Genomic DNA, 60,948 nt, shown 5'->3' on the forward strand with positions numbered 1-60,948 from the left:
CCTGCAGCATCCGTGAGCCTGCGGTCACCCGGGTACACCACAAACCAGGGTTCAATGAGAGCACCGTGGTGTGCTGCTCCTGTTTAATCAGCAGTACGGATGCACTGCATTCATGGAAGTTTTCCCCAGCAGCCACTCTGTCCTGATGGTGCAGATTTTGGCTGCAGAGTTCATGGGGACATTCCACCCTGTTGCGATGAGAGCCGTGCTCCTGTTACCCTGCCATACTTGCCCAAGGGACATGGGCGCAAATGCCAGTCCTTACACTGCTGTGCTGTGGGGCCACGTGTGAATTTTTTTGCCTGAATCGCTCATCTATAAAATAAGCAGGGTATTTTTTGTAAGGATTACCTTTGCAAAGTACTTGTAGGTCCAATGCTGAAAGGGATATGTAAGAACCAAGTAATAAATAATACTAGACACCAGGCAATATCCCACTGTAAAATGCAGGAGAGTTAATCACTGTGCCTGAAAATCCCACACTGAATTGCTCTCAAGGACACAGAATTTTGTAGGATGTATGAATGAGAGCAGTTCCTTAAGAAGATGCTCTGTGTGAAGTGGATTGCATGCCACGCTCTGCTGCAGTTGTCATGGCGAGTATTCATATTTCCCATAGCAACACAGCCAGTAAATAGCTGCATAAAAAGCTGCATTAAGCGACCAGGTCACAAGTTAATTCTCTCATCGGCATCCTTAACTTGAGCACTCTTCTGTAGATGAAACACTCCACTGAAAAGCAAGCTTTTCCTTCAGCTTGTGATATGTTTCCTCTTCATAGTTTCATTATGATTCACCCACCAGTTGCTACACTAGTGACACTGTCTGCGCCACATACATATGACTGCATGGTGTCTGAATTAACTGAAGGAGATGATGACAGGGCAGCAAACCCGCAGTGAGCGCTGGGTTTGTAGCACTTTGCGCAAATGCTGTCTAATGCAGGTCAGCCGAAGTTCTGCAAGTGAAAGGACTGAAGCTCTACAGGAAACAATGCACTTTTTATTTATTTATTTTTCAAGTCTCTCTTGTTTTTCCTCAGCTGAATTGACTTGTTATTCTGCAAACTAGCACAACCACCAGTGCTAAGGACGGGCAGGTGTAGTAAATGGGCAAGGGGAGGACAAAAACTAAGAGGAACTAGGAGATGTTACTACAACAGCAATGATGCTCCAAAGCAGGACAGTCTTTCACGTTAATCAAGAGAAATGTGTTGTAAGCCAGCATTTTCCTAAATAGTGGCTTGCAGTGCTTTGAGAAGCCCTGGGTGGGCTCTGCTCTGCAGAACCATGTTATTTGTATACTCTGCCAAATGCAAAATTGGGTACAAAGGTGGATGGGATCTGTGAGAAACACTGCAACTTGACAAAAATCAGTTAGTGCAAAACAACTAAGAACCATTTTTTTCTGAAACAAGCCGCTTTGGGCTCATCTGTCCATCCACAGGTGTGCTGGGAAGGTGCTGCTTGGCTCGCCACAGAAGATGGGTGCTCCCCTGGAGGAAGAAGGCAGAGGGGGTTCTTGGTGTGGAGAGGACCAGCAGGATCTATTGTTAAGACAGCCAGGGATGCAATGGAGAGTCTTGGGGTCAGGATGGGAGGGATGGCAGTACTTCACTGTCCACATGGTTACCACCATACTGGTGCCAAGAAAAAAGACAAGCTGTCCAAAGAAAAAAAAAACCTAACCCATTTCCTGCAGGTTTTGCTTCTTGTCTCAAGTTTCATGACAAGCATGTGCACTAGACAAGTCCTCTCATCAGTCGCAGCCCCACGTTCATGAGCCCTGACCAAAAGTGATCTTGATATTCATGTTTAGATGAGGAAATTCCAACTGTCTTGCATATTCAGTTTTCATAGACACACAAAAATATGATCAGTCACTTATAGTTGCATAATAGAAACTGATTTCACCGGATCAGTTAGGGGTTTGTTTCCACTATTTAGGACTGACTTTTTTGCAATACTGCTTGTAGACAAAATCTGTCACATAATACTAGTTTATAGCATCATAGTCAATTCATTGATGGTGTTCAACATCTCCCCTGTGCCCAGAAAAAGCACATGCATTTCTGTGAGTAAAGAGTGTGGTAATATCCCACGCAGTTCTGTATATTTTTTGACACATCTCAGTATCATTTAGTGGTAAAACACAGTGATAAAGTCTCGCAGACTTGCGTTTTAACTTGCTTTTGTTTAGGTATGAGCAAAGCAGCACAGCATCAGCAACACGTGATGCTTTCAGTCCATCCTGCTCCCAGGGTAAAATCTCTGGTGAATATCAGGCCACTTGTTTTACGCGTTCATTAATATTAGATGGTTTCTGTGTTTTTAAAGAAGACAGAAAGAAAACAGTGGAAGTTATCTGGAAACTCTGTTGACTTTGGTGCACTTGGGATCAAAGAGACACATTTTTTTTTTCTTGCATATCCTAAAAGACCATTTCAGGAGGTGTTTGCAGAGCTGTGCCCTGGAACCTGTGCTTGGGGCTCCTGTCCTTCTTAGCATCTGGCCTTGTTGTCAGCGGTCCCTTGAGACAATCAGGCTGCTAAATGCTCCTAAAGAACCACCAGCACAGCTTGTGCTTAAGAAGTCACTGCTTGACATTTTCTAATCTGGCCATCAAACTATACCTGGTCTTTCCTTGGTGGTTAAGTACATGCAACTGTTTGTGGTGAGTTTGCATGGTATCAGATACGCAAGCAGTTACATAGGTACTGTTTTATCAGTCTTTGCAATCAGGGTGTAGTAGAAGGACAGTCAACCTTGCAGTCTTCTAAACATGAACACCCTTTCTGCTTTCTACTGGGTCCTTCTATGGTCTTCAGTAGTCTTGATTTTAGTGTCTTCTTGTACGAGCTGCAGAGCTGGGAAATGACTGTACTGGTCACTTTGCTTTGGAGAGGAAAATTTTACTTTCCTTACAAAGCAAAATCAGGCAACAGCTTCTCTTGGCACCCCGTTGCACATGGTTTTGCAGTGAGAGGTCTCCCACCAGCAAAGCTGTGCTGGGGACAAGCGGGGCTGTGGGAACCACGGTACTTTGTGCCTGCAGGTCACAGCCATCCTAATGCCACTCTCCGTCCCAGTCACCCAGTTTCCAAAGGAGATTACGATGTCGTTGGGAGCCCTCTGGCTGCAGCCCAGTCCAGCCAGAGCAAAGGAGGTGAATGTCAGTAGCTGGGAGACCAATGGGAAGGTCTGGATGGAGGCAGCTCCTGTCCAGCCTGCCAGGCCCTCGCAACACGTGTGTCCTTTGTCACCCACATGTGTGCTTGGGGGTCTGGTCAGACCCCGGGTTACAGAAGGAAGATCAGGTGACAAGGACAGCTTTCTCTCTGACGTGTGGCCAGGAGCACATTGCTTCTTGCCTTGGAGTTGGACACTACTGCTCTAACCCATGATGTTGAAAACTCAGATGACACTGTTAACAATGCATTTGCTCAGGATAAAAGCCAGAGGGGAGAAGTGGGAACTTTTCAGTGCAAGGAATATTTGACCTGCAGAATTCCCAACTGCTCTATATGGGATCAAGCAACCAAGAACCGGCAAGTACCAGAGAGGAGCTTTGAAGTGTTACCACTTTGTACGAATAAAGCTTATCATCATCAGAAGTACGAATAGGAAGTATACATGTTTATCAATGTAGATTTAATGTGCTAATTGGCAACAACTGTGATTTATCAGGAAGAATACACTTGCAGACGAGGGACAGTAATTCTGCACTGACTTGCCCGTTCTTCCTCTGTGCTTCATCCACCGATGATTCGCGCTGTTGCCATTGCCTGGTGCTCCCTCTGCCCATTTGTGCTCTGACTGCTAAATTCAGGGGGATTTGGGCCTTCAGCGTAATTATTCTTAAGTTTATATTTTATGACTCTATTCATGAGGCCCCTCAGTAGCTGATTATACTAATCAGAGGTGATTATTTCCTGTGCCCACTTAACCCATATTTAAATGCAGCAGTCTGAATTTGTCTTCAGCACAGTTTCCAGAAGATATGAACCCAGCATCAAAGAAAATTAATTCATAGGTACATTATTCAATGGGATCAAGCTAAAATGTGGTCAGAGAGCTTTAAAGTCAGTGTATGCTCTCATGGAAGGATAAGGGGAGAAGCCATGTTCTTGTTTGTGCAGGGCTTTTTTTTCTCAACTTCTTTGAGTGAGGCAGAATAACAGATCACAGGAATGCTTGTCTGAGAATATTTTACTGCAGCTGAGAGAGAACACTTTTTCCTTCATAGAAATAACAATTATTGTTTAAAAGTATGATCAGCCACATTAAAAGTATTCTTTTACACTTTTTCCTGGCCAGATCTCTGACTTGGGCACCTCTCAGCTTTTCAAACAAATACATTTATCTGGCCATGCTATTACTCCAGCACAAGGAAATACATGGCCTTACAAACACACAAAATTTGGATACCAATCTTGCCTCTACAAGAACCATCTTAAACCGTTTCTACAAAATATGGTGCTGGATCATGGAAACAAAAATATTCCAGTTGGCTCTCAAAAGCTTAGATGGAATTTTGTCCTAAATGGTGATTATCTCATTTATATTTCTAATCCTTTTAAGCAGTTGCATAAAGATTTGAAGTGGTGCTCAAAGACGCTGGGGAGGACAGCAAGTATTATAGCTCCTTCCAGCCCACAGGGATGCAAGATTTTATACTAAGGGGGAAATCCTGTTCACACTGGAGTAAATGTGGTTTTTGCTCTGCCTTTAATGGAGTTTCCGTTCCTTTTTCTGAACTTAAACGAGAATGGGATTTTACCCATCTTCTCACATGATCGTGGTGCAAACCTGAATTTTATTTTTGAGTCTTTTTAAAGGGGGAAAATGAAGGTGAAACTGCGTAAGCCCAGAGAACAGATGCATCTCCAGAGGGAGAAGGACTCTAATAAGTGCAGGGTGTTGCTGGAAGCGGAGACGTGAGCTCTGAGCACACAGACGCTGGAGCTCAGCAGCAATCGCAGCAGCACTCTGAGGAGAAGCTGCTGCACAGCCTGTGGTTCTCTTACCGGTGGCAGAGTTGTGTCTGGCCAGAATGCACTGCCTTCTCCCCACTGAAAGCCTGGAGGATATTTGGGATGGGGAGGAGGTCATAATACCACAGAAAGGAAAATGCACTGCAATTTCCAGGAGTTTTCAGTGAAACTTCAGAATTCACAAACGTAAGGATAGCTGAGGAATTGCAGCAACAGAGTTTCACGCAGGCAAACTCTTGGGCAGTATGTTTTTCATGTTGCAAGTAAATGTGACTAAAATATTCCAGAAATTTCAACTATATTCTTTACATTCATTCTAATAATTATTTATTAATCTCCCAACTTTGATTTTGTTAAATAACCAATACCAGAATACAGAGGCAAGAATGTAATCTACAAAAAATTCTGTCCTCGGAAAAGATCAAAGTGAGTCCTGGAGTGTTAAGCACACACCTACAGCACTTGATCCTGAAAAAAAATTAAGTGCGTGTTTCAGTCAGCCTACTCCTTTTTTCTCCTGGTTCCTATGCATTAACCTAAGCCTCTGCCTGAACATTTTCAGTGCCAGGGTCAAGGACCCCTGGACATCTCCACACTGGGAGAGCAGAGGTCTGAAAACATAGCAAGCAAATGCAGGAGAACACCAGCCAGCTGTGATAGCAACGCCTGCTCATTCCTCCTCATCTACCAACCCCACAGTAAAAGACTGAAAGCCTCTTGGGTGATATAAATATGAAAGATAAGTGCATACAGTAGAACACAAAGGTGAAATGGCTCTGTTTATCAGGCACAATTAAAATGAATAGATGATGACTAATAGAGAGGCAGTTTAAAATTTTTACATGACACAGTGTCAAGGCAACAGTGTTGTGCAATAGCACTGACACAACCAGCGCTGTGTCCCTGCCTTGGGCAGTGCTGGGAGGGGGGTTCCCCGCTGGCTCCTCCGCACGCCCCCATGGCAAGGGCTGGGTGGGCTCCAGCACCTCAACTCTGCACTCGCTGCCGCATCCCAGAGTCACAGCGAAACCTGCACAGAACCAGCCTCATTGGATCGAGGCAAGGGTATTTTATCCACTTTGATGTCTCTATTATTCTGTTTCCTTTTGGCTGGCATTATTGCAAGCCTCACAGTTTCTGCTGCATGGAAAGCAAGAACATCGTGTTGAATTTCTGGGCATACTCTGGAGTGAGACAAGGCTGAGGTGCCTGATTCTGTACTGGAGCTGGTTCTTGACTTAGCACTGTGCGATGCGAACATTTTCTGGCTATGAATTTTTGCAATATGTAATTTAAAGGTTAGTTTGGACAACCCTTTGCTTCGGATGAAAAGTTACACATGAGTGTGATCTTGGAATATGCAGCCCAAGCTATTCTTCTATTTCTTTGTTTAATTATGTTACTCCTTTATGGTGCCTGCCAGGCTTCAGGATTCTCCAGTGTGCTTGGTGAGTGCAGCAGGTACAGGCTGTTTCTTTATTTATATATATATATATATATATATATATATATATATATATATATAAAATATATATACATATATTCTGTGCTGTCCTCATTTTCTTGGCAAAACTGGTTTTCTCTTGGTTTTACTGCTGCTGGCATGGCTTCATAACACAGCATTGTTAAAAACTAATAACATAAACAAATCTGAGGCTATGCCAACCATCGCAGAGTACAGTCAAAGCTGCTGAACGCTGCAGCTTGCTGAGCAATGTGTGAATGTTGTTGTGTCAGAAATGTCTGTTTCCCTGTTCTTTTTTAACTTTTGAAAGGATCTTAGTGGACAGTGTGTTTTTCTAAACAAGATAATTAATGTCATCAACATGTAAACTCTTCCAGCATAGTATCCCCTGCGTTCCCCTAGGCTGCTGTCTCTACCTGCCAGGAGCTGGTTGAAACACCTCAGATAAAACATGATTTCTGGCCAGAAAATCATGTTATTGCCATTAATGTTTAAAGTGGTATTTGTGAGTCTTTTGCTTTATTAGAGCAGTGTTGATGCTGTTTGCTGTTCCTGCCATGCTTGCGGAACGATGGGGTAGCCACGGAAGTGTCCCAGATGCAGACCTGGCCAGGCAGTGCCAGCACAACAGGGGCCATGGCTGCGGCACTCGGTGCCTCCAGGGCAAACCAGCCCCAGCCCAGCCCCTCTGGGGCCACATCCTGCCTGCGCAGCCCACAGCATCCGTCCGCGGGTGCTTAATCTTAAGTGCCTCAGCTGCAGAGTGCAGCATTCTCTTTATTCCTGATCTAATTCCCCGATGTGAATCCACATGGCCACGTAGGTGTGCAATGGCATCTTCCCAGTGACCGTCCCTCAGGTGACAGGGCTGTACCGCAGGCCGCAAAGACACACCTTGATTCGAGTAAAAAAGGAGAGAAATGCCGCATTCAATACCTGTTTGTTCCTTGCCTGAAAGAGGGCAAGAAGCATTTTTCCCACATGAATGAGGGAAGGGTTGCTGTGTTTTGTGTGATGAGGTTTTATGCCTCAAAAACCTGCTCTCAGGGGGAAAATGAGATTTGCCCCTGGTGGCAGTCAGCACAACCATGCTATTTGCTCTACCTCTGATAAGAAAGAAAATAAGAAATATTAACTGTATGCAAAGGTGCCCTTTCTCTTGTCTTCATCAATAATAGCCGATGTTCCTCACGGTTATTGCTGTAACCAGGTCAGTTCCCTTCCCTCAGTGGCATCAGGTTTATCTTAAACCTCATAACAAAGCCTCTTGTTTGCTGTCCCCTTTTTGGTTCTGCTTTTGTCCCCTGTCCTGTGCTTTGGGACACTGGCACATGCAGAGGATGGGGCCATGCAGGCGGACTGCCCCTTCCCCTGGCACACCGAGGGCTGGGAGAGGAACAGGAATTTTGGCTGAGCAAAAAAAGGCAGGGGTCAGGTATGCCAGCTGTAGGAAAGGGCTACTGGGCAGGAACGTGTTCCCAAAAGCAGCAAATCTCCCAGCATTGCACGGGTTGAGGAGCAGGTTTCCAAGAGGAGTTGAAATGGGGGGAAAAAAAAAATCTAATTTGATAGTAAGGGAGAGCATGCTCATTTTTGGAAGGGCATTACATGATGCAGCCACTTGCAGCAGCCTAAGGCCTGAGTCAGGGGCCCAAGTGATGCCCCCAGCCTTGCATAACCCCAGGTCGCCCCAACTGTGGCATAAACCATGCGTTTCCCACTGCAGCGCCCCAGCGAGTGCTAATCCCCCCCCGGGGGTACCTTGAGAAGGGAGAGGAGGAGGCTATAGGCCAGTCTCGAAGACACAGCTTTTGGTATCTAGTGCTTCCAGAAACAAGAGGAGTATAAACGAAGTCCCCGCAATCAGCATTACCTAATGGAACAAGGGAGAAGCGGCCCCACCCCCGGCTCCCCGGAGCTCCCGCGGCGGGGCCGGCGGGACCCGCTGCCTCCTGCCCCCGGCGCGTCGCCCGGGGCTGGGCACGCCTGCTGTCCCTGGAGAAGAGGGAAAATAATTAAGGTAGAGAAAGAGAAGAAGAAAAAAGTCGCGTGAGGAAGGAAGCAGCAAATGTTAAATCAGTGACTCATGGCATGGGATGACTAATTCCCTCAAAGCGCAGCTCGCGCCGGGCATGGAGTTGGTGCCCAACGCCTGGTGGCGAGAGCAGACAGGAGGGGGGACACGGGCTGGGGGGGCAGCCCGGGCGAGGGCGCGTCGGGCGCGCCGGGACCTCCTGCCGCCCCCGCCTGCTGGGCAGCCTGAGCCGTGCGTCGTTCCCCTCCGCAGCGCGCCCGGCCAAACCCAGGGAGGGGAGGAACGGCCGGTCCCGGCCGGGCTCCGCAGCCCGGTGTCCGTGACCTAGTTCCCGGCGGCGGCACCGCCGCTCCCCGCGCCACCTGCCCGGCACCGGCCCGCGCTCCGTCCCCGCGTTCCGCCGCGGCGGGTGCGGCGGGTGTCTGCCGTTCCGCGGCTGCCGGTGCGGCGGGAGCGGGGGAGGAGCGCGCGCCTGTGCAGTGCCGGGGGGGCCGGGCCCAGCCCGCCGCCGCGTTACACAACCGGCCGCCGCAAGAGGCGAGTTTCACAAGTCCCGCCGCAGCTCGCCGGCAGCCCGCACCCACCGTGCGCCCACCCCGCCCCGCCGCACCAGCCCTGCGCCGTGCCCTGCCCGCCTTCGTGCCATGTCTCCTCCGGGCAGCGGGAGCCCGGGGCGGGCGGTAACCCCTGGCGCTGGGGGGACACCGCGCCCGAGCTGGGCATGGCACTGAGAGCGGCTCCGCGACACGCATCCTCCTGGACGGTACGTATCACCTTGCGGCGGGGCCACGGTGCCGCGGAGCCTCCCGGGGTGTGGGAGTGCGGGACAGGGGTCCCCCCACCCGCGGGAGCGGCGGGCCGGGCTGCGGGGTGCCCCGGGAAGAGCCCCCGCTGTACGGCCGGGTGTGCGGCACCCGCCGTTTCGTCCTGCCCTCACCCAGCACCTCCGGGGCGGTCTCGGTTAAGTTTTGGAGATGAAAATTTAAAGCCGAAACTTAAGTTATCTGATTTCCCCGCAAAAAAAAAAAAAAAAAAATCTGTGTCTGGGCAGGACGGGGCTGGGACTGCAGCGCAGGCTGCTCGGTGGGATCCCGTTGTGGAGGTGAGGCGGGGAGAGGGCTCCGGGTGCGGCAGCCGCAGCTCCCGGGCGGGGATGCTGGAGCGCGGCGGCATCCCGCCGGCTGAGCGGCCCCGCGGGTGCCCGCGGACCCCGGCTGACCGGCCGGGAACAGCCACGGGACTGAGCGCGACTGAGAGCTGCGGGGTGTTTGCGTGGGGGACACCGATTTTCTGGAGGCTAAAGTAGGCCCGGTCGCAGTTTTCTCGTTCTGTCTTGAAGTTCTGTCGTTCTGGGAATGCGTTTGTCTGAAAACACGGTGGGGGAAAAAACCTCCGAACGGAGTCTTGCGTCTAAATATAGCAGCTAAAATCCAGGTGGAAAAGTTACTCCTCCCGCCAGGGTTATTGTGCCATTTGATTTTACAGACTGTTTACCTTATAAGTGGGGAATTATGAAGGCTTTGAAAGTTGCTCGTATGTGTCAACTGTGGATTTGTGAATGATAACTCCAAGCCTTGGTCCTTAATGGTAGAAACTGCGAACTGATTGCTTTGGGTAGCTTGCGCTGGAAGCATACTTCAAAGCTGAACCCTGCGTGATTCATAAATGAGGTATCATAAGCACTTCAGAGAGCACTTGTCCTTTGTAAAATGTCACAGTCCTCAAAGGCAGGAGGCACCTGGGCCATCCGCAGAGCAGGTCCCTCCTAAGTGGGTTTTGGAGAAGTCCAGCACAGCAGTGCCTTTGGGGGAACAGAACCGGCACCTAAGTGCCAACTAGCACTTATCCCTGAATGAAGCTGTCGTCTTCAGCAGGGGAGTAGCTCTGGAGATGAGATACGTGAAATCAAAGCTGTTAAAACATCCCATGCTTTACCAGCCTGCAAGGGTGCAGTATATAACCTGGGAGGGGAGAGTTATTTATTAGCCTGAGTTTATTTTGTCATGTGTAGTGAAAGCGGAGGTGCTGATTTAACTAATCGGACATGACGTTCTGGTGTATAGATAGGAAAATGTCAGGAGTCACTCCGTTTTTAGGCAGAATGATGGTGCTCTCCTGTCCTTATTTTGCTGGATTGCTGTTTACTAATCCCTAGCTCTGGAAATGGAAACTTGCCTTAAAGAGACAGCTAGTTCTTTCTGATGTGTAGGCTTTACAGTCCTCATAGGTCCCTACGGATGCTGTTTGAAGCAGGAGAGAATTCAGGAGTATGTGGTGTGAACCCCTTGTACTGAACATACTACAAGTGCTGTTTCGGTTGGGAACTTGTGTAATTTTTACAAGCTTCCTAGGCTGCAATGCCTCACTATGTTATCCAGCCAGAAAAATACATTTGCATTTTTAGTTTTCTAGAAACCGTATTTTTTAAAAGATAATTTTCCTGGAATGTGCTAATCAGAGTAAATCAGTGTGTCAGTGATGCATCGCAGAGGAACAGAGCACCCTGTGCACTGATGCACCATAATGACAGCACTCGGGGCTCTGTCGCTGACAAAGTTCTGACAAATGCAGCAAGCACTAATGAGGAGAGGACACTCAGGAGTGCAGCCAAAAGTGGAAGTTTGTGTGGAAGGGAGGCATTCGTATCTCTTGGGCAAACATGTTTACTACTGAATCTTTAGAATTTTTCTGGGAGATGTAATAGGAAAAATGCAAATGTCTTTCGGAGCAGTTGCTTACTGCTCATTTATTCTGTTCATTTAGAGCTGTGGATTACAGTTACTTGATCTAGAGGAAAAAGTGAAATCGGTTTGAAATTTTTTTGATAAACTGCAAACTTTAGTGAAATTTGGCAGTAAGGTTCCTGCCAAATGGTTCCTGGTTTTTAGCTGCTCAGACTATGTCTGTATTAAATTATTTTGCTGGTTTAAGACACACATCAAGTTCTCAAAAATAGATCAGGGTTAAAGATTAAAATTAGCAAGTAAGTGGTTCATAATTAAAGTCTCGTGGTGCTGGAAGCAGCATTACATTTCAGAGATACTGATGTCAAATTCAACTTCTGCTCATTAACAGTATTAAAAAAAAAATGGTAGGATGTCTTTACGGTTTGGAGCTAAGGCTTTCCTATGCGGAGAAGTTGCATTATTTTGCCCTAAATTACGCAACCTCCCAAGATTCACATGTAATGATACAAAGGTTTTAATGCCAACATACCTTATTGCCTCAGTCTTTAAGGAATGAGCAATGTGCCTATACCAGAACTGAATCCAGGCTTGTACCGGAACAGTTATGGATTCTAGTGAAATAATGTGGCTTTAACCAAAATCGTAAAACCTATAAAAACCAAAATAGTATGGACCAGGCTTTGCTGGTATTATTAAAATCATACACCTCTGTATCACTTCAGTTCCGAATATCTATTAAGGAAGTCAGGCACGTACAAAAACTGTATTTATTTGTTACGACCTGGATGACACCCTTCTTTCATGTGAATCTTTGTCCACCCAAGGCCATGCTCTGCTCCATGTGTCCCTCACGGTCCCTCTGCAATAGCAACTCTGTGCACGTCGGCACAGCCGTAGCTCGTGGGGTTCTCCTGGCTGCAGCTCTGCCGTGTCTGTCCCTTTCTGCTGTCCAGCCTGAGGCTGTTTCCCTTTTTTTCTTATTTCCCTGCTACTTTTGGTGCACTCAGGACTGTGTAGTATGGAACAACTTCTTGCCCTGTGGCCTGTATGCTGAACAAACAGTGCCCCTGTGCAGAAGCTCTGCAAAAGACTCTCTATTATTACTCCAGTCCCACTTGAACCTGGTTTTAAGTGAGGTTGAGATGGTGGTGAGGCTTCAACAAGCGCTCTGCACACAGCTGGGCTTGCTGGCTGCGCATCTGCTCGGACTCAGAAGCACCAGATTCAGTCAAACTGCAGAGGTGTGTGCAATTAATGAGAGACATTGACCTACTTCATATTCCATTATTTGCTGTGGCCTTGTCTACATGGGGAGATTACACCAGTTTAGTTTAAGTCAATTTTTAAAGTGATTTGATTAGCCTAATGTGACCTCACCTAAGGACATTCTTATTTTGGTTCCAATGAACTTATTTGGGTTCAACCAAAACGCTGCACTTAGTAATTTACATCAAACTGAAATTAGCTGTGCCTAAACTGAAAGGAGAACTGATGTCTCTAAATAATGACACAACTTTCTCATGAAAGCAGAACCTTCTGTAGAATCTGGAACAGAGTGTAATTACTAACAAATGTGCAGGAGACTGAAAGCTATTCATAGCGAAGCTAAAAAAAAAAAAAAAAGAAAAGAAAGAAAACAAGCAAAACTTAAATATCTTCATGAGACAAATGAAGAAGTGCCAATTTAATTCCAGTCCTGGAATACTGAAAGCAGTAGCACAAGGCTTGCTCGGCTTGCAGCAGGGCTATCCCATGGCTCTTCAGCTGCAGAAGAGGGGAAGCATTTGTGTCCTGTACACAGAGTCCCTATACAGTCAAAAATTTTAAAAAAACTGATGCAGGGAACCATAGGCCTGTTGATTTGAATGCAGTAGTACACAGTGTCTCATGACATATTTTGTAGGAAAGAATAATTAGACATGGAAATAATGAGGAAGCAGGCTAAATTACAACAAGATTTTATCAAAGATGGATTGTGTTAGACTTATCTAACATCTTTTTTGTATAACAGATTATTTAGGTGGGGTAAGGCAGGAATGTAGTTTATCTAAAGCCAAGCATTTGATACCATGCCCCACAGGACATTATTGCTTAAAATGAAGATGGTGATTCAATACAAGAAATGAAAAGTGGAAAAGGAGCTGGCTAAGGAAAATATACAACAATTGCATGCAAATAAAGTTGTTTGAATGGAGAGAGGTATTTAAAGCAAGTCATTAGGATGGAGAGAGCTTAGTGCTGTTGCTCCCTTGGGACCAGGCTTGTGCCTGTTGAATGGAGCTTGCTCTGTGGGCAGGATTTGGGTGTGTGCACAGGAGTTGTGCAGGATTGACACAAAGTTGGGAGGTATTGTCAATATGGAGGAGGATCAGATTATCATATGAAAGGAATTTAGATGACTTTGTTGATCACAGTGATAGAAATAAAATGACATTTAGTAGTGCTGAGTGCAAAGTCATACAAAATTTTAAGCATAGAGACCAGTAGCAAGAAGTTCCAGTGTGAAACAGGAGGTTGTCAGCTGTCTGTGACAGAAAGGAGAGATGTGGATGCACTGGCTGGTCAGGAGATACCTGTGAGCAAGCAGTGAGATACAGCTGTGAAGGAGACCAATGACATCCTTGGATATCAAAGGAAAACAATGAGCAAGATTCAGGGAAGTGTGATATTATCCTTGTACAAATCACCATACAGGGCATCGGTACAAGAGCTCATGAAGTAGCCCATTTGCATTTTGCATAGCTCCGGACACCCCAGTGAAGAAAATGTTAAATTACAACAGTAGGAGGTCTGGAGATATTGTTACACAAATGAACCATTTATCGTATGAAGTGAGGTTAAGGAGCATAATTTGTTTAGCTCTGGCCAGTTGAACAAATGAAGGGACAGGTTACAGTAGGTCTTTTTGTACATGGTTGGGACTAAATAGCAAGAAGACAGAAAAACTAAGTAAAAATATAGCATCTGTACAAGATCAAATTGTCTAAGTTGGTCATGAACAAATTTGGATGGGAAATTAGAAGAAAGGTTTTAGCTACCTAAGGATTGAGGTTGCATAATAGTCTTTCAATTATGGTTGTTTGAGATAGATCTTTATAATCTTATGAAAGAGATTATACAATTAAATTAGAGAGTTCCTGGAGATAGGAAGTCAAGTTTGCAGAGTTAGTCCTTTGGGCTCCAGTAGAGTCATATTTTTAATGTAAGTTTGAAAGGAGAATGGACCTGGTTTTGTTTGCACTATTAACCCCATGCATCAAGGCTTCTGCTGTTTTCTTGGGAGCCAAAGCAAGAATGAGTTTTCCCTGTTGCTGCAAATTTGAATCCTTTTTTCCCCCTTATTTGCCTTCCTCTCAAGCAACAGACATTGGAAATGTGCAGTGCAGACTCCTTGTAGCATTAGACAGGCACAATTGCCTGCATTTTTTTTCTGGCATGCTCCCTGGTTTAATTTGTTTGTCAGATTTTGGGCCAGAGAGGCATTTTTCCTTCAGGTCGTCTTGCCAGTAACTGTATTTTACTTCATGGTATATTTTTCTGGGATCTGTTGCTAGCATTGTTCACCTGCCCTTTTGTGTATCACAACATGGTTTAGTCTTTGGTGCTTCTGATGTGTGTTGTAAGTTTGTCGTAGGATGTGAGGACATGTTCTGGGGCTCCTGATGCATCTGGGCAGGTTGAAGAGGTGTTGTGAAGTAGCCATTAATAACGTTGTTTTCCAAGATTGGAGTGCTGGGGTTGATGTACCCACTGTTACCTTTCTACCTGATATTCCTAAAATAAGTTGTGAAGCTGGACTTAAAATCAGCTCTGCTGATCAGAGCAAAACTTTGTATATTGCGCAGAATAACCTCTAGAAGAAATAAGAGATTGCTGACCAGCAGTGATGGATTAGTAATTTTAAAAACATGGTTTTGTTATAGGAATGTTGAATGTATCATGTGCATCCTATTACAAGAAAGAGAGAAGGAAAGGAAAAAAAAAAGGGACAGAAAGCAAGCAAGAAGGAAAACAGCTTGGCTTAGGCTGAAGCAGAGATCACATAGTTCATAAGCTGTCGATAAAGAGAAATTGAAATATGGAAAAATGACAGTGCAGACAAGGATAATATTGAGATGGTGCAAGAGGAAGTGTGTTAACCAGACTCCATGGAGCTGTTGAAATGCATTGAATTATATGACTGTGACTTGTATTCTTAGGCAAACACAATTGTATAACTGATTAATTTGTCGACATTTCTTTAGTGCAGAGCACTATGGTAACGAAGAGGCTCACTAAACATTGTCCCAGAGAACACTGTAAAATACGTCTTTCCTTAGGAAAGGGTCTCAAGCAGGCAAGGAGAGCAAAAGGCTTGGTGTTCCCCACACCACCGCTCATGTGGCATGGAGGACTATGCCACCCTGCATGTCACTCTCCATCAGCCCCTGGGACCTCAGGCCTCCAGAGATGCTTCTCAGGGATTTGTTGCATGGAGCAGAAGCATGTGGAGTTTTTTACTGATCACTGAGTACCCTGGACCTGGCTGATAGCTGGATTGTCTCTGCGGTTGCCACCTGGGCTGCTCTGCGCCCTGGCTTGGGGCAGGGGTTTAGGCAATGCCTGCCGTTCCCCCGGCACTGTCATGGCTCAGCAGACACTGACACTGAACCTTCTGTCTCCCCACGATTTATGTTCCCTCTCACCTATAGACAATCCATAAATCAATGTGAGGTGCTTTGTTGAGTGCCAGATATAGAGAGATGGATTAATTGATTGACTAGTAGATAAATGCAGAGATATTTGTAGGTGTGTTTATTCTTGTTTACAAACTGCCCAAGCTTAGGCAAGCTTTTCAAGTGTGTGGCAATGGCAGGAATCATATGCATAAAAATGCTAATCTCCTCTCTTGCTTCATCTGTTCAGCCCACAAACACACGCACACACACATGCTTAAAAGAAATTTATAAGGTTGGTTTGTTCTCTGCTGGGCTCAGCCTACTTTAATCTTAACTCACAGTACAGTGTGGCACGTTGCTTCAGGACGATAAAGCTTTGACCATAAGCAACATACCAAGTAAACTTTTTAAAAAAAAATAAATAAATGAACAATAGATGAGCTGATAATAGCTCTCATTGCCATTAATTGTTTTGTATAGACATGGCAGCATTATAGGAAGATTTTTAAGCAAATGCAGAGACTTTATCTGAAGGGGATGAGATTAACCCCTGGCCCTGATGAAGCCGAAGGTTGAACTTCCATCAACTTCTCTGCAGTGAGAACCTCTTCCAGAGTATCAGCCAAAGAGAAAAATAAAAATCCCTGGGAGTCAGCCCTTGGGTTTAGGCTGTTTAAGGCTCTACTGCAGAAACTGTAAATACATTTTTATGTATGCAGGAGAATGCTGTGTGTTTGTTCCACTGTTGGCTTGTTGCAGCAAACACAGCAATTAGAGAGGCTGTAATAGCTGGGAAGGGTTACACCCCTTGCTGAGGAAGTTTGGCCATGAACCTGTTTGTCCTGTCTCTGAGTGCAGTGTACACTGGCACGATTTACAGTAAATTAAAAATATTCACTCTGATCAAACTGTTTCAAATTAAATTTTATTAGGTGATGTATGAAGTGTGTGCGTTCAGTGAGTCATGTGCAGCAAAAAGGCAGGACGTTGGTTGACTCTGCTCCTGATGTATATATTAAAGATGACAATTGACAGTTTGTTTTTTCTCTCGAATAGAGTAGTTGGAATGGCTTCATTTTGGGGCAGGCTTTAAATGGAAGGGGCACAGTAGGAAGTATTAATAAAACAAACTCTTTGTGCTAATCTTAACACCTACATTTTCTATTTAACCTTGCTTAGTGCAGAGGGCTGAGCCCTGTCATTAGTGGAGACAATGTGTCAACACAGAAAAAGCGAGCTACTTTATTTTCTTTCCGTCCTAAGTGCTGGGGTTAACCTCCCACAGGGCAGCAGTGATTTGGAGCTGTGTAATTGCAGAGGGAATACACGTTGGCCCTTGGGTGCCAGTCCTGGGACAGACGAGTCTCATTGCTTGTTCTGCTGGTGCATGGACTTCTGTGAAGCTGAATCACTTTCTTATCTGGGGCATCTTCACATCTCCTGGGTCTTGGCTCTTCTACTGTAAGACCTCCTTCTATCTATGTCTCACTAGGTCCAGAGCAGAAGTCTGTTTTTTGGGAAAGTTTGCACAGCTCCAGAACCCTTGCTGAAAATTTTGTGATGTGGGAAAATTGTCTACAACTCTGTTTTTCTACTTTCTGGAAATAATTCAGAGTTCAGAAGGAGGAGATCCCAGAAGAAGGTGGTTGGAGTAGAAGAGTATATATGATTCTGTAGTAGTCCTGGCATGCTGTCTGGAAAGGGCAAAAGTCTGTTGCCTAAAATGGGAGAAGAATAAACGCAATGGACTAAAATTGCCGCAAAACCATTTGGAAACAAGAAATGTGGCTGAATCAGGACTTTGTCTTATCCGGAGCACATGTGTTGAATCTGGAGCTGAATTTCTTATCTTGGATATATTCATGGTTAAAAAGACAGCTAGTGGGGCTATCAAGATCTAGAGTATTAGACTGATTAGCTTGTTGTGGGCTGTTGTGACTAGAGCAGAATCTCTGGTTTTGCTTGAGGGGTGGAAAAAAAGACTAACAAAAGAGGAACAACTTCTGTGTTTTGATTTTTTTGAAGGAAAGCATATGAATATTAATAAGTGATCCAGCTGGAATTGCATCTTCCTTAAAAATTGTCCTTAGAGATAGTGTATTATATTAACATCAATTTGATTTCACACTAAGTAAAGTTTTATAAATATAAATCGTCTTCTTATTTCAAGAGCTGAACTGCTGAGGAAACTATTCTGGGATTTTCTAATATAGTCCGATTTGAATTGTTTGAATAAGAAGAGATATCAGTGAATAAATCAGATAATGAGCTGCTTTACATAGAAGGCATAATGCCTATTTATGATGTATAGAAGTCCTACGAGAAATGAATTGTCAGTTTAATCTTCTTTGGATTGTGTTTGAAATCTACTTTTATGAAGCATTCCTGACTGTTCCAGAGATTACTGTTCAGACTCTCATATAGACTTCGTTCATATTTGATTTAAAGCTCTAGAAGGTCCTTTGCAGGCAAATATTCATTTTCTTCAGTTGTTTTTATTTGTTTCCTTGACCTTGAAGTAAAATCTGTGGTGATTATAGGTGATGCCAAAAGTTTTCTTCTGACCTAGCTGCTCTTGTCAGAACTTAGGAAGCACTGTTATCTCAAAGGATGCACCTTACCAGAAAGAGCAGTCATACACATCATTCCCTTTGTCATTGGCATCTTTGACACAGCGTCGAAGAGTTTTGCAGTTGACAGAAGAGGGACAAAGATTTCTCCATTGCTCTGTGCACTAATGAAGAATATGGAGTTTGGAGCCACTTCAATAAACACTGCTTTTTTTGTAAGTTCCTGTGATAAATTTCCTGTGGAAAAGAGAATTGCTGGATGAACTAAATCAGATTATCTAAACATTAGATTTCTCTCTCTGTTTCTAAGAGAGTGCATTGGTATTGACCCTTTACCTATAATACAGCTCTTTTTTTGAGCAAAAAAGTGGGATTTATTTTTGTGTCTTTCCTGACATGAGCATCATGTTTTATTAGGGAATTGTATCAATCAGCTTTACTAACAGCTGGTTTTCCTCCCAGCCTTACACCACTTGCAGTGGCTTCAGTCAGAAAGCTCTGATGGGGAAACTTTGCTGGAAGGATGACGTGCAACGCCGGAGTCTGGCGGAACAGGATTGCCGCTCCGCATACAGCAAGAAAACATCTCTGAGATATTAAAAACTTTTGACAGGGATAGGAAGATAGTTCTCAAGATAATTCCACATCAAGCTCTGCTCTAACTTCTGTCTCCTGCCAGGCTTCCTAAGCCCTGGGTCATAAGGTTAGAGAAAATTGTGGGCTGATTGTGTCATCCTTCACCTGCAGATACAGAACATCCCAATCGCAGTCAATCACCACCAGACCCGGACAGCCTGTCATCACCCTCCTATTAAGGATGACTGTTTCTAAAACATTAACATTCATGTCAGATCTAGATATGGATCAGCGCAGGCTAAAATCATTGTCAGGAACAGATGTGAGATACCTAATCAGTTATTTCCTAAGAAAAATGAGTTTGATTGCATGAATAGTTGTAAATATTTCATTCAGCAATTCAGCTACTACAGCAATTGTAAACAAGCTTCTGAGGCTGAAGAGAAGCATTTTGTGGTACTGTACTTGATTTCTTATTCATTTAAACTTTAGTGGGGAAGAAAGCAGCTTAGGTACTTTGAATGACTTTTTGTGACAGCATTGATCGTAACCAGGGACTCACTTTGAAGAGAGCCCGCCATGCTTAACCCTAATAAACGTGGCCAGCTTCATCCCGGTTTACAATGTGCAACGTTTGTCCACAGGATGAGCACAAAGATGTAGATTTTGCTACTGGGACATGATCACAGCACAGGGATTAGTTCTCGCTTCAGTAGGGGGTTGACAGCCTGAGCACCAAAAGCCCATCCTCAGCCTCGGTTTTGCACTTGCCCACCCGATGCGAAGCTCTGATTGTGAGCCTGGCCCTTGGCTGGGAGTTGAGCCAGGACTAGGTGCTCTGTGCCCCTGTCATGCAGTTGCTACACGATAACTTTGCTGGCTCTTCCAAGTGTTGGCTGTACGTTAGCAATAATTAAGGACATGGCTTTAACTTCTTGTTTGTTTCTTACTTGTTGAAAACAAAACTTAATTAAATTGGAAGGAAATGTAATGTTAAATCAGGATCGGTGTAGTACTGATTTCAGTGAAGTAGACAGGAATTTTACCACTGATCTTTTGCAGAAGGGCTGATAAGAGGAAGAAAAGGAAGGAGGAAGTTAACTTTTTCTCTCTGCCTGATTGAGTGTTTTCCCTGCTTGAGTTTTGGCTAAACTATTGTATATTTTGCTCCTGATTTTTAGAAGACGTGCACAAAAGCAGTGCATGAAAGAACGATGTTGAGAGCACAGATGATATTTGCCTCTCAAATATGGTGCGAAATTCTGAGGAAACTGGGACTGTCAGCTAAAGGTCATGGGCATTTTTAACTTCTGCTGCTGGCTTCATGCTACTGTGTATATGTTCATCAGGGATCTTGCTGGCCTTGGTGGTATTGCGTAGTCAGATTATTACAGAAAAAAGCCCCCTTTTTACCCACGTGTTTCTTATGCATGAACATTACAGTATGATTCTTTTCATCAGCTGCTTTTAATGTGTATGTTCTCAGCCAGCGTAATTTTGTTGTGTACAGTATGAATATTGTTAGTATCTGGATATATGGTTTAATGCGATTTGGTCAGGAAAGCTCTAGGTAATAAATTCATGTTTACCCTCATTCTGGAAAGCACAAATGAATCCCATTGTTTTCACCCAAGAATTACAGAGACGGTTAAAAAAACAGGCACGTGCCAATGGATCTGGCTAAACGAAGGGCCAGGCTTTTCCATGCTCTTTTCACTCTGTCCCAGGTAAGAAGTGATCTCACACTGCAGCCTGTTCAGCTGGCCCAGCCTCTTACTTGAAAACCAGGGACTACAGATATCTATAGGTACAGATCTGCTGTCCTTGTCAGCCACATCCGTACAGCCAGGATTGCTCAGCAGGACAGCAGTATCCATCGCTGTTGGCATTAACTATCTAGTAGAGGAGAGTTATCCTTTGAGAGAGAGAGACCCATTTATTTAATTTACTGGATGTATTGGAGTCTTGCTTTTGGCTCATACTACGAGGATTCTTAGTACTGAGCCGTCGCAGATGTGAAATAAAGCATGTTTTAAAATGTTCTGCCTGCTTGCACAATTGTAATCCATAGACAGCATTTACATGTCCAGAAAAACCCATATATCCTTAATTTCAGGGACACCTGTCCTTAGTTTCAGGGGTGCCCATCCTTCTGGGACATGACCAGTTCTCTGTCTCTCATCCTTCCTCTGCCGTCGGTGAGAGGTCCCCGCGTGTCCGTGCTGCAGCGGGTGACGAGGGACCGTGGCTTTGCAGCCCTGGGCCTCTTTGAGGACAAGGCAGCAGAACCGTTGCTGTTTGATCTGTTCCCTTTCCCCCACGTCTCTGTGTTTACTGAAATCTTTTTTACATGAACATTATCTGGTAGGGATGCATCTTTTCTGGTCTCAAATAGTTTAAAAAAACCTGCAAGAGAATCCCCAAAGTGAAATGGACAATCAGTCGTGCTGAGTCATATTTTGTTATGATGGCTGATTATCCAGCCAGCCATGCAAATAAACTGCAAGGAGAAATAAAGGATGCGTGTGAATATCTTATCTATGATAGAATGAGGCCTTGGGTCTTTGTGCACAAATGTGTAACAATAATGACCTAGTATGAAAGTGTTCTAGTGACTGACATATTTGCAGCCTAAAAAAGATAATGAAATAATGAGAGAGAGATCTGTTGACGTTTGTCTTTCTGAAGGCAAGTTTTGCTTTCTCATTATATGTCTAGTGCATATCAGCAGTACCATGCAGAATGATAAATATGATTGCAGTTAATTGTTTAAATATTCTTTTATTCCTGAAGCTTTCAAAACAAATAACTATCTTTCGAGGAGCTAGTTGAGAAGCAAGGTGGGCAAGATAGTGCAAGAGAGAATATTTTATGTGAAGTCAGAAGTGCTTCACAGAAGAGAAAGAGATGTGTGTGGGGGGATGGAGTGTTTTAAAGAAGGAAAGAGAAACAGTTATTAACAATACCAGTAACATAAGTGGCAGTAATTCTTCTTCCAAAAAAAAAAAAAGTTAAGCTTCAATAGTTCAAATCCATCCTTCTTGTAACAGTGATGGAATTACACTTGGACCAACATCTTTTCTGGTGCATAAGTCTTCTAGTGTTACTTTAATGCAAATACTACAAATAAGCATGACTTTGTCCAAAATGCATTTGCTGACCATATTTATCATCTGTATTCTTCATAGTAAACAAGAAGAGACATCTGTGGAGGAGGTCTGGTAGCCACAGAAAATATTTTGCATCATGGTGTCTAACTGGTGCCGTTATGAGCTATTCTCAGCTCAAAGAGCTGTTTTTTAGGGCAGCTGAAACACAAATGTATATTTGGTGTTTGGGACCCTTTGCAACCGCGTTATATATTTGCAATGCAGGAAGTAAAACACTGGATGGAAAAGTGCCACTTCAAGACAACCGTGAGTGATTTTGGAAATTCTGAGTAATGAGATGATTTTTCCCACAGTAGTGCTCAAGTCTAGCCCTTAATCATACACCTGAAACAAGTGGGCTCAGACCTTATGAAAGGTGTTTATTTATTCAGCTTTAAGGCACAGGCCAAGAAATAACTTGATCGGATTAGCCAAGTTTGAATAGGAACAGCAGCAAATAGAATCAAACGAGTGTGAATGATGCTGCTGTGCTCTCTCTTAGAAAAATATCTGCCAGCTGCCGTTGTGGAGTATAATCCTGCAAGATGCTGATGCCTCCAGTTCCCATCGCCCGAGGGAGCTGGACTGGGGCACTTCAGACGTGCAGCTGCCATTACTCACCTTAGTCAAACAAAGGTTTTTCTCTGAAATCCTTCTTTTTCCTGTTATATAAAGGCTGATTCTTTTCTGCCGCCTCTTTCTTGAAAGGCTCTTGATGCGCACAGGGACTGGGTGCGTTGCTGGTTATTCTCAACTGCAAGATTACAGAGATGGCAGCAGTAAGGTCAGTGGGGCATGAACACAGCTCAGCTGGAGAGCAGATGTGAGCAGATCATTTAAGGAAAGCAGCTGAAATTCTCGGAGCCAAATGAGGATGAGACAAATCTTGAAATGTAAGGCTTTGTTTAAATTCCTTTTGACTTATGTGCACATTATACCTGGAATGCTCCAGAATTAAACATACCAAGAGGATAAAGAAGTTTCTTATGCTTGAACTTGGACGCATGAAGCCAGATATGTAAAATGAGGTCAGTTAGCTCAGCTGCAGTGAATCCTTTGATATTCATTTAATGGATAAGTAGATAAAACTCTAAGTAAGCTTGCATGGGAGACTTTGAATTTTAACTACTAAAGCTCTTTATACTTTTCTCACAGGTCTTTTACATAGTTTGGACATGGGAAAGCATTTCTTTACCGAGAGAGTGGTCAAACACTGGAACAGGCTTCCTAGAGAGGTGGTTGATGCCCCAAACCTGCCAGTGTTTAAGCAGCATTGAGACAAAGCCCTTAATAATGTGCTTTAACTTTTGGTCAGCCCTGAATTGGTCAGGCAGTTGGACTAGATGAGCACTGTAGTCCAGATGAAACATTCTATTCTCTAGGGCAGTTTAACTGTTCAGATGGCTAGGGCTGTTCCACTTTTGCTGCAAATACCACTGCAGGTCTTCTCAATGGGTTTTCTCATTTCTTCTGTCTCTGAACCAGAGGTGAGAAGTGGTCTGGCTCTGGGAAAGTCATCGTTATGGCAGTCTTTGGGTTCGAAATTTGGACTGAAATCAAGAAGTTGAATTCTAGATCAGGAGCTGAATTCTCGTCTGGTATAAGGAGACTTTCAATCTAGTTCAGACCTATCTCTAATCCTTCTGTCATAGTATTTCCTTTTTTTTTGAACAGCTTCCTTATGTACTGAGTACCAGAAATTCCAAACTGGTGATACACATGGAAAACAAATTGCAACAGAGAGCAGATTAAATCACTCAGCTCTAGGATTACTGGGGTAGAACTTTTTTTCTTCATGTTGTTTGAAAAGGGAGAAGAATCTTCCTTTTTTAAAATTTAATCTATAGAGAGAAATTTGAGATCAAATGACTCTGAGCTGCCCTTTCATTGGTCAGTCAATGATCACTTAAGGAAGAAATAACAAACTGGATTTTTTTCCCCCTCCTTCATTTGAAAATCAGCTCTTACCAGTGCTGTGTATTTAAGGGAGTTCTAAGACTATAGTCTTAGGTGCTTCAGGAAGCTTATTTTAGGAGGGAAGAATTGACTGAATGCCAATAGACAGAGCTAATCATGAGGACATCTGGATTCACTTCTTAACTCTGCTGCGTGACATTGGGTCAATGATTTAGGTCAAGCTTTTCCAAAATGTGCATTGTTTGTAGGTGCTTATGCTGGGTTTCAGCATTACTGAAAATTAGGCTGTAACTGCATTTACTCTTTCAAATTCAGTTTCCCAAAACTGGGACACTCATAAAAAGAGACGGAAGTAAAACGTGTGCCTGTTTCCTCGCTTGTAGAACAAGGATAACTGTGTATATGGAGTGCGCTGAGGCTTCCTGACGCAAAAGCACTGGAGGAGTGAAACGATGGCTGCAAGCTGCTTGCAAAGCATCAGAAGAGTAGGTGCTGTTCAGCACAAATCAAAGGATGCTGAACAAGAACCAGACTTCCAAGACCTCCTGCCTTACCTGCTGAAGGTATCCCCGGGCAGTGTAGAGGACCAAGCAGATTTAAGGAAGTGCAGGAATGAGAGAGTCAAGGATAGACAGCTACCCGCAGACTGTACAGCATCCAACCCAGCCAGCTGCCTTCCCGTGTGTTGCCCAACAGCAGCAGAGGAGTTTCCCTTTCTTGGAGAGGGGATCCAGGGCTGTAGCACTGAGTGCAGACAGGGCAGCACAGGTGTAGCAGGCTGTGTGCTTCCAGGAGGCTGATTGTGTCACACACAGTCAATGTGTGCATGCTGGAAAGGGGCAGGCCTGCTGGGCAAGCGTGGGTCAACTACGCTAAACATCTGTTCATGTGATGGAAGTGTCCTGACAGTGTCAGGCTCCCTTCATTAAACGGGCTAGGAGTTGGTAGACCTTTTGCTTTCACAGATGACAGGAGTGCACATCCCTTGCACAGGTGCAGCCTGACTCCAGGATCAGCTGTGGTTTCTGTCAGGCTTTGGCGTGAGCTGAGGCACGTTAGCAGGGCAATGGCCAGTGGAGTACTGTACGTAGACAGAAGATGTTCAAGTTTGAAAGAAAATCCTCCAGTCCACAAATAGCCCCCACCATCTGCTGGTCCTGCAACCTGTGTGCAGGTGGACTTTGAAGCCAAGTCATACACAGCATTTTTCTGCTCTCTGGAGCAGAGCAGTTTGGAAGTGTGGTCCTGGAACCACCAAGGACCCACTCCTGACCCAGCTGAAGGCCTCTGCTTTTACAGCGCAAGGCAAACAGCCCTCAGGCCTTCTGTTTATTTCTGCGTTATGAGTTCAAGTTCCAGCACAAGCAAACACAAAGCAGAAGTGCTCATCTCCTCATCTGTACTGTCCTCAAGTATCTGAAATGCATTTTATATACAAGACTGCGGAAGGCAAAGAAGAAACAAAGCAAAAAATGTAGTGTTTGAGAAGAAAAAGAGAACAGCTAAGGACATGAATGCTACTATTGCCCCTTTCAATGAACTGGTAGTTGCTGGGGTTGTTCTTTTGCTGAGAAAAGTAGAGGAGAATATATTTAGTTTAATTAGATAGCTGATTTCCTTTGTCTAATGATTACATTTATTCTGTGCACAGGGAGATTTAAGGAAGTGCAGGATAGTAGGTAGTTTAATGACACATAGACTTTATGTAGCTGTCTGCTTGGAATGACTTTCACCCATAGTAAATAGAAGGGAAGAGGAATTACAAGAGGGATTTCAGGGTAACACATCCAGAAAGACAGCTTTGACATGTTTATCCTGGTATCTACATAGTTGCCAAAACAAAATCCATAACCGAAAAAGGACCCCCTGACCTCACTTAATGCCATGAATGCAGTTGATGCAAGCTTGGTCCTCTTGGTGGGAGTAATGCACGACACCTCCTACCAGGGAGAAGCTCCAGCTGGTGATCCCCGAAAGCAGAGCACAGGGTGTCAGGGTGCCCAGCACCCATTTCACAGGCACTTCTGCAATAAGTGCAGAAACCAACGCTGTCAAGTTAGCAGAGGGTGCTGGTCTCTTTTAAAAATGTTCCTTGCTGCTTTGCTCTGATAGTGTTCATGCTATTTTGAATGAAACCCTGAATTATCTAGAATTTCAGCAGTGGGTTTGTGATCAGATGTTGTCCATATTGTTTAAGCTGCAGAATCAATAGCTTTGGGGTTTTGTTTTTGTTTTTAGCTTGTTGATTCCCTCTTTTCGGTGCTGAAATTGACTCGGTAAACTTTCCCACACGCACCCCATCCTTTGTGGTTTGCCAGAGAAGTGAGTATGGTAGAAAGTGGCCTGAGGTGCGAGAGAAGGAGCTCTGCTCACCTTCCCCTTGCGTGCACCCAGCAGGGACGGTTGCTTAACCTCCAGCATCGGGAGGCGAGCGGTGCAGGAGTCGTCCTGAACATCATCGTTGCTTTCCTTGGTAGAAATTGCTCTTGGTATCTTTTTGCAAATTGCTCTGAAATAAAATGTGTTTATATATGTATGTCTATGCACCCACCTACACACATGCATTTGCACCATCAGGATCAGCCATAAGCAGCAGCAGAGCTACTGTATTTGATGAAAATTTTGGAGAACATTCTGTTCGAAAGACTTCTGACTCTTAGATTTCAATATTGCTGCATTCTCTTCAGCTCTACGTGCCTTTCGTGGAAATAGTCCCACGAAAGCACACACCTCAATTTCTGCTGAAGGATTAACTGCAGATGAGTGCCTTTGCTCCCATCCTACACAAGGGAAAACTTTGTTATTTTTCGAGGGTTCTTTGGCTCTATGTCTGACTGAGTCAGGTGTGTTACAGAGTTGTTTACAGGTTACGTATAATTATTTCATACCACAACACAAATGTACCTTTCCTGTAGCAAGTGAACGGCTACAAATGAATACAAGTATTCATCCAAGACTGCAGAAGTAGTATTATTTGCATATGCATTTTTATCCTAGCCTGCTTATGCCAGTAGAAATATAGTTTTGTACTACCTCAGGTTGTGAATCAGCAGTTCTGCCTTTTGCCACGTTTCGAGAATTTTAAGGGGCTATTAGACAAATTGATAGAACTAATTTAATGCATGCCCTTCTTGTTACAGAAACCCTGGAGACATTTAAATAGTATTCTAAAATGTGGTATCTTTACCCTGAAAGGTTCAGTAATTTGCTGGAACAGAACAAACTTGGCCAGTTATTTTCTCCAGGATCTGACAAAAATTCTAGAGAACGAACTGTTCCACTAATCATCTTTTCAAGTGTCTGCTCATTTTTAATCTTTTTTTCCCTTTCTTTTGTCAGAATGGCATATCCTGGTTAAAAACAAAACAAAAAAACCAAAAAGCAAACCCTCAAAGCCCCCCAAACAAAACAAAAAGAGCACACTGCCATTGTTCCTCCCTGTATCTTTCACTTAATTTCTGTGCTGAATCACCATGTTCTGATACAGCCTTTTTCATGGTGTAGTTGGTTTCTACAATGCATTTTCTTTGGGCACCTCTTAGCTTCTGTCTGAAGCTGTTACTGCTGTAATGAATGTAGTCATAAACCTGTCACAGGTAACAAGCTAAATTTAAAGCTCAATAAACCAGGGGCTAGTGTGCTGTAGGTAACATTGTAGGCTATTTGTAGGCACATTGGGATGCAATAGTTCCAACAGTGGCACAAACAGTCCACTTCTGACAGGTTAACAAAAGAGGACACAGAATATTTGGTTCCATCAACTGATTCACCACCATTTCCCATGTTCCAGTAAACAAAGATGCTGTGTGAAAATACAGGTACCATCATGGCATGTCACCCTGCCTTGACACCTCCCAGAGGGAAGGTGTGTGTCCGCCGCCAGAGATGAGCATGTTGCACGGGACCGTTTCCCTCAGCCCTCCACCCTGGAGATGCAGGTGTTGTTTCTGTAAAGGACGGAGCTGCACAGCTACCGCAGAACTAAGGGGGATCCAGTTCCTTCAAAGAGGCATAGGGTCTGAATCTGGAATTAGGAGCTATCGGAAGGGTGGGACCCGGTGCTCCTGGACCTGGACCAAGGTGGTGTGGGAGGTGACCTTATTGAAGGCTCTCTCTGATCCCCACCAGCATAATTTCTAAATAGAATTTGTCAGTCCTGTATGCTGCAGACCTGGGCAAGCCAAGAGTTCCCACAGTTAAATGGCTGATTGATGGTCAATTCAGAGATCATTACAACATTTTTATTTCTCTTTTGAGAAGTGGAAAATGAAGAACACAGAGAGGAAAAAATATGAAGGCAGATGACATAAGAAACAACAAAATGGAGAGGAACCACATTCAAGAAAGATCCAGTTCTCTGAATTGCAAACCAATGGATGTTATGTAAGAGGGATAAGTGAAAGAAGAGCAGGAAAGAGTGAAGAACAACAGAAGGCAAGGCATGGCAAGGAAAGGAAAGGAAAGGAGAGGCTAAAATCCAAGCAGGGAAAAAAAAAAAAAGCAAGCAGGTCAAATAATGCAGAGATGCAGCTCCTTTGCCACATCTGTTTTAGTCTTTGCATTTCCATGTCGTGCTTCACCCTGAGCTGTGAGGCAGTGCCAGGTGGGGACTCCAGCAGAGGGTGATGCGGTAGCAGGACAGAGCAGCTGCTGCTCCGATCGCTGAAGTGCTGGGACAAAGCCTGTCCAGAAACATTTGTCCCAAGGTGAGGAAGTTTGTCACTGCAGTCCGCACAGTATAAGAGAAAGACCTTTGCAGCAGAGGGCTGTGAGAGCCGCTGCACTGGCTTTCCTCCGGGCTCTGTATGATGGGTGGCTCGGCAGTGGGCGGCACAGGACAGGCAGCAGGGCTCTGGTGCTCCATGGTGATCATTTCTTGTGCTAAAGAGCCCTGTTTGGTTTTTCAAATGTCATTTGCATTAGCATCTTATAATTGAATCAGTAGCACTTTACTGAAAAGGTTAAATTCTGCCTTTTAAAAATTAAATCAGCTCCTTAGCTGTCAACCACAGCTATGCCCTCCTGTTCCCTCAAGAAGAATGAAACATTAGCGTATTGACATATAAATCGTATTGCCAGGGAATGCATTAACTCTCGTATTTATGACTGCATTGTGCCACAAAGTGCTGCATGTTGTAATTGAGGGCGCTCTGCTGAATTCGTTGCATGTAAAATCTGTGGAAATTATTAGCACAGCGCATTTCCATAATTAAAACATTTTCTGTGGTATACATTTGAAGAGTCCCTATCTGCTGTATGTTACTCAAATGCAAAATTTTATGAAAATAAATACAAACACAACAAAGTTTTTATGCATAGAGTGTATTTTTAATTAGACCAGTTGATATAGTTGGGAAAAGCAATCAAATTACCCAGGTTCAGGGACCCTTTTTAGGTGATCGATGAAAGCTTTATTTGCTGCTGATCACAAAGAAATGTGCAGTGTTGCACTCATAGAGTGATCTTTGCCTTGCCAAATAATTAAAAATAAAGCTATAATGAAGCATTAATAGGAACTATTGGTTTCAGGGCATGATTCTTACTAATGTGGTGTTCCATTAAGAGTGATCCTAAGGTAATGTTAATATTTTGACAATTTGCAGCAAGCCAATAAATAAACATTTTCTTTAGTTGAAAGTTTGCAGGTTTAGATAGCTCGTGAAGCCGGGCAGTTCTACAAAACAAAGGATTTTAAACAAATTCCTTCTCCCATTCCTTTATCAGTAAAAAATGTGCCATAATATTGCAGATAGCATGGAATAGTGCTTTATCTATTAGCTGTGTGTCTGAGAAGTCCATTTGTCTTGTTAAGGCTGTCATACTACCTTACCCTTTCTGTAGCCCTGGAAACAACTTCAAATACTGCGATATTTGAAAAGTCTAAAATATAACTTGCCCTTAAAATGCTGTGAGTGTTTTTTGAGACTCCCTGTACAAGGGAAGAAAAACCTTTTCCCTTTACAGAGGACATTAAGCAATGATGGATGTGCATTTCTTTGTGAGAAAGCTGATCCTCACCTGTTGTAGGTGGGGTGAAAAACAACGCCAGCAGCACTGACAATTGTCCTCTCTCTTTACCTGCCCATAGATTTGAGGAATCCTTCTCTCCAAGTGTTGCAGGAGAGGATTTTCAGGAGGCAATAAATAAATTTTGATCCCTCTTGTTATACAGTTAAGGTCAAAGACATTCTATCTGGAGCTATTTAAAATATTCTTAACATGCAGACATACTGCTGTCAGTAGTGCTAAGTGCCTTATCTTGCTGAGGAGTGTCTACAACCGTTATAAAACTATTCTTAAGTATTCTGGTTACTATATTTAGCTCTGGCTCATAACAAGACAAAAAGCACTTAGCTAAATGTAGTTCTGAAGTGCTTAATCCGGTTAAGAATATTTTGTCCTTAGGTGTCTTCTACTAAGACGTTTTGCAGCTCACCGTCCTGCCGCATCATGCAAAAAGCTTCTCTGCGTGTTTGGGCACTGTGGAGTCTTTTCTGGCCATTGTTGGAGCCCCAGAGCCTGGTGTTGACCGAGGATGTCTCTTACTTGGTGTCCCACTGGCACTGACCCGGGAAGCCTCATTCCTCTGCCCCTTGCAGCTCACACCAGCCGGACAGCCGCGGGATGTGTTGGTGCTACTGGGGAATCTGGGCTTCATTTCCTGGTTGAGACTCAGTGATCATTAACTGGAATGTTGTCTCTCTCAGTGACCAAACAGCTTCCCTTAATTTACCACTGTGCAAACTGACTGGGAGGGCAACCACATGTACAAGGCAGAAAATCTGTCAGGTTTCCTGGGAGTTTTGAGTTGTTGGAGAACCTATGGGGGAGGCAGCGTGAAGGTTTCTGCATAAAGCTTTGCACTCAAAGCTTGGGAAGAATCCTTTTGTTTGGCTGAATTTTCGCATACTTAAGCCCGTATGGAAGAAACTTTTCTTGAAAAGTTGTGATAGATCTGTTTGTGTATTCAGAAGCATTTTTTTAGAATTTAACCCATTGCTTTAAAAAGGATTTTCTTTCTACCTACGTATCTCCTAAATTATTACAAGTTAGCAAAACTTCTGTACGAGTCATTCTTCTAGAGGAGAAACAACTGTATGATTTTGATAAGGCAGCACTGATCGTGGTGGCTTAGATAAGCACCTCAGTTCTATGGTAGCTCAATAGGGTAACAAATAAGGTCACACCCTCCTTCTGAGCTAGGATAATAGCTTGTAACTTGACCAGTGTACAATAACCGTGAGAAGAGAAGCATAGCAGATCCACCATGTTTAAACTTGTTATGTAGCTGTTGTTTTCAGTTGCGGCTTCACTGGGGATATTGGGAGTTGCATGAGATTTTCCCTGGAACTGTGCGTTTCAAACTGAGAATGCTCGCTTCATCCCAACTGCAATTTTTACTGAATCACTTGCCACCGAAACCACATTAGGTGTTTTATATGTTACTCCTGTACTTCTGTTATGGTGAGGAGGTTCAAGCCTCTTGCAGGTAACTTCCATATGACATTTACAACCACTGTATCACGCTTTATCTGAACCAATAATTTTGAGCAGATGGACTGACATAATGTCGTTCAGCTGCAATAAGCAGGAATTTGGCTCGTTGTCTCACGTTACTCACGTAAGCCTCCCCTACAGAGCACTCTCAGGGTATCACTAGTCGGGGTCTGTGTTGCTCATGGTGTTTAGCAGCGGCCCCACACTGTCAGCCCCTACCCCATCCCAGCATGCGTGCCTGACGTGTGTCTCTTGCAGTGGTTCTTCAGCCACCTTCTTGTGTTTTGTTCCCTTTGAGGTGTTTTCACTTTTTGGAGAAATGAACAAGCTCTTGCTAGTTCTTTAGATGATCAAAAATGTGGGGGTATGTTTGCTTGTTCGCCATGGTTACAAGTAGGTAAACCTTGGTAGTGGCAGTGAGTTTCTTGCGGTGTCTTGAGCTGATGCTGGAACTGATGGTAACAGGAGAAGCAGCCATGAGCCTGGGCTCCAAGCAGAGAGGTCACTTCAAGAGCATAAAAAGCTTGTTAAATTTGGAAGCCCAGTATCTGCCTCTTGTTGAAGATATTACTATCAGTCACGGGCAGCCTGGTTGCATCTGTAACCTTCCTGAGAAGGAGGCTCATCTGAAGCCAAATAACCAAATAAATTTCAACAGTAACAGTATCAGAGAGATGGGCACTGTGGTATGGGAATAGTCATGAGCTCCGGTTGTTCATTGGTAACCATTTAAATCGTAAGCAAAAAGGAGATGTGTGTGTCCCATAAGTAGCAAATCTTGGTGGGAGGCCTTAAATCCATCAGGTGGGTGGTTGTGGCTTGTGCTGACTTTAGGTAATCACATTCATCTTGAAGGACGTTTGTGGTTGCAAGATTGGATAGATGAAGTATGGATCGTACTCGCTGGTTTTCATAGCACACATGCCAGGTAAACTGCCATACTTTGGAAGGACTCCAGTTGCTTGTCTGTGACCCCAAGCTAGTTGGGCCATTCCTCCCCTCTGCTGGGCCGCATGGCTTTTTGGACATGAGGGGTCACGCTGGCCTTCCCAAGCTGCTTCTGCAGCCACAGGTGGTACACACAGAGCCAGGACCTTCAAAACATGATCCAGCTCCTGTTCCTGGAGGGTTTGCTGAGCTTTCACCAGTTATACTTGAGCATGTTTCTACTTTATGGTGGTAGACTTTTTCAGCTCAAAGTGATTGCTGCTCTGTAGGCTAAGTCTTGTCTGCAACTGTGTTTTAAATGCATTTGCTTTTCCTTCCAGGATTAATTTTTCTCCGTCTCTATTTACACGGTGATAGGAAGTGTTAATCCCACTCCGTCAGTCTGGACTGATGAATCTGAGGAATAGAACAGGTAATTTCTAACTTGGCTTGTAGCTTTCAGTGACTCAAGCAGTGAGAACCACTCCCCTCTCCAAGGAGCGCATTCATATTTTGGGACAAAAGAAATCATATAGTTTCTTCTGCCGAGGTCATCTGCAGGGAGGGAAATCCTTGCCCGGGAGAGGGAAAGGAAGGGTACATTTTTGTAGCTTTTACTGTGAGCAGCATCTTTGACTTGTTATCAGTTGTGGGTGTTTTTATTTCACGTTATTTTTATAGCCATCAAGTTGTTCAAGCTTGGAGTAGTCTCAAAGCGGGGAGAAACATTTGGATGTACCCATTGAAAAATGCTCCTTGGGTGCTGGATGGTCTGGGAGGGTTTCGCCACTGAAAGTGCTCACTAGAGATGAAGGGAGATTGGTGCTGATGCCAGGGATGGGTGCAATCTTCTCTTTGGAGGTGTCTGAGGTGGGCGCGACCCAGCGGAGCTGACCCAGCTGACACGACATGGGGTGATGGCAGCTGCCTTGCCTGCACCTGCCTGACTGCCCGTCCCTTGGACTTAGCCCATCTGAGTCACAGAAAGCAAGTCACGAGTGAAGAAGTTACCCTTGTGTTGAATTTTCCATCATTTCGCAGGGTTTGACAGTACTGTGTCCTTACCGGGAGTTGTTGCCAACTGTTCTCCTTACCTGTGCTGCAGGAACTGTTAAGATAAAGGCAGCAGCCCACAATGACTGTTCTGGTGCAGGGACATGCAGAACCCAGGGAACAGAGGTCACATTCCCGTCTCTTCACTGGTTAGTGCCAGGTGAGGGAGTTTTAACTTAAAGTCTTGGGTATGAATCCCAGCTCAGATAATGTGGTGGAAGTCCACGAGTGCAAGCAGGAGTCATCAACTGCAGAGTGCTTTGGATGAGCCTGTCTATCATATCATCTTTTAGATGTCCTGATAGTACCCTGCTATTGCCTAATACTGATCCTTTGGGGGATTAGCACAGTTTTCTTCCTCCTATACCCTTCCACAGTGAAAGAAATCTCAGATGCTTTTCAAGCATTGCCATGGTTGAAATCAACCAGCAACCTGCTTGGTTTCCCAAAACAGGACCAGGTGCAGTGCTGCCTGATGCAGACATCAGAGTCAAAACGGCTCTCAGATCTGCAGGGGAGATGCTGATTCCTGTGCAGAGTTCAGTGCTTGGGCAGAGTTCCCCATCCTGTGGTGAGCAGAGCGCAAAGGCAGGCTGTGGGGCTGCTGGCTCTTAGCTCTTTCCCTCTAAAGTCACACTCGTTGTAGCTGTATGTTGGGGCATATAGCAATGGTTTCACTTCTCAAGCTTCACGAGTTGACAGAACAAGCAAGAAACTGCATAACAAGAGAGGAGTTTGGGAAAGGGAAGATTGAAACATTCAGGAGATCGTAAAGTACAAAGCAGTGAGCTCCATATTCTGACATCCTCAACAAGATCAGGGAGTATGTCTCAGTAAGTACTTCTGTCTTTTCCTTCCAGAGCCCTGTGCTGTGTAAACGAACTGATGGATGAAGATGAGAAGGACAGGGCAAAGAGGTACGAAGGGATGCAAAGAGCACTGAGAGTGGAAGGTCTCTCGAGGGAGAATTGTAAATGTCATGCTGTCTGATACTTGAAAAAGCACTTGGGACCGCTGACGTCAGAGGCAAAGCCCTCATGCCATTTATAGGCTGTGTATAGTGCACCACAAACAGCATAATGAAGTCACCGTTTTCAAGCTTCTTATAGTGTGTTTGACCACCCCTACGGTGGGTTAATCAGCTGAGCAGTCCTTAAATTACATTGTCATGCCCTCAGAATCTTGTGTTAGCCCATGGCTATTTATTATCTTGATGCAGGACTCTTGACCTGTGATTTTACTGGCATCATGCAGTGCTGCCCACCTGGGGTAGAGTTCCCTGTGAAACTTAGAGAGCAGTTCTGCTTTAGCACAGGTATGAATTAGTTTCACTGCAGAGAAGCATTTGGCTCAGTTGTAATTAGTCATTGTACACAAGTGCCAAAACAGAGATGGCTGTGAATGTAAATGCTGGATCTGAGAACCTCCAAATGCCAAGCTGAATGTGAATGGAAATGTTTTCTGCATACCACCCTTGGTCTAGATCACAGGAAGCATGCATAATCATGAACACACTTGTAAAGAAAATTAATTACTCCTGGAAAAGGTTGTATGGAAATAGTGTTATTTCAGATATGAGTACTGGAAAGATAATTTTGGAAAAAAATTGCATGGATTTGCTTTCTCCTTTATTGTTTTTAAGGGAGAGGAAAACCCTAATAAAACATTCTTAAATTGTATTAAAGAAAGCTGGAAACTATTCTGTGGTTTCCGCAGCCAGACTCTTAACATTCCCAGTTTCGTATATCATAGCAGCAGATTTCCAAACCCAGATACAAGAGCATGTGCTTGACTTCATTTTGCAGTTGAGTTGTCTCTGCATGGTATTGTGTCTCTATAAGGTACTTTTGCAAGTACAAGTCAGAGAGTAAGGTATCCTTTGGATTTTGTGTGTCTACTTACTGCAAAACAAAAGTTCTTAAAAATGAGGTGGGAAAAACGTGAGCATGTAGATGCGAGGACTTCTTTCTCGTACTGTAGAAATTTCACCCATAACACCTTCACCTCATTATCATGACCTTTGAACAATGGGAACTGCTGCTGAAATGTACACAGGGATATGGTCTGGCTCAAATGAATGTTAATCCTATTTGTTACCTCCAGGTTCTCCTTGCCGACAGTGAGCTCAGTCCTGCTGCAAGGCTCTGAGCACCAGCAAGGCATTTACACCCAAGCCTAATTTTAAACAAATGAGCAGTCCTAGCAAAGTTTAGATTCTTGTATCTAAAGTGTTTTGCTGAGCCAAGGCCATTTACCTTTCCTTGGGTCAAGCTGTACGTCCTTCATTTCGTTCAGTGGCATTTATGTTTCTGTCACCCAGGGCATCACGCAACAAATCTGAGAAGAAGAGGAGAGACCAGTTCAATGTCCTCATTAAAGAGCTTTGCACGATGCTGCAGGGCCATGGCCACCCTCTCAAGATGGACAAGTCCACAATACTGCAGAGAACCATCGACTTCTTACAGAAACAGAAAGGTACTGGAGGGCACTGGCTGCTCCCATTGGAGGCAATGGCTCTGCATCTCGCTGGCCTCCACGTCCCCTGGCCCATTTTGTACACTGTCAAACACAGCATGGGGGAGGAAGAGCTGAGGAACAGCGTGCACTACAAAAAATGGGGAAAAAGAGTTTCTGTGCCCTGTTCCCAGGTCTCCTGGGTTAGGGCATGGTTGGCTGCATCCTGTCCTGCTGTCTGGGCACTCCTGTGAGCCTTCCTGAAATGGCTTCAGAGTCACGGACACCCTCTGCTCACTGTCATGCTCAGCTACTCTGAAATTAGCTCATTGACCTTAATTTTTGAAGGTTTTCTTCAGACTACTCAAAATGTCTCTTCTTCCTTTTCTTGATTTCTAATGCATTTGTATCGTGATGGCGTGGGAAATGACTGTTGCATACAAGAAGGCTTTGTGTGGAGAATGATCTGAGGATGATTCCTCTGAAAATCTCTTAAAAGAAATCTAGTGTTACTTGAAAATGAAAAAAATCCAACTAGCATGAGTCACGTTCCCTTTTTGATGTTTTCTCTTTAAGAAATCACAGCACAGACAGAAGCCTGTGAGATTAGACAAGACTGGAAGCCTTCATTTCTTAGCAACGAGGAGTTCACCCAGTTGATGTTAGAGGTAAGAAGAAATTAAAGCTGCATTGATAAGTGAGAAGTAATCAGTTCAATGGAGTAGTTCAGAGACATATTTTTTCCTTTTCACCTATAGGTCCCAATGTTAATGTTAATAATTTATACTCTGCTGGCATATATAATACAAACCTGACAGAGACCAATGTTGTGCTAAATGCTTTGCAGACACAGAATTAAAAATATGATCACTTCTCCTTAAAGATAAACAGCTTTTCTTTTAGGAACGAAGACCAATTTGGTGCAGATTTGGCCTGGTGAGAGAGGAAAAAGAGAACTGCTCTTCTCAGAAGAGCTGCTAGAGCTAGCACTTTTGGCAAAAACTTGAAAGGACCTGAAAAAAGCAGAGCACCTCTCTTCCTCCCACATCCCATTAGCCAGGCAGCATTTACTTTGCTGCCTTTGCTGCTGCGAGCTGTGCGGTGCTGTACCTGTGATGTGAATGCTGTATCTTTTGCTCAGATTGCCTTTAAGTGCATTCAGGAGAACAGCTCTGGTACTCTCACCTCTGAAATGCTTAGCCGATCTAGAGACACCCCATGAGCCTACAATTTTCCTTTTTTAAGGATGCCGCTCTTGGTTTGTGCTGCATTTTCCTCTGGCGAGGACATCTCCTACCCTGCGTGGGCAGCTGGTGCTCCTTGCCCCACCAAAATAAGGGTGTATGCTGGGATGAGCTGGGAGGTGCTACAGCGTCTTAGTTACTCCTTTTTGCCAGGATGTCATGACTCACCTCCCTGGAAAAGTCTGTTTGTTCTTTCTGGGAACTTCTCTCACCAAACAAGCTAGTTTGTTCCAGCTGAATCGAAACAAATTCCCCTCTTAGAAGTGGCAAGGGGAAGACAGCCCTTTAATAACAGATGGCTTGCTAGGCTACATTAGACTGTTGACCAGTTTACTTAAAAATCAATGTTTTTTTCTGGTTAGAGCTTATTTTCAGCAAAGGCAGAATATGACAGTGAGGTGGGGAATAACTGGCTGTGAGGAAGGTGGTGAATCCTGCATCTCTGGCTCCCTGTAGCTAAGCTGCAGAGCAGCCTCACGGCATTTTTGGAAGAGTTGGCTTTGTCCACACTGCTGACCAGAGATTAAACCTCTCAGGCCTTGGTAAGGGTTAGAGGAGAATAAAGACAGACACTGGGTCAATAGTACGAGAAGATGTTGTGAAGAATAGGGAGCACACCCAAAGAGGAAATCACATGCAGTGACATAAAAGGGACAGAGAACTTCAATTCCAGGACAGAAACCATTGTGAATAAGAAAGGAGAAACAAAACAAATTTTAAAATTGTTGTGTCACTAGCCTAACAAATGAGTGCTTTAAGCAAAATAAATAAGGCTTTGGATCTTGTCTATATTGTCCAGAAATGGCTAAAAATACAGCATTGTATAATTTTTCCATTTCTGCTTATCCATCCATCCACCTTCAAATCCATCGACAATGTTGGGTTTGCCATGATGCTATCTAACATGTCCTTACGCACAGAATTGGTTAACTATTGTGTAATTCAGAACACATAATGAAGTGACTGAAGTCACCAGAATTGCGTGGGTGTAGAAATTTTAACCACCACTGTCTTGCTTTATGTTAAATAAATACTGAGTGAAAAATATGACACAATTTAATATTAATGAGCAAATAAGAATATAAGAAGAATGTTGAATTAGGCAGCATGTGTAATATTTATTTTTCTGCATTGAACTATTATTTTGTAATTGATTTATGTTAGTTTTAGGCTGTTAAAAGCATCACCAAAGAATAAATTAACCTACTACATTTTAAGTTCCCTTGCATAATTATTTTTTTATTATTATTTTTTTGCCTGCCTTTTATCATTAGGCACTAGATGGCTTTCTCATTGCTCTTACCACTGATGGGATTATTATTTATGTATCTGATAGTGTCTCGTCTCTGCTTGGACATTTACCGGTAAGTTCTGACAATGCAATATGTTGAAGAATCACTCCTCTGCCTTAACGCAGCCCCATCACCGCAGGGCTGGGGCTTGGTTTTGTCCGACCAAAGAGGCAGCTGTTTGTAGGGGATAAATCTACAAACTCTTAGGGACTTTCTCAGGCTTCTGTGAATAACAGATTCTATCTCAGGTCTGTGAGTTAGTTAAAAAAACCTATGCAAACTCACTGTACTTGTAGCTCACCCCTTGGCTGTACATCTGCAAGGCGGTCTGGGTGGTGTTCATCCCACTAGGTATATGGAAAATCTTACGCTTGTGAAATCTGTGCATGCTAAAGCTCTTCTCAGGTAATGTAAAGATTATTTCAGGGCTGAATCTCTGCTCTTCTAATGATGTTGGGTTTTTCTACTTTGAGCCCCTGGCCTTTAGTAACAAGTGTGTGGCCTCAGAGTTTTCTGGGAGAATTTCTAGAAATCAGTTAGCTGTTGGGTGAAGAAATTTCTGCTGGCCCCTCAAAAGTGTTTTTTATTTTTATCTAGTGCCAAGCATGAGGCATTAAGGATGCTATGATATATGACGGCAAACTTGAGCACACAGTTATCCTGGCTGAATGTCCTGGTGTGCAAAGAAACAAATATGTGCTGACGTTTTGGTAGAACCCATTTAGTCAGGATGTGCGGGTTTATCAGCGCTGAAACACTTGCAAGTCAAGCTGATTTTGCCAGATGTTCAGCCTAGAAGACAAATAGAGGATGTGAGAAGGAACTCTCCCACTTCTATCTTGTGCTTCCAAAGGGAAATGTTTCAAATTTTCATTTTGATATGACATTTTTCATCATGTTGTATTCCTGTAGTACCAGAGGTTCTTCTCCAGCTTGCATCTGGCTGAACTGAAGGGTAACCTCTGGGACCCATTCAACCTTTTGCAAAAAGATAGCAACCCCAGGGTAAAATAATCTAAGGGTTATATTCTGCCCTAGACCCAATTGCAGATTGACTGTGTTTCCTTGTCTTAAACATCTGTGCCAGACCAGCAGTGTCTGTGTTCTGCTGTGGGGCGAAAAGGCGTGTGGTTGTGTCAGGTTGTGCTGCTGAACATGACAAAGCATTCTTTTGTATCAGTCAGATTTGGTGGACCAAAATATATTAAACTTTCTGCCTGAGCGGGAGCAGAGCGAGGTGTACAAGCTCCTTTCTCCACATGTGCTCATGACAGATCCTGCTGCAGCTGATTTCCTGAACGGTAAGCTCTGCTCTTATCTGGCGGTCAGGGAAGTTTGCCAAAGGCAAACAGCTCCTGGAGGAGCATGCACAGAACTCTCCAGCTATTTAATTCTCCTGCCTGACACTTCTGTTTTGCCACGGTTAATATTTCTGGTTTTTAATGCAGCACATTGTCTAATAATGTTCCGACGTGCTGCTAGTGCTTGGTCTTTGATTTGGACAGACTGGGTTTTACTTTCTGCTTTGCATCACAGGACAGTGAAGTCACCCTCACTAGATTTTTTGGCCAGGGCAGGATGCTGGACTGAGCCTGTGAAAGGAGTGAGGGGCTTTGGGGAAGGAATAGGGTAGGAAAAATCCCCAAGGGTTTTGGCAGAGTCTTTGTTCCTTAGGAAGCTTGCATGTCTCAAGGCACCTGAGAAACCCTACGTGTGATCTAGGCAACAGCCTTCTTATCTGAACACTCCATCCAGATCTCTACCTCTGGCTGCTGTCCCAACCCCAATATGTCCCTTTCCCCAGAGAACATCCCCAGCACCAGAGCGGGCAGCAGCTTCTTCCTAACCAACATTTACTTACAGGAATCAAGAGCATCCCCAGCAGGTTACGCTCAGACACCACAGCAGCAGGGCTAGTATAAACACGTAGATAGATTCGATATATGGAGTGTGCTAAAGTGCAGATTTCTAGTAACATTGCGTTTGTCTCCCTCTCTTTCATTTCAGCGGAAAAACAAATAGAGTTTTGCTGCCATTTAGCAAGAGGCAACTTAGATCCAAATGAACCCCTGATGTATGAATATGTGAAATTTGTAGTGGATTTTAAATATTTTACTCATGGTAAGTTACTGCTCCAGCCTGCCTTTACCTCTCTACCTCTTTCCTTTAATTTGTGTGTTGATTTGTAGCCTTCTAACGGCCTTATTTCTGCTGAAAATGCCCCATAATCGGCAGGGATGGAATGAGCTCTGGATATATTGAAGACATTTTTCATATGAAAGAGGTGGGGAGGCAATTGGTCAGGAAAGTGCAATCTTCTGCATTCTGTGCTTAAGGAAGTGATGCCAGACTGATCCGACCTCCATTTGACCCACTGCCAATTGTAAAGCAGCCTACTTCATAGAATCATAGAATCATACTTATTCAAATAACCAGTAAAATATGCTACTCTGCCTCACTCGTGGCAATCAAATGACTTTTAAAATATGAAATAGTTTGAGAAACCTGTAAAATCTTGAATCTTGCAAATGTTGAGCTGGAGAAAGGCTGACAAGGAGACTGTAGCTGCACACTGTGAGCTGCTCAGAGCTCTTACGAAGCTTCCCTGCAAGCCAGGAGTAGGTGGTTACAACTGTGTAACTCAGAGCCTAAAGGGTCATGATTTAAATAACATCAGCGTGTATCGGTGTGGCATCACCTTATGAGTAGGAGGGGTTTGTTGTTTGGGTTTCATCAGTCATTGTACCTGTCTTAACATGAAAAGAAAGCTCTCCTTCCTCTTCTTCTTAAATAAATTGTCTCGTTGTGTCTAGTGCCTACACCCTCTTGTAATGGCTTTGAGTCAGCTATTGCACGAGCTTTCAGGTCAGCCACGGAGGAGCAGGTTTGCCTCGTAGCAACTGTTCGTCTCGTCACCCCGCAGTTCCTAAAGGTGAGAGCTCTGCAACCGCTTTGTCCCTTTTGCACAGGGATGGTCGGTGCTCAGCGGCAGAGCTGCTGCTGGTACCACGAGCCGTGTTGCAGGGGCCTCTTGAGGAGGGAGCTCAGCAGCACAGACTGTTTGTGCAAAGAGTTGGTAAATGAGAGAGGACACCGCTGTGTTTTTGGCTGGAAGATGACATGAAGTGTGTATTTTGGAATGACAAGAGGTAAAGCGGGAGTTGCGTTTGAGAAGAGCTGGTGGTGTGGTGGGGTGTCCCAGAGCAGTCAGCCCAGAAAGTGCCAACACAAGGTGACCAGCTAAACTGCTTGAAAAGTTGCAGCCTTTAAAGAAATACATCCCACCGCTCCTTTGTGTAAGAAGTCCACCTGCATCTTGAAACGCTGTGAGCACCATGTCCTGTGGACTCTTTCTGCTCGTCTGTAAGAGTTCTGTAGTGGAATGCAGTGAGGATGGGGATAACGACTACAGGTGCTTCTTGCTCAAGAAGGCATTAGCCAGCTAGGTTTGAGGCTGGACCTGGTGCTGTCATCCATCTTCAGATACCAATATTTACAAAAAGCTGAGGATTTTTGCCCACAGACTGCAAGATGAGGCCCTTGGACTATTTATCCCAGCTTTGAAATTCAGCCCAGGGTAAATATTCAGCCACTTTTCATCAGTTTATGCATCTATAAAACAAGGCTTGTACATTCCTTAGAGAAAATAAGTCAAGTGCTTTAAAAGTCCTGTATTTTGCTGGGGTTTTTTATACCAAGAAGGTGGATCCTTGTCTTGTTAGAGGGCTCCTTTCAGCATTTCATAGAATTAAATGTCTGAACGTGCCAACCGTTTTGCAGGAGCTCTGCAATATTGAAGATCCATGTGAAGAATTTACATCGAGGCATAGTTTGGAATGGAAGTTTTTATTCTTGGACCATAGGTAAGATATTTGGTTTTAGTCACTAAGAATAAACAAACAGTAGTTTAAAACCAGAAAAGTTTGTGTAGCTATTGCCTGACAGCCCAAGCAGAATAGCTCTAATTAAATGCAACCGAATAAGTAATAATACTCTGAACTTACTTATTAGGCATCCTTAAATGCTTTGCTCCCTTTCATATTTTAGGCAGGTAAGAAACCATATTAAATGATGGGAAAATATCTAGAAAAATGTCTAAGTTCACCAAGATATTAACTCTTTAAAACTGAGCAGTGTGGGCCCTGTTCCCTGTATTGGTTTAGTTCCTCTGTTTTCTACCTACAGCTTTCAGGAAACCTTCTAAATATTTTACAGTGTAAATAAACTTTTTATTTTCACCTTGAGAAATTATGGAATTTACAGAAATAAAATAAAAAGGCATGAGTTAGATGATTTAATTGTAGATTTGGTTTTGACAATGCATATGGTGGACTATGATTCAGCTTGGTGAATGAAACAGAATGGAACCACTTTATTAAGCTGATTAATATAGGATTCATTTTCTTCAAAAGATGCTGGAGGTTTTTGTTCACTCACTTCTGTGTATTTGACATGTAAGCATAAATGCATTGCAAAATCCTACCCTTTCCATTATCCCTCCCTTTGCAAGCTGTGCAAAGGTACTAATTTCCTTTCTAGAAAGAGAAGACTAGTAAATAAGGCTGTAGGGAAAAAATATTTGGGAGGAAAAAAACCTAAATATAATCTGCACATTTAGATTAAGAAAGAGAGAGAGCTGCTATAAACAAATAATAACTTGCATTTATATAGTAAACAAGGTGTGTAGCTCGTGCATCAAGCCTTGAAGCATGGAGGAACTGACCCTGCAACAGCTCTGTGGTTAATGCCATGTGGTTTGGGGCAGTCGGCTTGTTATTCATGTTGTCGAGATCTTGCTGGAGCGACTTTGTTAGACTTTAGCTAACCTGTCCAGTAATGCACGTTTCCAGAATCAGATGATTAATGTTAAGATCTGTAAAAGAGCCCTAAGTCCCCTGTTTCACTGTTTGATGAAATGAGCTGGTTTTCCAAAGGGCTGCGTCCCAGTGTCCTGGTTTTGGCTAGGGTAGAATTCATTTTCTTCTTAGTAGCCAGTATAGTGTTGTGTTTTGGATTTAGTATGAGAAGAATGTTGATAATGCACTGATTTTTGGTTGTTGCCAAGTAACATTTAGACCAAGTCAAGGACTTTTCAGCAAGGAGGCTGGAGATGCACGAGAAGTTGGGTGGGGACACAGCAAGGACAGCTGACCCCAGCTGACCAAAAAGATATTCCACACCATATGATGTCATGCTCAGTATATAAAGTAGGGAAAAGATAGCCAGGAGATTGCTGCTTGGGAGCTGGCTGAGTATTGGTTTGATGAGTGGTGAGCAATTGCATCGTGCATCACTTGTTTTACATATTATTATTATTTTCCCATTATGTCCTATTAAACTGCCTTTACCTTAACCCACGAGGTTTACTTTTTTTTTTTCCTCTCAATTCTCTCCCCTGATCTCAGCAGGGTGCGGGAGAGTGAGCGAACGGCTGTGTGTGGTGTTGAGCTGCCTGCTGGGTTAAACCACAACACCCAGCAGCTCCTGTGAATAAGGCGAGCAAGAGCTGCTTTGAAACCTATCAAAGAGTCTTTTGATGAGTCTGGGTTATGACTCAGAAAGGAATCTCTGCGCTGGCTGCTTGCAGCCACTCTGGTCCCACTGATATCCCTGGTGAGGAAACCATTGTTACAGAGAGTAAGTTAAGCTGCTGCAGATGCTGAGGCAGAGTTTGTGACAGCCTCAGGTGTGAGCAGTGAGCCCAAACTGAAGAATGAGTGGAAGATCATGTGGGTTGTCTCATTTAATCACCGATTCAAACCTCTCTCCAGTACAGTCCACAGGACCCTGTGAAATGGTGTTGGGTATTTTGCTATTTCTTGCTTATTTGCGACAACTCACACTGCCTGACACTGAGGTGTGCCATCAGCAGGGGCAAAAGATACCCAGCATGAGTTGAAATCAGGACCTTTGCTATCATGACGACAACATAAATTGGAGTAAATATAGATAATGCATAAAGCACTCCATAGATCTGGATAAACATTAGAAAACCAGGAAAAATCTTTATTCTGGGTTTACATGAAGATGGGTGTAGAGGAAGAAAACCTGTCAGCTTTGATAATGGTCTATTTCTCTTCTGCATTGTGGTCCTCTCCTTATTTTCCCATCATTTATTAAAGAGCTGCACTCAAAAGTTTCTCTGAAGATCGTGCATGACCATTTGCACAGTGAGTTGCAGGCCTCAAGGCTGGAACTTAAGCTAACAAGACACTTCTAAAGTTCACAAGCAAGGCAGCTCCTTGTCAAATGACAGATGAGGAGCATTTTCTGGTTGCTTTCTCATTTAAAGGATTCTGGCAAAAGTCTGGAAAGCCTAATGCTTTCCTGATCAGCTTAAATGTTTATCTGATGTGCATCTGAAAGACATTATTGTCTTGAATATAAGCATATCATTAAAGATAGGAGAGACACTGGCACGTTCTGCCAAAGAGACAGCAAGGAAGGACACTTTAATAAATACATGTATTATAAGCATTAACAGAAATCTGGGTCACATGAGGAAAGGAGCACAGTGCTCTATGAAATGATATTTGAATAAATAAAGCTGTGTCGTGATGGAGACCACTGTGTTTCAAGAGATTTGCCATCAGAGAGTGTGGAGGACTGGCTCTTCCAGCCAACCCCTTGTGCTGGGGCTTGGGAGCTCCTGCTGAGACCTTGATCCTCCTGGGGCTGCTGTTGATTGGATTCCTGGCTCTGCTTCCTTCTCCCCTCTTTCCAGTTTGTTGCCAGACTACCCATAGCTGTGGGGAACAGAGAGCTTATAGACCTGTCTGGGCTCTCTTTACTTGAATAATCTGTGCCTTCCATGTCTCTCAAGAGTACAAATGTGGAGCCGGATTACTCAGCCAGGACAGGAGAACTTCCCACATTAATATCCAGAAAACTCAGGATCAATCCATCCAAGCCCAGGTGTACTTACACTTAAATCATTTTTGCTCATATTCTTGGCCACTTTATGGCGTTCAGCCTTCCTTAAGAGAGGCACTTGACACACCAAGAGAAGGGCAGCAGGAGAGACATGTTTGATAGGCAGTGACACCTTCGGACTGCCCTGGTTTTGAACTGTTAACCATTTTGCTAACACATCACCACCTTATTCCTGAGGAACAGGCAGAACTTGGCAGGTGAGCCTCATGCTATCAGCACATCCAGCAGCCAAAACAAACAGATGAAACCAAATTAGCACAAATCCTGCCTCACCAAGGACATGTGATGATTGAAGTGGTGCAAGCAGGAGTGTACTTGAGTGCTAGGGGACAGAAGGTTGCGTGTGATCGAGGCAGTAGAGGCAAAAATAGTGGTTTTCTCCTCACATTTCAGTGTTGTTTCACAATCATAAGCTAGCAGGCTCTGATGAAGCCAAGCTCAGTGTTGTTAGGACACTTGCTTAAAAAAAAATCCTCGTTATTTTGCCTAGAAAATGGAAAATCTAGCATTGGCAGCAGAATAGTCAGGTAAGTCATTGCAATGTGCCCATCTAAATGTTTCCTCGATTCCTTATCTGCCTGCCATTGAAATAACAGTCTTTAAAATCAGCCCCATGCCTATTCTTATCTTTACTACCAGCACAGACACGTTTTTCCAGGTGAAAATTTCCCAAACTTTTCCATAGGAACAACTACTTTTTCATTTATCCAAGCTGGTCCTGACACACACTGCAGCTTCCTCACTTTTCCTTCTACAGTTACTACCCAGATGACATTTACATCCAACCTACTGGATAATTTTACTCAAGCTCCAAGTTATTATGCACATGAACAGCCGTAGCGTTTCTCAAGCTGTGTGTCTCACAAGCGTGCTTAAAGAATTGAGTCACTTGCGTACGTACATGCCTTTCTCTACACCCACATAATGAATAGGCTATGAAACAGTAAACACACACCTTTTCATTTTCTCAGTTTTTACCTCTCCCTCGCTGCCTCGCTGGTGGGGTTTTGTTTTGTTTTGGTTTAGGTTTTTTTTTTTTTCTTGTATATGAAAATACATCATTGTGTATATGAAAACCCACTCCTGATTTCCCTGACAAGTGAACACACAAGATGGTTTTGGTCATTAGTATCACAGCATGTCTACCAGGATGTCAAAGTGTCAGATTTTGTGCTCACTCCCTGCCTTTTGCTTCCCTTCTAGGGCTCCACCTATTATAGGATATTTACCCTTTGAGGTTCTGGGAACGTCAGGGTATGATTACTACCACGCAGATGACCTGGAGCTTCTTGCTAGGTGCCATGAACACTGTAAGTTCCTCTCTCTCTGCAGCATGCCTGTCTTTATCTTGTTTGTCACTCATGCAAAACCTTTTACTGTTGTCGCAAAAGGCATCTTTGTCGGGAGCACAAGGGAATTATCTTTCCCCATGACAGACTGTCATAGCTGACACTTACCTGGGAGGCTGAATCCTTGCAGAATTCACTCAGATCAGGAACTGTTTGTGCAGGTTTCCCAAACTGACAGATACCATGTTTGAGCACAGATTGTCTGAGGAGACTGAAATAAGATTAATAGATGGGAAGTCAGAACTTTACACCCTCTGCCCCCAAACCCTGGTAGTTTTGTTGATTGTCACAGGTCATGGGTTCTTGCTGGTCCCCAGGGCTCTGGAGTCAGCCAGGAGGCTCAGCTCACCAAAACACCTTCAAAAGCAGCACTTGGATCACCTGCCTGTGCAATTAGATGTTGTGAAGCTCACTGTTAGTAAAATGCTTCTGGAGATTCAGACCCTTTTTTAAATACAAAAGTACCTAATACAGATTCCTTGTGGGTGAAGATAGCGCAGTTTTGGTCAGCCTGAAAGCAAAGCAGAAAAGTCCAGTTTGGGCTGATGTGTGAACATCCACAAAGTTCATCTTCATGCAAGGTGACATACTGTGACCTGCAAGAGCCCAGGAGGAGCCAGGTCAGAAGGAGCACTTAGCCCAAGCACTGTGGCAGTGCAGCCGGCTGCTGAAGCCCCGTGTCCTGCTGAAGGCTGGCGATGATGTGAGGAAGGGCAAAAGGTGGCAGCAGACATGGTCTGCTGGTAATCAGTATGCTTTTCCTACCAGATGAGCGTGTGAAATGCTTTATCCCTGAGACTGTATTTTTCTGTTTTGTTACATGGACTTCAGACTGGGATATTGAGCCAGAATTAGGTCTGTCCTCCAGCTGGTTTGCATTGCCAAGTGCTCTGATGATAAGTAGCTACCCACTTTGTAAAATGCATCTAGGTAATCAGATATTTTGCCAATAAATATTATGTATAGGTTTCCTGTTGGGCAAACTCTCTGTTTGCCTCTCTGCTCTGTCCATTTGTAAGGAGAGTGTTTTGTCAAAAGGAAATAGGGACACCCCAGAGAGCAGAGAAAGTGGGATGCTGTAATTGCGCTGAGATGCAGAGCAGCCTGATGCAGGGACACCAAGAAACTCCACAGCCCACCAGCACGATGGAGCTGGACGAGCTGCTTCATCTCTGACATGCAAACCACCCCCATCTCTACCACTTACCCTCTGCCACCTGCATTTATGAGATGCTAAAGGACCTAGCAGAGAATGGAAAAAATGACTTCTTCATTGAATGTCAAGTTTTCCCACTCCACTTCTCTGCCGGCTTTTCTGCCCTGTCAAGGCAAAGCGCTGGTGCCAAACAGGCGGCAGGGACATGGGCTGCCTGGCTGAGCACACGAAGGAAGCTGTGAAAGGGGCTACACACAAGCTGTGTGAAGTGCAGCAAGCATGTAGATGGGAATATTAAAGGAATATTTTAATTGCTCTCAAATATAGTACTTTTCCATGCTGGTTGTTTAAAAGATGACGCAGAGAGAAGTGAGCTACTTAACCGGATGATGTCCTTTTGGTAATATGTGCATGCAGTTTGGTGGAAACACTAACTATACTGAGAGTGGTGTCAGATCACTCACCAGAGAATCTATTTAGTGATTTATGTCCTACATCTCTACTAGCCATGGATCTACTCTTACATATTAAAAGAGCATTTGCACAACACACTTGAAGGAAAGGATACTTTAATCTTACTGTGCAGGGGGACAAAGTAAGGTGCTGGAAAAGTGACTTATAGAAGTCGCTTTAGGAAGTCTCTGCCAAGACTAGGAGCTGAGTGACCCCCAGCATGGCCTGTTAGCCAGAAGACCTTCGCCAAGTGCTTCATCTAAAGCCCATCACTATTAATGGGATCACTGAAGAAGTTAGTCCTGGTATTTAGCATAGAGGTGTGCAGGTGAATAAAAATACTTGGGTTAGTGTGGCTTGATAAGTTCCCATTCATCAGGTTGACCACTCTGGGCAGGCATCTTGCCTACTGTGGAGTTATATGGGTTTGCTTAGACCATGTTAATATTTTACTTTGCGTTAAGTACGGATATTTTAAGGGAGCATGTTTCATTTTGTACTCCCAGCAGTCTGGGAACAATTAATGTGGTTATTTAATGTAGTTCCCCTCTTTATTTTCCAGTAACACCACTTGAAATTTTTCTGGACATACCCCGATAATATGTACCAGGTCTGGTGTATTTGGATCATCTCTCAGAAGAAAACTCTCAGTTAAACTGCTAAAATTCCACTATCCTGTTGTTTTGTGCCATTATTAGGATCCTGACTTCAAGCCCCGAGTCTTTGAAATTCATTTTCATGTACCTGTGAAAGGCCAATACTTTTTTTAGTTAATATTATTTATGCTTATATCACAGGAGCCCACAAATAAAAATACAGCTAGTTATATAGTTATGCCAGTTATTAGTTATAAGAACAATCTCAAAATAGCAAAGTGCAGTCTTGAAAATCAGTGGCAGAAAAAAACCCAAATAAAAGCTCAGTGCATGGTTGTGTATCATTTGTCGTGTTTATAAAGCCACGAGACCCATTTTAGTGCAGTAGCAGACTGCAAGGAGGGTATGGGGCTGAGTGTTTTTTTCTGATTGCCTTTGTACCGTGAAATTTCTGTTTGCTCTAAATTGCTTTCTTTTTGGTTTAACAGTGATGCAGTTTGGAAAAGGAAAGTCCTGTTACTATCGGTTCCTGACCAAAGGCCAGCAGTGGATATGGCTACAGACACACTACTACATCACCTACCACCAGTGGAATTCCAAACCTGAGTTCATCGTTTGCACGCACCTGGTAGTTAGGTAGGAGCAAGCACCAAGCACTTCACAATGTGTGTCCCATGTGCTCATCCATTATTTTTTCTAGTCCTGTGTTGTGTTAGCCAAATATTTGCTGTGCGTATTGACAAGCTAAGACTGTATGTAATTGTACAATACTATTATGACAGGGAGCATAGGGAAAAGCATAATGTATTTTCATTACTCTCTTTTTTTTTTTTTTGGCAACCAAGCCAAAATCCCGGAAGCCACCATTGGCTGAGTGTATCAGTGTGTTACATTCTGCTTTTATCCCTAGCGATGCCGTGGCCCTAGGAGGAATTAAAGCTGATGGATTTACGGGTGTGAATGGGATCATACATTTCCTACAAAACCTTTTGATCAGAGCTTTAAATATTTATGACTTACAGTTCGCTGCTGTCCTGCTGGCCTTGTTCCTCAGCTGAAATTCAGCCCAGGATCCCCACCTAGTGGGAAGCTGCTTGCGCTCCGTGCAAACCCGCACTGGAAAGCAGCGCGTCTGGGATGCTCTGAGATCTGCACCTCTGGAGGGGAATCTGTTGATTACCACTGTCACCTCAAAACAGACGGTGTTAAGACTAAGAATGTGTTTACTGAAGGGCTGGAAAAATAGTGACATACTGGTTTGCTCTATTAACTCGAGTAAACATATTGCTCCCTGCATCTTTCTTTACTGTCAGGAATCAATTTGTGAATTTTTTTCTGGTCCTCTTTCTTTCTTGTCAAACATCTGGAAGAACAAACACCAGTAAACTGGGATGTTCTGAAACACAGACTGAGAACACCTTACACCACAAAACAGGTGTAAGTGATTAGAGCTGTGAGTGCTGATATACAGTACATGTCAAGTGTTATTGTAAGCAAATGTTAGACAGAGGGATTGCTTCTGAGTTGTGTTGCTTCTGCTGTCCTTCAGGGAGTTTGGCTTCCCTCTAAGCTCTGAATTTATTGTGCATGAACTTGTTTGCTCTTTCTGCTTCCAGTGCCTCTGAAACCTAGTGATATAGTCCTAAATAGATTTTTAAGTTCAATTCTGTCTCATATAGTTAAGGTTTAGAATATAATATTGAAACACACAAGTTAGAATATGATTTCAGGAAAATTCATTGCCTACAATCATATAAGTGAGTTCAGTTCGGCAACTTCTCTTACCTCCCACAAAGCTTATCACTCATTAATATTTCAGCACCCTAAATTCTGGCATCTTTCAGTACCCACAATCTACAAACACTCAGAGAGTCTTTAAAACATCCTCTCCAATTTATCCCCATGGTGAATCATGTGGCATTGCTTACTGTAAATATTTTATTATTTAAGAGAAAAAATAGTAAGGAAAGCAAATATACACTTTTAGAGACACATTCCCGGGGATTCCTGCACCTTGTATTGCAGCTGCGCAGCCGTCAGCTTGTATTCAGAGCTTCCACCAGCGCAAGGATGTTAATGCTGCTGTGGCAGCTGCATGGCACTGTGTGCACCCTCAGAGAGAGCCGACCTGCTTCTTGCCAAGGCGCTGCCTTAGGTCTCACTCAGCTACCATATAACATGCAAAAAAAATGATGCTTGACCATCAGCAGGTTAGAAAATTAGTGTTCACTTGCTAGGGCAGTTTACGTGCACAGAAGCTGTAGGAACGTTTTTCTGCCTGATTATGGAAAGTAGGAATCTCCTTTATTAGCAAAATCATACTGAGGACAAAGACACCCATTTTGTCTCCAATAACCAAGTGCACTTTGCTTTTAAATTAGTTTTGCTTGAAGACATCCAGGGCCAAAATTTTCAAAGGAGTGTCTACATTTGTGCTTGAAATGATTAGTGCAATTAATCATTTAGGTTCTGCAGTCCTGGGTGCGGTGGGACTGGGACACTGCCCTGTTGTGTCTAATCTGTGGGTATTCAGCATGTGCAGTTATTCGTGGATTTCGAGGCTGTGTGATTATGTTCTTCGAAGCAACTTCAATGTGAGAGTGTGTGTGTGTGTGCGCATGCTGTGCAAAACTTATGACTCAACATGAAAACTCCATAGTGATCTGTAACTATGCAGTAAACAACATCCAGGCTGAAAAACTGGATTTAATTTTTTTTTTTCTTTTTAGTTATGCAGAAGTTCGAGCTGAAAGAAGGCGAGATCTTGGCCTTGAAGAGTCATCGATTGAACTGACATCCTCTTCTCTAAAGGTACCATGTCCCTTCACAGTTGAATGAGTAGGTGTTTAAACCAAGCTGAGTAATCGCTTACCAGCCTTAGGAAAATATCTGGGTGTTTTTCTCCTTGTCCTTCACTCTCATCTCCTTCCAAGCCTTCAGCTGGGCTGTGACTCAGGCAGGCTCTGAGAAGTCTTCCACTGCATGACTCTGAACTGCCCATCTCGGTTCAGGCATATAACTGCAAATTCAGCAGTTGCATTGCTGCTGTTCTGCTCTTTGTTATCTTTCTGAGACTGTTACTCAAACAACAAGTTAAAACATCTCAGCTCAGAACCACAAAATTAGAGCTGGAGCCAAGATTGCTGAACCTGTCACCATTAGTAAAGCGCAGGGCAGTACCATGTGGTACCTGTTTCATTAATGCCAGCTCGTTACTGATGCTCAGATGGAGACTGGAAGTGAAGTGAAAACATTCTAGATTTTCAGCTCTGTTTACGCCGTTGGGCAGGATCCCATCAAGTGTAGGATTGTGACAAGAGCAATAATTTCCATGGCTTGGATCAGTCTGGCATCCCAACACACCTGCCTAATCAACAAGGTCATTTCTTCCTCTCAGTAGTTTACGAATAAGTAATTTCAAGAGGATTGTTGTGTAATTATCATTCCATTAGCCGCATTGCTCTTCAGACGTTATCTTACAGAAGTGTTTATGGGATGTGTAGGGGAAGCTATCTCAGAGACATATTGTGCTTGAGCAAGGACTGTCTTGCAACCAGCTGCTTCTCTGTCGCCACGGCACACTTGTATGTCTTTTTGCCCTTTCCACATGATAGCTGAGGTATTTTTCTGCAGACCTTAAGCTGCATCTGTTGATGTAAGGCAGTTGGAGGAGAGCCAGAGCAATCACTCCCATTACTTGATCTTCTGGAGGGCAGTGGGAAGCTGGGGAGCACCCTAGGAGGCACAAGGAGGGTGGTGGCACGGCCGTCATGGTCACCCGTGTCCTGCAGGTGAAACACTCTCCTACTACCCAACAGTCACGGGCTGTTTGCCATAAACTGTCTGCCAGGTGGCATCTTTGCAGACAAGCAGTCAGGGAGATGAAGGTCCCCTCCAGCACTGTCCTCTCCTGCTGACTGTCCCGATGCTTGTGCTTCCCTCCCTGCAGAGCCACAGCAGCTACCTGGACGTGGGGCAGTGCGGCAGCAGCCAGGACGCCGGCCGGGAGGGACTGTCGCTGTCATCCCACAGCTCCCGGCACTCCTCGCACACCGCCCTCTCCGACTCCGCGTGTAGGTGCCAGCATGGCCGGGGGAGCCTGGCACGGGAGCGAGGAGCGGGCTGGAGGGCACAGCAGCCTCCAAAATACTGGGGTTCGGCTGGGAGTGACTGAGTCAGGGCGGGAGGGGAGTGCTCAGCACCGGGACTGACGTACTGTGCTGTAACAAGTTACGGTGCGGCAGCAGAGCTGCAGCCTTGTGCTGCCTCCTCCCTCCTTAGCTCACTGCCAAGGTGAGAGCAGCTTTCCTGTGTTTAAGGGTTATGGTTGTTTGTTGTGGCTCGAGGGACAGGAGGTGACTTGCTGAGCTGCGGCAATTTGATTGAGTTCCAAACTTCACTGATGAAACGTTTATTATGGAGTAGTATGGTCCCTCATGATGATAAACCCCTGCTGAAGGAGTGCAGAAGGCTGCCCGCCTTGCTGGCAAGCTTCATCCCAGCTCCCAGGAATGTCACCCGCACCCTGGGGTCAGCAGCAAGGTGACCACAGTGCCCGTGCAGGGCAATGGGTAGGAGCCAACTCGGGGGGCTTTTCTTGAAACATGTGCTAGGGAGAGAGTGGGAAAGCTCATCTGGAGACACCCATGGAGGGACAGCTGAACCAGGGCGTTAGCATCAGAAGGGAACCCTGCGAGTCAGGGGAAGAGCCAGCGGGACCACGGAGGAGCAGTCTGGGGACCTGGTTTGGCAGTGTTAGGGTCGCTGCTCGTCTGCATACATGGAGTTCAGGCTTAGCCAGGGGACCCAGGCACAGGTCTGCCATATCACAGCAAACAGTTTCTTTTCCAGCCACATCGTCCATGCGACACACGGACGCCAGCACTCCCACACGGCCATCAGTGCCGGGGGGGCAGGCGGAGAAGGCAGCCCTGCGGCTGGCGTCGGCTGCAAGTGCCCAGGTCAGTGGTCCTGACAAGCAAAAGTCTTTCTGATGCTGTAAAGAAATGAGCTTGACAAACCTTGATCTCGCCCTCCGAGAGGCTGGATCTCCCTCCTCTGAGTGTGCTGGGGACGGGGCTTCCCGGGGCTGTGGGGAAGGCTGCTGGCTGGCAGAGCCAGTGGAGAGCTGCTGTAGGCTCCTCTGCTGCCTTCTTTTGGGATTCAATTTGCTCCTCCAGGCCAAACCCTTTCTCACATCGCGAGCCCCCTGTTCTTGGGGTTTGTACATGCGAAATTGCCTTTATCCAAAAATGGATGCTGGCATCAAGGATTTGCAATTAGCAGGGGACGTGCAAGAGCTTAAATTCTCCCTTCAGGCTCATCCTCAGATCTCCAGGTGGAGTTATCTAATTCCCTGCACTTGTTCGTCACCAATACGAGCTGGTAATGCCCCAAGTCTGCACCAGAGGTGCTATGGACCTACAGTAAAGCGAAGTTTTCATTTCTAGGCCATAGCAACTCCTCAAGCCCCTGGTGAACACCTCCCCCAGCATCCCGTGGCTCAGCCGGCAGTCCCCTCTCAGCACGCTGTGATGGTATGTGGTTTATTTTTGTTAAACACGCTGGTATGGCCAGTCAACAGGGCAGGCGCAGTGGCTTCAGTTCACTGCTCTTACCTCCTTGCTGGCTGTCCCTGTGTGGGGCAAGGTTTCAATGCCATTGCTGTTACTGAGATTTACCTGCAACCAGATTATTGCAATTATTGTTTCATCGAGGAGACAAGAGCAAGTAGGGCACCCAAGGAAATAGCTTAGAAGGAGGTTTATGCTTGTCAAAGCCATTGGGGGCTGCTGAAGGCTCATCTCTGAATTGCTAGCAACTAGCTGGAGACTGATATGATGCTGAAGAATTTTATTGCCCTGGTAGAGGAAGGGGATGTCATGGAAAGTTTGAGTTGGGCTAAGGAAAACAAAACAAACAAACAGAAAGTGGGTATCATAAACCATAACTATGAGGCCTGTCCTCACAGAGTTTTGAGGTCAGTGTAGTAAACATCTAGACTATAATACAGGGATTGAAGACGGCCAATGTGGGTATGAAAAATTAATTCCAAAGCGGGATTACAAACTAACTTGGCCCTGGCATCTGCAAATATAATTAGCAGCACAACTGCAAGCCCGGCCTGGAGGTGTGGCAAGGGTTTGCATGCAGTGTCTGCCATAAAACGCACGTGGTCCGAAATCAGGAGGGTGTCACACTCAAGGGACAGGGGAGTCTCATGCACGGACTGTGCAAAAGTTTAACAGACCAAGATCTGGAGCAAGGCACTATGAGCCTGGTGTGCTGCTGCTCTGGAAGTACAGTGGTTCTTTGGTTAAATATGCAATTGCCAAAGAGGTTTTTTTGCCAGCATCATACTTTCTATGGCAAAAGCTGCAAAGCAGTCATTTTTCTGAAGCCAGCATCGCTATGAATGTGAGCAGCAGGACAGGTCCTACCCTGTGATCTTGTTCTCTGTTCTCCACAGCCAGTGTACCATTTCCCAGCCCAACTGGGGATGATGCACCAGCTGAAAGAGCAGCTGGAGGAGAGGACACGCATACTGCAAGCTGACATCAAGACGCAGCAAGAAGAACTCCACGTCATCAAGGAGCAGCTCCAGCTAGTGCAGGACTCTAACCTGCAGGTACCCACCGCTCCCGGGCTTCCCAGACCCACAAACCGTTTGCTTTTCCTTTCAGCACACAGGTCGGTAACAAAACCATCAGTGACAAAAGCATTTAGAAATGAACTCTGGATAAACTGGTAGTTTGGTGTCAGATATGGGAGTAGTGTTTCCTGAGAGATAAATGATGTCAGTATCTGCTTAAGTACTGAATCAGTAATTTTCATGATTTAGAAAAAAAACAATCCCAAGCTAATCTGAAGTTCTCCTGCACAAAAAGCTAGGTGGTTTGGTAGTGCTGCTGAATCACCAGTGCCTTGCAACAAGTGTAATGGAGCTGGAATGGTCATGGCTCTGAATAAATATGTCGACGCAAGCTAACATTTGATTTTCTATTATTTGTGGTTCACTTTGCCCCTGGATTTAGAGATGTTGCTGCTGCAGTGTGATATATGTTGATAGAGACAGCCCGAGAGTCGGAGGTGGTATCTCCGAGGGACTACAACCACTGTATGCATTGCAACAACTCATGTGTCTCTCTTATTTAAAGATGCTGATGCAGCAGCCGATCCCAGTCGTCTTTAACAACGTGCAGCACCCCAGCCCCCGGCGGCCGCCGGGGACACCCAGGCAGACCACAGCCAAGAAGTCCCAACAGCAAGGCCTGATGGGGACGAAGCACTTCTGCAGCACCCACCTGCCGTCACCGTGCCAATTCCTCAGGGACCCCTGCGGCACGGCCGCCCAGGTCACTGCTCCTTCCTTGTCTTCATCAGCCACTTTCTTGTCTGCTGTGTCCCCCCTCCCTGTGGTCCCGTGCATCTCCTCTGCGCTGGTTTTACCCAGTAGCTGGCATTACAAAATTTGCGTTGAGAGTCAGTTGTGAATGATGATGTTCAACTGTAACAGTAAAAGTCAGGTAGCCTAAAAGCACTAAACCCTGGAGACGGCTGGAGCTGCCCTGGTGACCTGAGAGGAACTGAGTGGGAGATCTGGGCTCTCATTTGCTTCTGTTTGAGATTGCAACATGATGCTTGTTCATAGCCAGTGAGAGTTGTGACTTCATAACATGGGGAAGCAGGCATAATTTTAAAAGATTAATTTTCTTCTGCCTGAGAAGTCTTCAAAGGCAGCTTTGAAAAACCAGTTTGTCATCGCTACACCTAAATCCACCATATAGATGGTCACAGCTTCTTGGGAAAGAAATGAGGTGTCCAAAAGCAAAAAAGACCAAAACTACTGCTTTAAAGGAAGGATGAGACATTTCCCTTGGGGACTTCATATTGGCACTCCTCCTCCCCTTTTAAGCTGGTGTCTTCTCCCTCAGGCCTTGTGCCCTTACCCTTTTCCTCTGCTTTCTCAAGAGACCGTCTGCCCCTGCCACTGGGGATCCCAGCACTCACCTTGCAGGGGCGATAAACGTAAACAGGTTGGTTGTCCTGAACAGATATATTGTTCCTGCAGCTGTCTTCAGGGAGAATATCCTGCTGTTCCTTCTCCTTTTCCCATCTGCATACTGGAAGCAGTTACTTTAGCCTTCCGTTCAGGAGCTTTAAAACTTACGTGGTTATCTATGTCTTCGTTTCAGGTACAGCAGCAGCAGCACCTCATGAGAGGAAACCAAGGCCAGCAAACGTGTCTGCCGGGGCAGACGAGCATTTCGGTGCCCCCCTACAGCAACCCCGTGGTGTTCTCACAAACGCGTCCCGTTACGGTGGCTGCGCAGATGCCGACTGAGGGCAGCGAGAGGCAACCGCAGTCTGACTACAGCCAGGACAGGAGCCTCAGGTAGGAACGCAGCCCTGCCAGGACCGTCCTGATGGCGGTGACAGAAAACGGCAGCAGCCGGGCGGTGGGGAGGGCAGGCACGGCTGGGCCTGGGGGAGGATGGTCTCTGGGTGGCACAGCAGGGATGTAGGGACGTTCCCTCCTGCAGAGATCTGGGTTACTGGTGAGCCTGGTGCCTGTGCAAACGGGGTGCTGGGCACACCGCACTGTACCCTCAGGGGCCTGAAGTCCTTTTCTCTCCATATTTCCATAAGCTCTCCACGTAGCTCAGTAACCTTTGGATATCTCTGCTGTCAGAGGGAGTGAACAGTAAAAACTGTCAGGGAGAACCTTTCCCAAGCCTGTGTCTGCTTCTTCTGAAGCTCCAAGGTGTCTTTTCTCCAGCCAGGACACGTGCTATGGCAAAGCCATTTTTCTTTTATACAATGCTGTAAATGTTGTATAAAACATATACAACTGCCCCAAACTATTCAGCCACCTTTCAGGGAGGTATCTGCAGACACTGCCTACAGGATCCAGGCAAAATGCTGTGTAGGGAAGCAAGATAAACCCAACATGTCTTACCATCTATCAAACTTATTTCTTACATGAAAGATTTAGCGAGTTTCAACTCAGCTCTGCAAGTGCATTAGACGAGGTGATAAGCAGCATCCTATTTCATTAGCTTTTTTCAGGGTGATGTCTTGCATACTTTCAGGAAGGATTTTCAGGGATTTGTTTCTAGAGACTGACAGTCAGAAGGTAGGGGCGCTCCCTTCCCTCACCATCGTGTTTTCCCTCCACCGCAGGATGCTGTTGGGTCAGTCTATCCAAGCCGTGATCCCCAGAGGCAACGGCGGTGGCCAGTCCATGTACAGCAGTGCCAGGAGGCAGCAGGGAAAGAGAGCCTTTGCTGGCCCTGGTTTTCACACGCTGTTTTAGCTGGGCACTTTATGGCACTGAAAATTGCTTCGAAAAACTTGTACACAGTGACACAAACACAGTCTCAGTCTTAAAAGAAACAAAAGCTCAGCTGGTTAGGCGAAAAAGTAATGAGAATATTTTTTTAATTACAAATAACTTTATGATAACTAAAATGTTTTTTTAAAATATTTTTTAACTTTTTTTTTTACTTTTGCAAAGCTAAAATGCTTAAGTTGTGGAGGAGATGTACAACTTTAAAAACCGTAATTTTCTGCAGTTCCAGTCTGTGCTGGATGGGGAGGGGGAAATCTGGGGCCTGCTCTTGCCACTCTTGTCACAAACCCTGCTCCAGTCTGGTTCCCGCAGCACCTGCTCCAGGGGTGGGCCTGGGTTTGGGTTCTCACACCTTATTTTCCTCCCCGTGGCAGATTCGTTGCAGAGCAGCAGATCTTGCCTTCCCCAATACAGATGCAACCGATTACATGTAGCACCGTCCGACCTCCAGCCCCACCGCCTGTTTTCTCCCCATCTGTGATGATCCCACACACCAGCTTCACATCCCACCAGGCAAACACACCAGTTCATCTCCACCAGTGGCCACAGCAACAGGTTCAGCAGCACCGTCTCTACCTTCAGGTAATGGAGCTGGAACAGGATGCACAGGGATGGCTTTGGGGTTGGGTTGTGGTTTTTTTGAAGAGACGGGACTTACTTGGCTAATCAAACTTGGTCAGTGCACTCATGCATCCTCCATTCCCACCATATCTGCGTGTACCCAAGTGCTCAGCCTTTCCAGACTGGCTCTGCCATATTTTCCAACAAGCTCAGTTATCATATAGTGTCTAGAAAAACTACCCAGTTCTTCAAACAGCTTCTCATCCAGAGGAGCTCTGGTGGGAATCTTGCTGTAGACACAAAACATAAGGGATAAACTCTTTTGAAAACATGCCTCCTGCTGTTATGTCTCAGCATAGCAAGTTTTTTTATCAGCTGCCATCACTGCTTTCTTTTAGTAAATAGTTGTTTCACAACACAAGTCTCTGGAGAAAGTGATTTTCGTTTTTCAAAGCACAGCTTCATTAGTGCATGCCGAACCAGAGACACCGCCAAGGAGAGGGGTTGTTGAAAGTAATAATTAACTAGTAATATACTCTCCAATATACTCTCTGCCTGGCTGGCAGAGTTAAAGACAAAGATGGTATAAAACAAAACAGGAAGAGTAGGTGCAACTGAAAGTAGCCATGCAGCAGGACTGGATGTAGAGTAAGAAATTAATCATTTTTGTCAGTAAATGTGGACATGAGCCATCCCTGCTTTGGGTACATGTGCTCGAGGGCTGCACTGAGGTTCTGAGGACTAGCGATACGGACAGTAGAATGATGATGCTGGGGGAGGTAAATAGCTCCAGGGCAACAGAAACCTAGACTTTGGTGCCACAATGCCTTTCATGGGGGATGAACCAGCAAGTCCAGGCCTTTGGGGTACCAGCCACAGGGTGGTACATGGACAAGGTCACTCTACAACCTCTTAATTGGTTGCCTGAAGATCCTTCCTATGGAAAATGGAAGTTGCACGTCCTGCAGATTTTACCTTGTGTGCAAGTAGCTTTTGAAGGTCTCCCTTCCTTCTGGGCTCCCCATTGGGCTGCTAGGACAGGTGGGTCCTGCTTCCCCTCCGTACTCTCCAGGCATTGTTAGTTGTGCTGATAGCACCTGCATCCCAAGCTGCTCGTCCACAGTTTGTACTCTTGATGGGTGGGAGGTTGCCTTTAGGACTTGATACAAGCCTCAGCATCAGCCCTGCAGCAAGACAAGGAGCAGATGCGCCGTGGGGCAGCCTGACTTGTCCGATTTGTGTCTCCTGACAGATGCAAGGTCCTGAGCCGGTGCCTGGCGGTCCAACACAGCGCATTTTCCAGCCGGCCCACACCCCGCAGCAGAACCCCCTGAGCTACTTTCTGCAGCCGCAGAGCCGCCACGCGCAGGGCCAGGCCTGCAACCTGCCCGACCCGCCCGAGATGCAGCTGCCCTGAGCGCCGGTCGGGAGGCAGGAACCACCTTGGCCGCAGCCGCCCGGCGCCCCAGGCGCAGGCGAGGGGAGGACGACGCCGTCAGAGCACGGGACGGGTGAGGCCGTGACCGCGGGGAAGGTGGTGGCTGGAGGGACCGTCCCCGCCAGGGACAGACGGCCCCAGGGGCACCTCGTTGGGTTTTCCACGCAGCCGGTCGGTGACGCTGCTCCAGCAGCTGTATGTGCTCGTGCCCAGCACAGCGGTACGGCGGGGAGGCGATGGCTTTTTGGCCACGGGGAGGTTGTTCATCAGGTCGCCACGAAGATTGCTTTGCATCGCAGAAAACTCTTTTTTCCATTCAGGACTTCAATGCTGAAAGTCACTGTGAATTTAAGCCCAGCGTTTGGGGCACATACACAGACTGTGTGGGTCCGCAGGACACCATTGGGTTACCATGTACATAACTTGTTTTGCTGTAGTAGGTCCATTGTGGATTTTCTGTTTTCCTTTTTACTATACCTCAGTCCTACAATTTTTTGTTTTCCAGGAGATTGGATAATGCTGCTAATTTACATAACACCACTTTTGCCTGAATTTCTTACTGTTATACCAGCTCACATCACGGCTAGTGAGAT

General features: G+C 44.8%; 1 protein-coding gene across 1 annotated transcript; it reads left to right on the plus strand.

Annotated features, from left to right (window-relative positions):
• The first annotated feature begins 33,599 nt into the window (after positions 1-33,599).
• PASD1 (PAS domain containing repressor 1) lies at positions 33,600-60,622 on the plus strand. The gene is made up of 21 exons (XM_065643192.1): positions 33,600-33,687; positions 34,388-34,444; positions 35,848-36,002; positions 36,558-36,649; positions 38,500-38,589; positions 39,698-39,818; positions 40,525-40,638; positions 41,331-41,449; positions 42,298-42,380; positions 46,654-46,760; positions 49,493-49,640; positions 51,734-51,815; positions 52,954-53,077; positions 53,856-53,965; positions 54,455-54,541; positions 55,474-55,632; positions 56,162-56,359; positions 57,200-57,399; positions 58,188-58,280; positions 58,731-58,938; positions 60,170-60,622. The coding sequence occupies exons 1-21, from the start codon at positions 33,632-33,634 to the stop codon at positions 60,332-60,334; spliced, it is 2,568 nt and encodes an 855-aa protein (XP_065499264.1). The 5' UTR covers positions 33,600-33,631; the 3' UTR covers positions 60,335-60,622.
• Positions 60,623-60,948: the final 326 nt, after the last annotated feature.

Source organism: Caloenas nicobarica, chromosome 12 (genome assembly GCF_036013445.1).
Source record: "Caloenas nicobarica isolate bCalNic1 chromosome 12, bCalNic1.hap1, whole genome shotgun sequence".
NCBI lineage: Eukaryota > Metazoa > Chordata > Aves > Columbiformes > Columbidae > Caloenas > Caloenas nicobarica.

What these genes read in the sequence shown, in the direction of transcription:
- PASD1 (XM_065643192.1), top strand. Translation starts at nt 33,632, where the DNA reads ATGCAGAACCCAGGGAACAGAGGTCACATTCCCGTCTCTTCACTGGTT. An exon ending in TGACATCCTCTTCTCTAAAG is followed by an intron (nt 51,816 to 52,953) that starts GTACCATGTCCC and finishes CCCTCCCTGCAG; the next exon opens with AGCCACAGCAGCTACCTGGA. An exon ending in AGCCAGGACAGGAGCCTCAG is followed by an intron (nt 57,400 to 58,187) that starts GTAGGAACGCAG and finishes CCTCCACCGCAG; the next exon opens with GATGCTGTTGGGTCAGTCTA.